This window comes from Arachis stenosperma, chromosome 10 (genome assembly GCF_014773155.1).
Source record: "Arachis stenosperma cultivar V10309 chromosome 10, arast.V10309.gnm1.PFL2, whole genome shotgun sequence".
Taxonomy (NCBI): Eukaryota; Viridiplantae; Streptophyta; class Magnoliopsida; order Fabales; family Fabaceae; genus Arachis; species Arachis stenosperma.
This window is the reverse complement of record NC_080386.1, coordinates 123,501,835-123,573,923: the sequence shown is the minus strand read 5'-3', so window position 1 is coordinate 123,573,923 and position 72,089 is coordinate 123,501,835. Positions and strand designations below refer to the sequence as shown.

General features: G+C 34.6%; 1 long non-coding RNA gene and 1 pseudogene across 1 annotated transcript; one reads left to right on the top strand and one right to left on the bottom strand.

Moving 5' to 3' along the window:
- Positions 1-2,346: 2,346 nt before the first annotated feature.
- LOC130956266 (UDP-galactose/UDP-glucose transporter 3-like) lies at positions 2,347-4,952 on the bottom strand (annotated as a pseudogene).
- A 32,801-nt stretch (positions 4,953-37,753) lies between these two features.
- On the top strand, positions 37,754-42,302 carry LOC130957920 (uncharacterized). The gene is made up of 4 exons (XR_009077301.1): positions 37,754-38,608; positions 38,681-38,763; positions 38,874-38,988; positions 41,409-42,302. It is a non-coding gene; the product is annotated as an uncharacterized LOC130957920 (long non-coding RNA).
- The last annotated feature ends 29,787 nt before the right edge of the window (positions 42,303-72,089 follow it).

Genomic DNA, 72,089 nt, shown 5'->3' with positions numbered 1-72,089 from the left:
AAATGAAGGCTAAACATGATAAATATTAGGGTAACTTGAAGAATATGAACATAATAATTTTTGTTGTTGTGGTACTTGATCCTGATACAATATTAAGTTTGTTGAGTGGAGTTTTCAAAGGTTGTTTGAGAAGGAGGATGCTGATTTTTTATGTGGTAAGGTGAAAAAAGTATTCAATGACTTATTTAACAGCTATAAAGTTGCTCTCAATAATGATCAAGCACACCAATCTGCACAACACAGCTAAGATGTGAAAATGGATGATGGTGCCTTTGATGATGTTCGCTTTGCAGCAACATTTGAAAATGATGTACAAGCAAGTGAGAGTGTCAACACAAATGAAATAGATTTGTACCTCATGGAGTCTTTGGAGAAACCAGTTAATCCAAGTAGTTTTGACATTTTAATTTAGTGAAACGTAAGCTCTAATAATTACAAATATTCTCTTCTTAGTCAAATTACGAGGGATATTCTAACTATGCCTGTATCTATTGTTGTTTCTGAATTTGCCTTTAGCACTTGAGGTAAAGTGCTTAATCAATATAGGAGTTCTCTTATCCTAAAAATTGTTGAAGTTTTGATTTGTGCACAAAATTAGTTTTGAACCAATTCATTGCCAATTGATCTTGAAGAATCTTTTAAAGAATTTGTAAAACTTGAAAAAAGTAATGTTCTTTATTATTATGTTTTATTTTATCTGCAAATATTGATTAACTTTACTACTTGATAATATGTTTAAGTTACTAATATTTATTTTATTATATTTTATTATAGAACTTGAGCCAATTTTTTAACTAGTAGATGAAGAAGACTCTGGTGATGAATCTAATTAATGATCAATGCTTCACCTCTCAGCTTGGAGTTTTTTATGTTATGTTTTTATTAAGACTTGTTATGTTATTTAATTTTGTGTCATTGAGACTTGTTTTTATACTAAAAAATTATAATTTTATCAAGACTTGTTGAATTTGTTGAATTGGTTGACATGTTACTTTATAATGTTTATGAGATTTATGTTTTATTATTATGTTGGGTTGTTGGAGAGATTACTTTATAATATTTATGGGATTATTAATACTTTAGTAGTGTGCATTTATACTATGTCAGGCAGCATTAGCTTTGTAAACTAAGTTATTTTTTATTTAAAAAATCGCAAATCCGAATCGATTCAAACCGCTTGTAATTGGATCGGATTAGTTTGGATCGAATTTTCAAAAAAGTTCATCCAAATCAAACCATACCATACATAAAATAAGTATTCGGATCGAATGACTTTTCTTTTAAAACCGAACTAAACCGCACCGTGAACACCCCTAATCCTACCACCACCACCAGTCCACCAACATCATTTACCACCATTCACAACAGTGACTCTTAATCTAATTGTATGAGTATAAGCCATCAACTCTTTTCAGTTCCAATAATATCCAGACATATCAAATGGACTCTTGTTTTTGTTTTTCTAAAAACCATGTTGATTTGAAGGAGCAACATCTCAATCATTGCATTTAAAGACTCAATTGAGAGTTGGAATAAGACAATGGCTAAAAGTCAACAAGAAAAAAAAATGATATACAAGTTGCAACATACCAAGATCCCTGGCGCTTTCCATCTCAAAGTTAGATTCACCAAATCCTTAATTGAGTTAATTCGGTATCATACATATCAGTGGAGTAATTGACATCATTTATATATAAAGAAAGAGAAAACTAACATGAAATTACTCTAGGCAAGCCAATAGTCTCGGGGTAGAAATAAAATTAAACTAGATAGGGTCATTAGGGTGCTTTATGTGTAGAATATCGGTGCTCTCCTCATTGGCTGATACTTTAATGTGGTGACATGTTTCTTCTACAAATCTTCGCTTCTCTACGCTCTGCAGAAAGAGGCAAAAATATGAAGCTTAATTTAGCTAAAGAGAACAGCATTTCATCATACATCAATTCAAATAACAAGAAAATTGTTTTCCAACATGATTATACACAGATGCAACATCAGAATCTGCTGTTTCTATCAAGAAAATGAGGTAAAGTACACGTTATGAATCCCATGCACAAATTCTACAAAGAATGATGCTAAAAGATTCTCCTACTGTAATGCAGCAGGGCTCATATCACTGATGATGGAGGGAAGATCAAGTTTGGAGATAAATCACATTTACAAGATGGAACTTGGATAAATTTTAATCATAAAGATAGTTTGCTATACTCACCTTATAGAAAGTAGGCAAGGAATTGTACATAAAATGAAGTTTTGGCATGTAAAAATAAATATATGAACCAAGAAGAAATGAAATATTCAACCTTAACTTCTATTTCTAAAAATAGCATCTACTCAATTAGAGTTATCACTTATCAATATCAAATTACAACGGGTGTAATGTTAATTGAATATAGCCATTATTCCATTCCGACATACCACTTATTCACAACGGAATGAGATATGAACTACATTTACATTGAGATCAAATGATGGATGGATGGTATATTGCCCGGAGTACAATTACAACTATATTAAAGAAACATTTCTATGAAATTCTTATAAATCTAAATTGGGTTCATCAAAACTTTTAAGGTTATCAAGATATAACAATGGTTGATGGGCAAATGAGCCAACACCAACGTGTGAATTCAAATTTGCTGAAGGTTGCTCCTCAAGTGGCTTTTCTCTTCTGCAGTCGTTGTAGCTTCTGCCACTTGAGGTAGATCTGGTATGACAATCCAGTGAATACCATACAAACACAACCCCATTGTTTTGTTGAAAGCGGATTTCCACTCAACAGAGAAGATACCACAATGCTAACGAATTTGCGAGTGGTTGTAATGGTGGTGTTAGCCAAAGAGCCAAATCGGCTTATTGTCAAAAAGATGAAGTTTTGGCCCACAGCACCACAACAGCAGAAGAGAATAATATCCCATGCTGCCTCTGGATGCTGTTTGCAGAAGCGAACAGCTTCAAATCCACTTCCACTGGGCCAGCCAAACATGTAAATCATATTGTATATGGTTCCCCATAAATTCATTCCCAACATAATATTCCAAGCACTTGTTTTAGGGTACCTGAGTAACAAAAACCAGTAATTGCATTAAATTAATAACACTTGCTATAGTCTTAAATATTAATCATCTCCCATTCTAAAATCTAAACATTTCTGAAAAGTCAACATTCAAACACCCGAAAAATAGAACTAAAAATTTTTTACATTTAGTGTCATTATCCTCATCATAATTTTACTTATACACATCATTATCTTGGAATAATGGGGAAAAGTCAGAGTCAGTGAATCAAGAAGGAGGGGGAGGGGGGGGGGGGTTATGTCAAGGAAGGACAAGAATCCAAAAGTTTTGCAGTTTACAAGCAATCAGACAGATCGAGGAACAAGGTTTGCTTATTTTACCTTGCTTTTAAGGAATCCTGAGTTGCATTTGTAAATCCATCAAATGTAAGGTTCAGGAAACATAGTCCATATCCAAGGGGAGCATTTGGATGTGCTAACTTGCTCATAGTCTTTGAGCTAGTCTGCCAATAAGCATAAGCAAAGATAGAAATTTGAAAGCTAAGCTTCATTTTCAATCCACATGAATTTTTTATAGGCAACATGGGAAAGTGTATCCCTATAGTATATATTTTCTGTATTATTCTGATAAGTTCCTAACCTTTAAAAGTGCAAATGTTGATACCCCTCCAGCAACAAGGAATGTACAGACGTATTCTGGAAGAGTGTATCTTATACCATAGACTATAGTACCCATCAACATAACTGTATCATGGTAAAATGAGTACTTGTTATGAAATATAAAATAACTACTAAAAAAATGAGTACTTGTTATGGTAAAATGAGTACTTGGCAGAACGCTTTTATATAAAAAATGACCATAGGCTTCAGGCTTCTCCATTTTTACATACTTAGAGGTGGTAAGCCGTAAGGAAACAATGTTTTTTTTTTCAAACTTCACCAAATAGATATCTTTAATCTCCTATAAGTATATGAAAGGATGTGAAACACAAATAGAAATGATTAAACACAATTGCATTACTACTCATAAATGCAAGGTTACTACGCCATTGGTAATAACATGTGTTCCACCTAATGTGATTCTATTTGAACCCAAATAGACATAAAAATGCTATACCACTTTGAATTGATTCGAATTATCCTAAATAAATTCAGTTTTTCTGGAGCATGAAATAGTGACAGTGATATACGTATACTGACCTGGAATCATTTTTGAGGATTTTGCCAGTACCTGCAAGCAGACAACAAAGCAAATACACCACCATTAAAAACCAGTATACTGAAGACACAGAAATATATCACATCCATGCAATGGAGGTAGGTCCAAAATCTCTAAAAAGGCCTCTTTCCAAAAAAAACAGTTTGAAGAGCTCATACAATGAAGAAAAATAACATGCCTGAGCCGGGTAACTAATATACTTGAGTGCTTCAATTCCCATCGCTGGACCAATAGTGTTGGTAATTCCACAACTCCAGTAAGACCACCAAGGTGCACCACCACTACTCCCACTTGACCATATCTTAATCACTGCATTATTATTATTATTTTGCAATATCAAATTAACGTAAGCTACCACACTAATTTCTTTAGTTCTACACTGTAACTTGCAGAAATGAAAGAACCAAACAAAGAAGTAAAACAGGGGCTCACTTATGTAAGACCATATCAAACAAATCACATTCTGCGCCAAGTTCAGAAATGCAAGGTGCTCAAACCTCTCGCCATTTGAACCGAACGGCTTTGTGGATCTGACTCATTTTAAAAAAGAAAAATGAGTTCAGAAACGAAATTTAAAAATTCGTAAAAGAAATGATTGAATCAGCGTGTCTTACAGAGTTTCCTGAAGAATGCCTTGGTAGATGTAGGCAGACCAAATGCCGGCGACACAGAATAGCAGAACCAGGACGGGTGGAGACCGGATCCGTGAGCCTCCATGAATGAAATGACGGCGTTTTGAGGTTTATGTACTTTAATTAATAATTATGATGATGAATGAATGCCACGATATGTGTGTGCTTCGGGAGAAAGACGGGAATATAGGAGAGTGGGATCGGTGCGCGCCAACTTACGTCGAAATTCCACGTGGACGTTTTTTATTGGTTTCATATAAACAGTGACTCTTCTTATTCGCTGATGCTACAACGTGGTGACATGTTTCTTCTACAAATCTTCACTTTCGTACCTTTACTAGAGCAGAACCCGTGCTACGCGCTGACATGAACAAAATAACTACACACACCCTCTATTTAAAAGTCAATTAAATGAATATAATTATATAAATGATTTATTTTTTAACAAAAAAAATTGCATTCCATTGCGTAATAATTACATGTTGTTTCAAATTAAAATTCTAAGTCTTTTTTAGATTTGACTTTGGACAGAGCAAATGTAACAATAAATAATATTCACATTATTTGCGAAACCAACAATGATTCATTAAGGAGATGATATACCATAACTATAAATATATGCAACTATAAAACACATAATGTAAGTTATGTTCATAGTTATTAATTACTATAATATAAAGAAAATTATAAAAAAAATAAAAACAAATTTTTTTATCACAAAATAGACAACTTATCTTTTCTAATGTTTAACATTCCATTATGATAAATTATTCAAATTTCTGGGTAAAGAGTTGAAAACCATCCATATACACAGTTTTATCACATTTATTATTACATTTTTAATACGTCTTTTTCTTGTTGAAAAATTATTAAAATATTTTTTCAACTTCTTTTACGCAAATCCTATAATTATTCTTTTGAATTTTAAAATTCAATTCTCTTCTCTCCGATACTAATTAACTTATTATTTTCTTGTTAATAATAAAATATAAATTTCGATAATTAATCACATGTCCCAAAAATAAAATAATAATGAGACATTGGTACAGAACCTTTCTTTAACTCTTCTCATTTAAAAATAGAATAAATATGGTAAAAATTCCATCAAGAAGATGACTAAATAAAAAAAATTAATTAGCAAAGTTAGATCGCCCAAAAAATTTTTTCAATAGTAGAAATTTAGTACTCCTAAGTAAAACAATTAAACCTTGTTCTTCCAAAAAATTATAAAACTTGTTTGACAAAGCTATAAACTAATAAAATCTCTTTCAAGGTTAATCATTCAATTTTCTTTAGAATTATTCTTCTAATTTTCAAATTTTGGTAAGAAAAATAAATTAAATTTAGAAAAACTAATACTCAAATAAAATTATGCTAAATAAATAAAATTGAGGAGGAATAAAAATTAATATAATAGAAAATTCTAAACTTTTAAATGAAGAAAATTATTAAAAAATTTGTTCAAACATAAATAGTGTCTTAACGTAATATTTTTCACAGTATAACATAATACTTTCAAACACAAAATGATAGATAACTTAAATAAATGTAAAATTTTACAAATTTATTTTTTTATCATCTACACAGGTAAAGTACTCCCTTGAACTAAAAATAAATAAAAATAATGAATACAATTTTTTGCCGAGAAACATAACAATAAGAAAATTATATTATGGCATCTAAATTATATTCCTTTGATTAATGTTTTCTTGGGGTTCACTTAAAACGACTAGATTCGATCACAGCAGTTTGTGGAGTTATCATTGATGTTGCAACAAGTTCATGGTGAGGTTGCAATCATCGGAGACTTCAATGCCATCACAAACCAGCATGAAAAAAGAGGGCGAAAATGAGAAATTCCCTGCTTTCATGGGAGAAAATGAGAAATTCCCTGCTTTCATGGGATTATTCACAGTTGTTTTAGGTTACTCGTTACTATTCTGGCCTCTGCCTCGACCACGTCCGCGTTCACGAGTCATCATTTGGTTCCTGTTCACACCAAACAAGTGATATCAAAGGGGTCAGTCTCAATATTTTAGTCTAATACTTCAAAGTCTCAAATGCATGCTCATAAACAAATATGTCACATATATCAATTAGATATTCTAATTATCATATACACATAAGCAGAGTATGCCCAGAAGCATAGCCAGTCCGTACCTCAGGCTTTACAGGAATGAACCACTCTGATATCATAATGTAACACCCTACCACATAAAGCCTTATGCTTAAGTCGTAAAGTAAGGGTGGCAAGGTATTACTACCTCTAAAAGAAAAGACTTATATGTATATAATTAGAAGAAATTGTAACCAAGAGCCCTGAAGAAGAAGCTACGCAAGAACAAAACCGAAAATTCGCATCACACTCGGACAGATACACGTAAAGCGGATAGGTAAGATCAAGAGGAAGGCTAAAAATATTATATATGCAGATTAGGATTCCAAAATATAGATAACAAGTTCCGAACTCGACCTACGAAGTTAAGGTCGGCCAGAGTATACAGACATATATATACATAACCCAAAGTTTTTTCCAAAACATAAATAAAACATCTGTTTCTCCAAAATCAATCTCTGAGGGGGCAGAAATAAAAAACATACATTGAAGAGTCTATATACATTTATGTACATAGCCTAAAACAAAATATGACAGCCCAAAAGATAGCTCTTCACTTGTAAGGAGGGTCTCCAGACGCTCAACGATGTGCCTCTTAACCTACATCTGAAAAACAATATCATATGTATGGAATGAGAATCGGGGGTCCTCAACATGGTAAAGGTGCCCACATAATTAATATATAAGGTCTCGGGAGAGCCATAGGCATTCCTAGAACTTCGATACTCAGATTTAAACTTAAAGAAGAATACTAAACCAAAAATTGGAAAATCTATTTATGGATTCTAATTCTAATCTAACATTAACATAACATTTCACTTTCTGTCTCCTCTAACCTTCCGAATCACCCGTGGAACATCCCCCCCCCCTTTACACCCTCCTCCAATATGGGTCTCTCAGAAAACATGCACTTACAATTCAAGTAAGGAAAACACATATAGAATACAAATACGGTTAATAGGCAATTAGTAGATAAGCATAGTTAATTAAATAATTAGGCAAAGCAAGATAATGCACACTCAAGCAAATTATACAAATGAACATGATGTATACCTGTCCTATGACTTATGAGTCGTATATGTCAGTTATATAGCCAACCCGACATGTCATGGTATCTAACCATGGACAGACCCCTTGTGCGCGTTTTCCCAAGCTCAAAATTATCCATGGAGAGAACTCCAAGCTCAAATCAATATATATATATATATATATATATGCCCATGGGGGAACCCGGGGAGTTAAAGTGTCCGGTCACATATTGTGACAGAGAGTTAACATAGTATTGAGTCTCAACCTGAAGCAGGTACCCAGAGAAACTCGTGTCTCAAATAATTTAATCACAATTCATCATTGTCAATGTCATTCTCAATAATGTCTCATTCAATCTCAAATTTGTCATTATTGTTTTCATAATTACCAATTACTTCTCTTTCAATATTATCAACACCCTATTACGTAGTTAATCATTTCACAGCTCTCCTTCAATGTCTACTTAACCTATTCAATATGCTCACCCTAATTATGATCTAAAGTTTAAAAACACACCATGAGACCCCTAATCAGGTGTTAAAAAGGTTTGAAAAGCTAGAGAATAGGTTTTAAACTCAAAAGTTCAACTTTTATCCAAAACCACCAAAGCATAAGTTTTTCCAAAATTTTCAATTCAAAGTCCATCATATCACAACCCAAAATATCCCCTCATGTCTCAAGCCATATTCACATACTTTCCAAATCACTTCACAACATACCAACACTCAAAACCACACAATCTATTCAATAAATTCATTCATACAATCTCACCAAATCAAACACTAACCATTAACACTTCATATCAAATGCATATATCAAATACCTATATCATATCTACTTCCCATATCCAGCCACAATGCACATTAGACTTCCACAATCATTTCTATATCTATAGAACATGAACAATTCACATAATTCAGCTTATCCTATGGTCAATTAACCTAAGTTTTCACGTGACATTAAATATTAATTACAAAAAACCAAAACCATACCTTGACCAATTTCTCTCAAACTTAAAACACCACAAAACCCCTCTTTGCAAGCTTTCTAACCTCCAAATTAAATTCAATGAGTTTCGGCCACCAAAGCTTGATTCCAGGCGTTCTAATTACCAATTCAACTTAAATTCAATCTAATCTATAAAAATCACCACAATTAACACTAGGGTTCACAAAATTCGACAAACCACAAGATTTTAGAGTTTTCTTACCTTACTCATTGATGATTGGGGTAAAACTCAACAATTATCCACCACTAAATCGAACCTAAATCATCAAAAACATCAAAACCTTCAATACCCATAACCAAGAATCACGAATTCAGTATAAGGGATAACTGGGCATGAATAACAAAGTTTCTTACCACTCTTTTCAAATCAAATTGAAGAGGATTCTGAGGCGAACACGTGGTCGCTGATGGCTTGTCAATCGGAGCTCCGTATTGAAAGTTATAAGGATTTGAAATTAGAAGAGGGGTGTTAGGGTTTTTTCGCATTAATCTCTCTTCTTCAGCGTATCTCCAGGAGTGAAGGGGGAAGAAAGCTTGTTTTGGTGTTTTATAGGTTGGGCTTGGGCCTGATTTGGGCCCGATTCAATCGGTTCGATTTGTTGGCCCGATTTTGAGCAAAAAATCTTTAAAATTAGTGTTAAAATTTGTATTTTAAATATTTACTTCTCTAAACGATAAAATTTGAATTTTATAATTTCTTTGAGTAATAATTAATTTATTGGCTAATCATTTATTAATTTTGCAGAGTTTACAGTATGCGGTTCTGGAAGTTAGATTATTCAGGATATATGGAAGGACAAAGTGGGGGGCTCACCTATGTATAACTTAGCCCAAAAAGTTAAGAAATGTAGGCACGAGTTTGTAGCATGGCAGAAGAGGAGCAGATCAAATTCTAAAGTGAAAATTGATGAGCATCTTCAATAAATTGAGGAATTGCGAACCATAGGGACACATGGTGGTGAGGAGATGACAAAGTTAGAGCGTATTGAAAGATATCACAATGAGAAAATGTATTGAAAGGAAAAATGTATTGGAAAGATGTCCAGCTTAACTCCCATTTCATACATCAAGCCATTGCTTCTTGTTCTTAAGGTAATGTATGAACTCATGGGCAATAAGGATATTATTTGAAATAAGCCTCCCTTTAATGAATGCACTCTGAAACTGACTGATCAAGTTGTTCATAATAGGTTGGAGTCTGTGAACAATTACCTTTGACATGACTTTATAGATAATCGTGAAAAGACTGATAGGCCGAATTTGAGACATACTACTGGCATCCGAAACCTTCAGAATAAGGCATATTTGAGTGCGATTAGATCCCTTAAGAATCCTCCCACCAGCGAAGAAGCTACACACGACTTGAAAGACATCATCACTAACAATATCCCAGTAACATTGAAATAACTTTGCCATCATGCCATCTTCACCAAGGAAACTTTGAGGGTAGATGCTGAATGTTGCTCTCCGACTTTCTCCCTAGAAACTGGTCTACAGAGCCTTTGATTCATGGCAGCTGTGACCTTAGGCTCAAAATTAGTAAAAAGCGGTTATGGATCTATATGACAAGTGGAGGTGAATATATTCTTGAAATCCTTTTAGCCATTTTCGCAATATCAGCGTTTGTGGACGCAACATCCCCATTCTCACCAAACGGTCTCCATATGCGATTCCGCCGAGTTCTAGTCCTAAACATCTAATGAAAGAATTTCATGTTTTGATTCCCTGCTTGGAGCCATTTAACTCTAGATTTTTTCTTTCAATACATTTTCTCACAAAACAAACTAATTTAAGGAGTTCAGATTAACAGGAGGTGCCTCGAGTCAGCCACCTGTTATTTGCAGATGATTCGATCCTTTTTAACAAAGCTACAAAACCAAACTGTGAGAGAATTCTGGACCTATTGGACCATTATCGAAGTTTCAGTGGACAGCAGGACAATTTGAGCAAGTCAACAATCTTTTTTAGCCTCAATACTCCAATGGAGACTTGGCACCAGCTAGTTAATGCTCTCCATATTAACCACATTGGGGCGCAAGATAAATATCTTGGACTTCCAGTTGTGGCTAATAAATCCAAGTTGTCTACTTTCAACTTGATTAAAGAAAAGGTTCGGAAAAAAGCCCAGAATTGGAAGCGCAACCTATTCTCGGCAGGAGGAAGACTGGTATTAATTAAAGTTATAGGGGAGGCTATACCAATCTATTTTCTATCATGCCTTCGATTGCCGGATTCTCTGATTATGGAGATTCACAATATCCTGGCTCAATTTTGGTGGGATCAAACGGGGAAGAACGCAAGTTGCATTGGCTTAGTTGGGAAACTATGACATGACCTAAGAAAGAGGGAGGTTTGGGACTAAAAGACCTCAAGGCCCAGAATCTTGCTCTCTTAGAAAAACAATGATGGCGCTTAATTACTAATCCTAATTCACTCTTAGCTAGAATCCTCAAAAATAGATACTTTAAATAGTCTGACGTAATGAAAGCAGAGGTTAGAGTATTATTTTCCTAGGGATGCAGAAGTGTCCTCGAAGACAGAAAAGTGGTGGAAAAAGGAATGTAATAGAGAATTGGCACTGGAGAGGACATCTAAATTGTTGGCAAACTATAGCTTTCTCTGCCATACCCCTGTACATTACCTCCATCATTGTTCCTACGAAACACAACACAACCTTTTTTCAGAGTAAAGGATCTAATAAACCAAGAACAGAGAAGCTGAAACCAACAACTCATCCAAGAGATTTTTCCTGTGGACATCAGTAATCTAATATTAACAATCCAATTGGTGGAAGATGAAGACAAGTTACATTGGACTATGAGTAATACACACCAATACTCTGTTGCATCAGGGTACAAAGTTGCATATAATTTCTTCCATAGCCCAATTGAAAGCTGCCCAGACTACTTCAGATAGAGCTCTTTGCGAAATGGAATGTGGAAACTCCTTATTCCTCACAAGGTAAAGATTTTTCTCTGGAAGTCACTGCATGAACGCCTCCCAGTTTTACAAAACATCCACCGTAGATTTTCAAAAACATTAAGGGACTGCCCTATTTGCCACAGGGAAGAGGAATCAACCTCCCATTGTCTAATCTACTGTACCGAGGCTCAGGAGGTATAGAAGCGAACACCTATTAGCCAATTACTACTACCACAGAGAATCACGACTTTCTGGGAGTGGTGGACCCAAATTAAAGAGAAGATACCGTAACCCTCAGAGTCTTCGAGCAAATCAACAATCCAGCTACTGCAGTGGTTGAATCGACAATGAAGTTGTGCAGAGAACTTCAACAACACTCAGGGAGGAGCTTGAGCCCTAATCTTTGAATGATTTTCTTTAATCTTTTGTTACCCATCCAATTATTTCGAAGCTATGTTATTGTTTCTTTTCTCTATTGCTAAGCATTCTATGGGAGATCCCCAATTTCTGATTGTAAGTCGTAATTTGGACAACTTTAATTATTTTAGTAATAATATAATACATGCCACTGTCTTTGGAAAAAAATAACAAAAATATTTAAAGATTAATAAAAATATTTTTATTTACTTTTTAATATATAGTTAATTAATAAAATTTAATATTTACATTAATAACTATATATAATTAAAAAATATTTAATTAAATATTTCTATATATATATATATAAAGGTTTAATTACTCTGCAGGTCCCTATAGTTTCACCGAATTTTCAATTAGGCCCCTATACTTTTTTTCTTTTCAATTGAGTCCCTATACATTAAATTATTTTTCAATTTAGTCCCTACCGTCATAAAACTGTTTGAAATAATAAAATAGTCCATTAAAAAATTGAATATTCTCATAATTTGGTTAAAAGACCTAATTAAAAATACCTCTATTTTTTTAGAATACCATAAATACCCGTTATATTTTGTCCCCCAAAATCAGGGAACTCTAACTACCCCTAAGTTATTCTCTTAAGTTTCCTTTTCTCCTCCGTCACACTTTGCTGCCGTCTTCCATGGCATCATCGTCATCCGTCGCTGGGTGGTCGTTGTCCCTCTACGTCGCCCACGGGTGCTCTGTTATGCTCTGCTCGTCCGTTTTGCCTATTGCATCCCCTTGTCTTGCTTTGCCTCACCGTGCCTTGCGGTGCCTTGCCTCGAATTGCCACTCCTCGACTCTGTTTTGCTGTCTGGACTGGTTCTGCAACAACAGGTGATGATTGAATTTTGTTTTAGTTTTTCAACTGTTGGATTGGAGGAGATGAAGGGACCAGGTGGCATGTGGGAAGGAAATAGTCAGATGGCTTTCATTTGTTTGAATTGCAAAGATCGGGAGTAGAATAAATATGTGGGTTTCTGTCATTGTTGGATAATAATTCTTCTCAATAATGTCTTCCTCCCACTATACTAAAAAGGGAGAAATCTTATGCTTAAAACAACTAGTAGTCAAACGGCATCCTCTCCTGATTCTAATATTTCAGGTACAATGTTGAGAAATCTTGATTGTTAAATACCTCTAATTTTGCTTATGCTTATTTTTTGTTGCCGCTTGTATATAATTTGACTTTATTTGATTAGGTAATCAGCATCCTGAATGACAAGGAGAACCAATTGATCTAGTTGTGAAGCTTAGTTTGCTAAAATTTGTTTTGATTGTGTTAAAAAATTTTGATTATGAGTTCTAATTATGTATTTTATCTGTAATTAATTGATTATGTTAGAAATAAGGAAAGAGGTGAGATTGGAGATAAGGTGTTTGATTAAATGCCTTTGAGAGAGTTAAATTGATTATGATTTCTGATTATGTATTTTATCTATAATTAATTGATTATGAGTTTAATTGATCATTGTCAAGGGAATTGGAGTTCTTAGGTTTGACCGATAGTGAGCAGAATGCCATGAATGAGGTAAGTTTTCTTTTCTCTTTTACATGATTATGAATCAAAGCTTTGTAGTTCTAATTGCATGTAACATAGCTATTTAGAAGGGCTAATAGTTGGATTAATTTCTGCTTTGTAGAGGTCCAAAGTTAATTTGCTTATCACATACTATTGCATGCCAGGGATGACAGGCTATGAGCTACTTAAGAAAATCAAGGTACTTAGTGTTGTTGCTTTGGTACATACTTGGGCCTTTTAATCTCACTATCACGTATGCATTTTTTGAAAATGTGATATGACATCATCATCATTATTACTAGCATCTTGCTGCCATATATAGTAAGAGATGAGGAAGGAGTATAGAACTACTTAGAAGAGAAAGGGAAGAAAAAAATGTCATATATCTCAGTCCACTGCTGTAACAACTTCAGTTTGGCTGGTCCCCAAGCATTCACAGCCACTAGAAGATGCATCACAACCCTTTGCTGCTAAATCTAGAGGAAAAGAAGGAAAATTTTATGTTCTTGTAGAGTTTGTAATATAATTAGATTATAGATGTGGATTGAGAGCTTAGTTGACTTTGAAAATCTAAGGTTACATATTTGGTTTGTTGTGTGTACAAGAAGATGCAGTAGATCGGCCAACAATGTCCACAGTGGTTGTGAGACAATGACACTTCCAATTCCTAATCATCCTGCATTTTCAGTTGGAAGAAAGATCAAAGCAGAGCCAACATCAAATGCTTTTGATAAGGATCCTTTGGTCAGTGAAGTATCAATTTCAAATATTCTACCTAGATCATCAGTATAAGTGTTATGTTTTGAAATTGTTCGAATTGTATAAGTAAATCATGTTTGCCTTTTCGAATCATTGTTGTCTAAATTTTTTATAATGTAGTAGATTCTACTCATCATTCAAATATATAATGATAATTTCTTCTTTTTTAGTTGATTGAGTATGTTATATCTATTTGTTTAACAAAAATTTGAGTTATTCTGGGTGAAAATCGATCCATTAATTAAATGTTGTAGTTATTGAACTGTGTTGAGAATTGAGAAGTGATCCTATAAATTCCTAATATGGCTAATAAGGCCATGCCGCTATGTTCTATATTGAGATCAAGATTTTGGCTGCTACTGTAATATGATATAAAAAGAAGCTGCAAACAGATAAAATGAATTTTTAGTACAATTTGTATATAAATAAGCAAAAAGAATAATATTGGAAAAATAAAAAAGAATTATATGAATATCTTTCATTGATTATTTATAGTTTCACCGAATTTTCAATTAGGTCCCTATACTTTTTTTCTTTTCAATTGAGTCCCTAAGGGTATACAAGTAATTTCACAATTTACTAACATTTTTTTGACGTTTAACGTTAACAGGGACTAAATTGAAACAAAAAATAATGTATAGGGACCCAATTGAAAAGAAAAAAAGTATAAGGACCTAATTGAAAATTCGGTGAAACTATAGGGACCTACAGAGTAATTAAACCTATTATAAAAAGCATATCAAATAATAGATAACAATTTGCATATTGGTTGGGTAATTAAAAAATTTAGTGAGAAACATATATTTTGGTAAAAAAAAAAACTTAATTTACAAAATACTTTATGAAATTACTATTATTAAAAGTTAATACGTCTACTAATTAAAATTAATCTCCAACTAATAAATTTATGACTAATTTTGCAATTAAAGTCGCAATAATAAAATTTGCACCAAAATTTGGAGAAAATTAATTCGCAACTAATTCCCCGACAAAATATTCGCAACTAAAATAACAGCAAAATTTGCAAAAAATAAAATTCAAAACTAACTTTGTAACGTAATATTTGCAACTAAAACCACAACAATGAAATTCACGGCAAAATTTGTGGGAAATAAAATTCGAAACTAATTCTGTAATAAAATTTTTACAATTAAAATTGCAGCAATAAAATTCGTAGTACTGGAAGTTGCAACAAATTCTACAACAAAATTCACAAGAAAGTTGATTTGCTTCTAAATGTGCAACAATTTTCTTGGAGCTAAATCTGCAAGAAATGAATTCGCAACAAAATTCGCATAAAAGTGAAATTCACAAGAAAATTTGCAACAAAAGTTTGCAGCTGAATCTATAAATTTTCACTACAAGAAATACGTCGAGTACCGTTGGATTTAGCGTCTTGAGTTACGTCGGCTTTACCGACAAATTTATGGAGAATTTTGTGATAGGATTCATGATGTCAAATATTTACCGGCAGATTAACTTTTTCGATGGTAAATTTGTGGGTAATACTTAGCGAAAAATGGGAGGGAATAGGCACGAACTTTAGCGTCGAATTTACCGTTGCGTTTTGGTAAACACGCAAGGATTTATCCAACGGTAATCATCCCTAAAATTGAGAGCGCGAACGTCTATCCCTCTTCATTTCAAAAAGCCTCTCTCTCTCTCTCTCTCTCTCTCTCTCTCTCTCTCTCTCTCTCTCTAAACCCCTCTTTTTTGTTTCTCTCTCTACCTATTCCGTTTAGGAGTGGCAAAACAGGTTGAACCCGTTGGGTCGACCTGCTAAAACCGCTAAAAAAGCGAGGTCGGGCTAGAATTTGGAGCCTGCCAAATTGGTGGGATTTGGCGAGGCAGGGTGGGCCGGGCCGAAGATTTTTATTTTTCTTTTTTTTATTAAATAAAAGAGTGATTACTATTATAAAATTAATAATTATAGAATTTTTAAATACTTTTTTTGTTTTTATTCTACTTTTATTTATTAACTTTATTTATTTTATTTTACAATTTCTTATATTTTCTCAAATTATGTGACTTATTTTTTAAAATAAAGATGTTTCTATTGACAAATATTATTTTAAACAATTTTATTGAAGTTAAAAATTAAAAAAAGATAGTGAAAAAATATATTATAATTTGACTATTTTTTATTTGTATTTGATTTTTTAATTATTATTTTTTTGTTAATTTTAATGAATTATATTTTTAAAAAAAAGTCAAGCGGGCTAGCTCGCTGACCCGCCAATCCGCCATAAAAGCAAAGTGGTCTAGCATTTTGAACCCATCTTAGTTGGCGGAACGGGCTGGCCCACCCCGTTTATGAGGCAGGCCTAGGCAGGACGGGTTGGGGCGGGCCAGCCCACTTTGTCACCCCTAATTCCGTTGTCGCCACTCCATCCATGGTCTCTCACTGCTACCTCTCCATCTGATGGAAACCAGCCAGTTCTCCATCATCGCAACCGCCCAGCAACGCACTGCCGCCATCGCCGTCCAACACCGCCACTTGATCTCCCTTCATGACCGTCAGGTTCCAAGCATCTCCCTCTTATATACATTATAATTTAAGATTTATTTATATGTTAATATAGGGATTAGTTATATGTTAATTTTGTGATTTAAAATTTGATTATTATATGCTAATTTAGGGTTTAGGGTTAACTTAATGTTTAATTTGTGTTTTGGTTATTATATGGTAATTTAGATTTCATTTGTATTTATTATTAGTTATTATAAAATATGATTTGTGTTTATTATGTTAGATTTGTGTTGAGTATTCTGGTTATTAAAATTGGTTTGATGATGAAGAAATTAAAATAAATTATATGATTTAGTGTTTGTTTATTTACAAAGTTAGGTTGTTTTGAATATCTATTAAATGTACTATGCACTTGAGTTGATTAGTACAAATGATTGAAATCTTTTAGTGGGTGGATTAGGATTTCAACCTTAATATGTTGGTTTGGATGGATATTTGTTTTGGACAGAACCCTTAAGAGGTGGAGAAATCCAAATTTTATGGGAGACTGTCAAATTTTTTATAAGATTTTGAGTGAAATTGAAAAATCAAAATTATGTTTTCGAAAGTCTTAGAATTATGTTTAGAGTTAATAGATATTTGTGTTAAATGTGACATGAATTAGTTCCTCAAAATTTTTATTTTAAGTGTTTTAAGTTATTTGTTATTTCTTGAGTTTCTTCTTATGTTATTATTTATTGATGTTTGTTATGTTATTAATATGTTTACTATATTGAGTGTATTAATATGTTTAGAGTTGGTGAATTTAATTGTGTTTTGATTAGTGTTAGTATATATTCATTGTACAGACATGACTACAGGTAGCAGAGCTAGGTCGGGTAGGTCACGTGGTCGTGGTAGAGGGTGGGCTTCCACTGAATCCCCAACGACTACCCAGTCATCGTCTTCTACCCCGATTATTCCGTCGACTCCTGTGATGTCACAGGCGGGTCCGGCAGACCAGAAATTCATCATGGTCCCAAACCAAAACTACGTGCCTTCTTTTGCTACGCCTCCCTGCAGATCCAGTAATGACAGAGCCTGTGGTAGGTGAGTCCTCCAGTGTCCCCCAGTAGGATGCCCCTCCACCACCCCCCGTCATCCGTTTAAGGATTTGGCCCGATGGCATGTAGGTAGGGGTGGCAACGGGGCGGGTAGGGGGTTTTTGCTCTACCCGACCCTGCCCCGCCGTACAACAAGTCGCATAGAACCCGCATCAGTTCTACCCGCGGATAGTAAAACGTTGAACCCTAACCCGCTCTTGCGGGTACCTGCCCCGCCCCTACCCGTCCCTATAATTATTAAAATCCAATAAATAAAATTAAATTTCAAAATTTATATAACCATCATCACATATATAACATAAATTAAAATTTTAAATATGATACAATATTATTAATCATTTACTAATTATTTTACATATATTATACATATTATATATTAAAATTATATATATTATATATATAGCGGGGCGGGTAGGAGCGGGTATTACCTAAACCCGACCGCGCCCCGCCCCTCTTAAGAACCCGCCCCGAGCGGGTAGGGACGGGGTGGGTACCTGCGGGTTTAGGTGGTATTGCCATCCCTACATGTAGGCGTGAGTACATACAATTTTTTAATCTTACATTTGTTAATCTTAAGTTTATGCGTTTCTATGTGTTTGTTAATGCTAGGTTTTTTCTCTGCTAGGTTTGCACCAAACCCCAATGCTTGCACACAGGAGATCTTTGATGCCATTAAGTCGATGTAGGACTACCCGTGGCTGACCTACATGCAGATCTCGGCTGAGACCAGAGATTGATGATTTTAGAAGTGGGCGGTAAGAACCCAATAATGTTGAATTAATGAACTATATTTGAACTGTATTTTATTCCGACTAACTAAAGTTGGTGAATCACTTTGTGCAATTGAAATTCATATGGGATCCCGAGCATAATCTCATGTTCAGAAAGATCTACGACCACTGGGCAGATAAACGTTTTCAGCAGATGATGAGCAATATTTGTAAGTGGCACGACTACTTAACGCCGTGGATCTATCCAGCCATCAAGAAGTACCTAGAGACCTATTTTACTCATGACGAAGGGTTCAAGCATCGTTGTCTAATGAGTGGTTAGCGGCCCATTATATAAGTTTAAATTAATTCTAAGTTTCAAATTTATATATTTGATTTAAAGGCAATTATTTAAAAGTTATCCTAATCACGACGTGTGTGACATGGGAGAATTATATGCAGAGGTTAGAGGCCGCGACCTGTAAGACCCAGAATCTTTGAAAAGTCTTATTATGAGCAAGTCTCAAATCCTACAGTTATTTGTAGCCTTAATTTCAGAGATTATTTTATTATAGATAATTAAGGCAAGTTTTGATTTATTGGATTTGAGATAAGTTATGATTATTGTCCAATTTTATAATTATTGGATTATTTTCTATATTTAAAGTATAAAGTTGATAGTTATGAAATAATAAGGATTTTATATGATTTGGATTAGATAAGTAATATTTTTAATATTACTACTGCTATTTTGGAAAATGAAGAAATTAAGTATATTATTTCTAATTTTTGGATTTGGGCATTTTATTGAAAATAATTTGTAAACTTGATGAGCAAATAGTATTTCTCTATATACAATTAGTGTTGGGTTTAATTTGGGTTTTAATTACTACATTATTTCCAATTTCATTTGAAATAACCATTTTGCCCAAAATCATAGTTAACACACATTTTCACCTTATTTCAAATGAAACCCTAATTCCCTTCTAGCCTTAGCCGAAACCCCTTCCCCAAGATAGCAGCCAACACACACGAAAAACCCTAATCCAATTACCCACTTCCCTAACCCAGCAGCAGTGGCACACACCTTTCCCTTTCCTCAGATCAATATGAAGCTTCACCCTCCTCCTTCAACGTACCAGACACCCACCACACCGAGAAGAAACGCGGATATGAAGGGGAAGAAGAAGGAGATCATAATCGGAAGGGAAGGGGGCCGCATTTTACGCCGTGCAGTTCGCGTCGCCTTCACCGCGTCACCGCCGCCAAGCTTGTGCTGCCATCGTCCTGTCGAGCTACTGCCGCCACCATGAAGCCACCGTTCGAATCGCGATCAGGAGAGGGAGAAGGTGCGAGCCATGGCCAAAGGAGAGAAGGCGCCGTGTGGAAGCTGCGCCGCCGTCACCATTGCCGAGTCTTAGTGTCGCCGTTGAGCTGCTCTGCTGCACCGTGGCTGAGCTCCGCCACTCCCTGTTCCTCGGGCCGGTGGTGTTGCTGCTACTGCCATCCAGAGAGATGCACGAGGAGGAGTTCGACGTGCATGAAAAAGGCTGAGATGGTTCCTGTAAGTGCCACCTACCTCCGCCACTGCTAGGGCCTGCCGCCAGCGCGCCGTTGAAAGGAAGGTTATCCAGTCACATCGAGTAGGAGAGACAAAGAGATCTGAAAGTGTGTTGAGAGTCCAACCACCGCGCCCTACCGTCGTTCGCATCGCCGGCACCGCCTCTGTCAGAACTTCCGCTGTCAAAAAAGGGTTCTGGTCGCCGGGAGTGGCTCTGTGACCTCCGGGACCACCGCCGAGCTTCTGGCTGTTTCTGCCATCACCGGAGATCTCTACCGGTAAGGGTTTTATTTGAAGTTTTTGCCTTTTTGGATTTCAAAAAGGTTTTAATGTTACGCGATTTTCTATAGTTGATCCACCGGGGCTTCTGGCCGCCGCCGGAGCTGTTGCCGGGGCCGGTTCGAAATCGTAGCTGCTTCATGTTGTTATTCCGGTAAGAAATTGTGTTTCAAAAAGCCTCGCGTTAGTTTTCGGTTGTGTTTGGTTAATAAATGAGTTTTGGTAACGTGGGGTTGAGTCCTAATTATTATATGTTGCGATTAGTGTTGCTATAGTTATTGCGGAAGTGGCTGGGAGCTGAGGTTTTGGTTGCCGGTAATTTCGAGTTGAGGCGAAAAGGACTTTGTGAGACGTTTGGGTTATGAAATTTGCGTTTTGAGGTAGGGGCGCTTTCCAAAAACTATGTTTTATGTATTGGAATTATTACATATGGATACTGATGTGAGATATTGTGTATTTGGTGATTGTATCTGCCTTATGTATTATTTGATTGACTTAAATGATTATGGATGTTGGTTTGGCTGAGTTGTTGTGTGGCTTTGTGAAATGTAATGTTTTGAGTTGATTCTTTTAAAGCTTTGAAATCGGGTTTAATCCGTTGTGAATTGAATTGAGTTGAGTTGATTTTCTGGACAAGAAAGTCGAATGCACTTTTGAATTCAGCCTGGTTTACTTTAATTGATTTGGTTTTGGACAAATGGATTGTTACTGAACCGTTTCTTTAAAGCTTTGGAAATGAGTTAAAACGGTTAATATTGAGTTGATTTTGAAATGGTATCCTTGAGATACGCCACTGAGGCGATTGTTGATTTAGCTTGCTTTAAATTGATTCTGGTTTTGAGCTGTTGAAAAGGAATGAGAAACGGTTTAGTTGGGACCCGAACCGGGTGGCAAAAGTCCAAGTTTTAGGGGAGGTGCTGCCGAAATTTCTACAAAAATCATAGTCTTGTTTGAAAAATTATTTAAAAAGGGTTGGATTTGAGAAATTGTATTATTTGATTTATTAAGAGAATATTTATGTTTTCAAGCTTAATTTATTTAGTGAACTTATGCCTTGAGTTCGACTTATTTAGAAATGAACTATTTTTACCGTTTGAATCACTGAAGGAAAGAATGATGCTCTAATATTGATTTCAATATAAAAAGGAGCTTTTAGTGATAGGAATCTAGACTTTTGATTGAGTAATCAAGTTTGAGGCATTTTGGAAGAGATAGAAAAAATGGGTTCCAAAAAGAAACCTGAAAGTGGTTTGATTCAAATGAATCGATTCCGTTTCAAATGAGTTGATTTTTGGACCGGGTTGGAACTTGTGATTTTGTATGATCGGTTTCATAATAAATTCAGTTTTATTTACTTGAACCGAGAATTTATGATTTTAAGAGTTTCAATGAATTTTAAGGAATTTATATAAGTTGACCTTCCCTAAAGACTTGGGACTCTGGCAAGAAACTTTTGTTATAAAATCCCATTGTTGGATGAGTGATTTTGAATGTTCCCAAAATAAATCTTTATCTTTCCATGGTTTTGGAAGTTTTGGAAAGAGAATGCTGAGAGTGGCTTTGTTTTAAAAAGGGAACTCACTTTTAGAAAATTTGGCTTATGAGCCTGAGATGATTTGAGAAATGAGATCTTTAAGGCCAAGGCTGAAAAGAGTTGAAATTTGATGTCAAAGTGAAATGGCTTGAGAAAAGTGATTTATGGCTTAAATGCCGGTCTTATGAATTTGATGATGTTGAGTGTGGAAGTGCTGTTTTGTTATGGGCCGGAATGGCTGTGTATGATTATGAATATTGGCTGGTTCTGGATTGAACCGTGAGCTGGAATGGCTGTGTATGATATTGATTTATGGCTGATTGCCGAATGAGCTATGGGCCGTATGGCTGACTATGAATTATGAATTTAAGCCGGATGGTTGAGTGACAAACCCCAATTTGAGGCTTTGTCTTGTATTGAATTTAGAGTATTTTGATAACCTTTTGTCACATTTAGCCTATAAATTAGCATGGTTTTGTTATCTCTCCCGTATTTGTGCCTAAGTGTAAAAACATGCTTTTAAACCTTATTTTGATGAATTCTAAAATTCTCTTTGATTCCATAAGATGCCTTGATGTGTTTGCTAGTAAATCCAGGATTAAAATAGGCTAGACATGGATCAAAGGAAGCAAGGAAGGAAGCATGCAAGTGGAGAGAAGCACTAAAAGCCAAAAGAGCTGATCCAGGCCATGTACGCGTACGCGCACTAGGCGCTCGCGCGCACATTGCGAAACAGGCCAAGGACGCGCACGCGTACCATGCGCGCACGCGCCGATGATGGCACATGACTTCATTTATGTAACACGTGCCTGGCGATTTTGGGAAGGTTTCAGCAACCAACTTTGGCGCCAAAATGCAAATAAGAGCCAAGGAATGAAGAGGGAAAGACATGTTAATTACCATTAGTTTAGTTTTAGTTAGAAGTAGTTTTCTAGAGAGAGAAGCTCTCACTTCTCTCTAGAATTAGGATTAGGTTTAGGTTTAGTTCTGAGATTTAGATTTAGACTCATCTTCCTCTACCTCTATCTTCTCAATTCCCTGTTGTTACATTCATTCTTCTTCCATTCTTTTATTGCAATTTCCTTTATGATGTTCTTATGTTTAAGTGTAGATCTAGTATTGTTTCTTTTTACTTTCTTCCAATTCAATAAAGGTAATTCATAATAAAAGTGTTTCTTTTGATCGTTGTTGTTAATTTCTTTCAATAATTGTTGTTAGATTTCATTCTTGTTGTTGATTTACTACGTTTTTCTTTTATGCCTATCAAGTGTTTGATGAAATGCTTGAGAGGATGTTAGACTAGAATTTTATGTTCTTGGCTTGAGAAGGTAACTTAGGATTTCTTGAGTCACTAGTGTCCAATTGATTGCTAGTTGATAGCCATTAACTCTAGCCTTCATTAATCTAATTAGTGGAAAGCTAGGACTTATGGACTAGGATTGATACAACTCACTTGACTTTCCTTTGTTAATTGATTTAAGGATGACTAAGTGGGATTAATCCTTGCAACTACCATACTTGTGGCTAGCGATAATGATGAAGACCCTTGACAACCAAATCTTGCCAAGACCATTTTGTTAATAAAGTTTTCTTACCATTTACTATTCATGTTTCTCATCTAAAACCCCAAAATAACTCACAACCAATAACAAAACACTTTATTGTAAGTCCTAGGGAGAACGACCCGAGGTTTAAATACTTCGGTTTATAGATTTTAGGGGTTTGTACTTGTGACAAACAAATTTTTGTATGAAATGATTATTGTTGGTTTAGAAACTATACTTTGCAACGAGATTTTATTTGAGAAATTCTAAACCGTCAAAAATCCATTCGTCAAAATGGCGCCGTTGCCGGGGATTTGCAATGGTGTTATGTTATTGGTTATTGTACATATGTGAATAGTGTAAATAGTTTGTCTTTTGCTTGTTTACTAGATTTTGTTAGTTTTATTTTGTTTTTCCATAATGAATTCTCACTTTGGCTATGAGTTTGGCTCTAATTGTGTTGTAGGAAATGTGGACTTGAATGGCAACATGTCCATGGATGGAACCATCAAAGATGGGAGGAGCCTCAAGGAATTGATCACTCCTATTGGCAACAACCTCCGGATACTTATAGGTATAATTTCCATCCTAATGCATGTCAACTTAACGGCTATGATGACTCTCTTTGTGACACTCAACAACCACCATCATATGCCTATGAATCTCATCCTCAACATGAACCCCAACCATTCTCACAAGCCTTTCCATACTAAGCACCTTCCTATGATCCATATCCATCATACAACCAACCATCCATACCATACTCTTATGACCATTATGAGCAAGAACCTTTAGAACCACCACAACCCTATCAAGATTACTACCAAAAGCCACCTCAATGCACACCACCTCCACAATTTCACCAAGAAGAACCACCTTCCTATTATGAACCCTCTCTCCAAAATGATGAACCTTCTTACTCACCCCAAACCTCAATAGACGATCATCTTACTTTGTTACTTCAAGGGCAAGAAGCCATGAAGCGGGATACACTTGAGTTTGTGACCAACTTGACCAAGGTAGTGTCTACCTTAGCCTACCAATGCTTGAACACTCAAGGTACTTCCGTGACCACGTGTGAAAAACCTAAAGAAGAGCAAAGTATGAAGGAGAAATTGGAAAATCCGGTGAAGAAGGAGGAATCAAATTTTGTATTGGAACAATTGGAGAAGCCTATGATCATTGAAGAAAAAGAAGAAGTGGTTGAATATTTAGGAGATGTTGAAAGTCCATGGGAATGTAGCATCATGGGGAACTCTTCCAAGAAGCTTGACATTGATGTTGAAGAGGGTGCGCAACCTCCAAGGCATATCATTAAAGACCTGGAAGAGACTTATCAAGAGACGGATTCAATCATGCATGAGTTCCTCTCTACAATGGAATCCTTTCCCATTGGACATGAAGTTGAAGTTATAGAAGAGTGTGCACAACCTTCCATACCCTTGGGGAGCAATGAGAAAGAGAGCCACCAAGAGGAAAACGTTGGCACGGTGTATGTTGAAATTGAAGAATATGAAGGGGTTGATCAAGAGATGAATTCATTCATCGATGAATTCCTATCCAAAGTTGAATCACATCCCATCAAACAATATGTCAACACCAAGCCATGTATCAAAAGGGAAAAGGTTGAAATTGAAGAAAATTATGAAGAGGTAGAAACAATCAAAGAGAAGCACAAGGAAGTGGACCTTGCATTGTCTAAGTGTGGGGAAGCCTCCCTTCCCAAGTTACCATCCCACACAACATTTAAGTGGGTAAATTCTCTATCCCTAAGCTTTAATTTCTCACTTGAATATGGTTTGGTTGAAAGTGATGGTCAACTTAGAACTCTTTTTGGGATTAAAAGTAAGAATGAGTTGTGTAGTGGTTGGGAAGTAGGTGTTAAGCTCATTAAGGTCAAGACTTCAATGTATAGAGATGATGTTGGGACAAGGATCACTTTGTATGGATCTAGAAGGAAGCATTGGCGGAATAAAGGGAATTCCATGTGTCCGCCACATTTATGCCAACTACCCGTCCGACAAAATCATGGAACTCAACTGACGGATGGATGCGAAAATAAGATATGGGATCCCGGTTCGCTATATGAAGATCAAATATGGGGACTCGTATTTTGGGTAGAACTCTACCCAAACTTAATAAAAACGGTTGGAAATTCGGTCAACCAATTGAGAAGCAAAGATCCTTGGAGATTCAATGATGAGTACAAGCATAAGCCACCATGACAACAAGCCTCTCAAAATGTCAAACTTAAGGACTTAAACTAAAAGTGCTAGGTGGGAGACACCCCACCATGGTAAACTCTTTCCAATCTTTTACATTTACTTAATAAGTGATTTGAGCTACCATTGTAGGCAAATGTTTCATACAAATTTGTTTGTACAATTTAATTGTTAGCTTAGTCATATACATGTTGTGTTTAGTAGTAGATGACTAATATCAAAATTACACTTTTGTGAATTGTATGATAATTGAGTGAATAAGAGTTGTGAACAATAAGGGGAGCATCTAGAAAAAAAAAATAAAAAAATAAAAAAAAGAAAAAAAAAAGAAAAAAAAATATGAAAAGAAAGAGAGAAGGGAGTGGACGCGAGCACACCATTCACGCGCACGCGTCCTTGTGTGGATGCACCACGAGCCAACATTCCCGAGAGTTGGGCCTCCCTTGGGCAAATATTACGCCTTGAGCCCAACACTATCCACGCGGACGCGCACAACGTGCGTGCGCGCCAGTTTTAAGAACATGACCGTTCACGCGGACGCGTACATGCCGCGTCCGCGCCGATTCGCTGCTGCAGATTTTTGAGCCAAACCCCAGAGAGTTGAGCCGGCTCTGGCCTAGCTTTAGGCCCGAGGCCCAACTCGGTCTGCGCGAGCGCGCACATCGCGCCAACGCGCCAATTCACACCTTAGCAATGTACGCGGAAGCGCAGTTGCCGCTCGCGCGTCCATACGTGCTGCCACCACTTTAGGCCACAGACCCGAGAGTTGGGCGTGCCTCAAGCCCATTCTAAGCCTCAGGCCCAATCTACGTACGCGTGCGCGCACTGAACGCGCACGCGCCCATACCTCTTCTACCATCCCACGCTAAAGCGCGTTGCACGCTCACGCGTGGATCTCCAACTCTTCTCACTTCGCGCGGACGCGCGTATGCCGCGTGTGCGCCGATCTGATGGCGCAACTTCCGGGCCATTCTCCAGAGAGTTAGGCCTGCTTTGGGCCAACTCTATGCCTCTAGCCCAACCTCATGCACGCGTAAGCGCAATGTACGCGCACGCGTTTCTTCCTATACTTCTCATCCACGCGTAAGCACAATGTACGCGCACGCGTAGGTCGCAAGTTTCATCAAGGGGCGCGGACGCGCAAGGTGTGCGCTCGCGTCGATTTAAAATTAGGATAACCCTAATACGCGACGCGCACTGCACAGTCGCGCACACCCTCAACCCCTTTCATCTTCTTCTCCCCTCTCCTAACCCCATAACCACCACCTCATTCCACCGCCGCCGTCCACCGTAGCCGGCACTGCTCGCGGTCTCACATTCTCTCTCATTCATTCACCTTTTTCACTCTCATCCACTCGCTCTCTCTCCCTCCGCCCGAACGCCGAACCACCACTACGCCACCATACCCACCACCACGCAGTATCACCGCCGGCGGCCCAGTCTCAACCTCCTTTCCACTCATTCATTTCTCCTTCTCCGCCTTCTTCGTCACCAACTCACCCTTGCTCAGTTTCATGTTTTCTGGCCGAACCACCGCCGCTGCTCATCTTTCCGGCCACCGTCCGCGGCGTCACAGTGCCTAGCCTCATCTCTCTCTCATTTTCCCTTCCATTGCTGATTCCCCTGCTCCCATGTTCCTGTTCCGTTTCTGTATTCTTTTCTGTTTTCTTTTTAGTGTTCATGTATGTTAGTTAGTATGTTGCATAATAGTTAGAATTCAAATTTTGCATGTTAGGTTAGTTAGAAATAACTGCGGTTAGGTAGCTAGGGCTGGATAGAGGATTCTAGGCCTGATAAGTGCTCCGTTCGTGCTTCATTTGCTGTTTGATGTTTGGATGTTGTATGCTAATTTTGGACTATTTTTGTGCATTTCATGCTGCCTGAGTCATATACCAGTGGTGATGTATTCACTTGATGTTGTTTTATATGCTTATTGTGGTGATTTGCTATCCGGGAACATCCAATTTTAAGCCGGAATGCTGCCCGATTTTCGAGAAGATTGGTTTCATTTTTATCTTATTTCAAATAGTGGGCAACATTCCGCTTCTCTTTGACTTTCCGGATTTGCATATTCTTTGTGAACATGAACCACAACTTTTCCGTTCCCTATGCATAAATCTCATCATATTACTAATCCATTTTCCTTAACCTACCAATGTCTCTAACTATCTAACTCCTGCTCACTTTAACCCTCTTTGACAATTCTTTCAAAATTATGATGACATTATTGCATTTTGGATATGAGTTGTTACCTTTCATGACACTTGCTTTCTTGGTTTATTTGTTCACTTTTACGCATTCCTTGCAACATTATGGTTATTTCTTTTTGTCAATTGTATCCTGAACATGCTTTATTTGTTAAATGCTAAATGTCTTATATTTCCTATCATATTTTCAGGATGACTGACAAAGGCAAAACCATAGCCACTACCTCCAAAAAGAGAAAACACTCTACTCCCTCCATTCCTTCAATCTATAAGAATTATGCCAAGAACCCATTAAATGATGTGGACAAGGAAAATCAGCAGTTACCTTCCACCAATCCGGAGAAATTCCCTAATCTCTATTGTGAGCTCCGATTTTCTAAATATCGGACTACAAAGCTCAACATTGAGAAGAAGCTACTTCTCCCGATGGATGTGAGACATTCTATTTCCGGTCGGATCATCGATTTGGGTATTGACTTTGTTGACCGGGATTTAGGGGATATTAATGTGTCTTGGGTGAAGGAATTCTACTGCAACTTCTTCCGTCCGACATTAGATTCGGTTCAGGTGAGGGGTAGGGAGATTATGATCACTGAGACTGCCATTGAGGAGGCACTACAGTGCCGGCATGTTCCGGATGAGTTGTGTGCCCATCAGCAGGCTGAGTTAGCCATCCACAGTATGACCTTTGACTATGAGGCGCTCAGGACTGTTATTGGGTTACCAGAGGCTACTTGGGTTATGGATGCCAACAACACCAAGCCGAAAGGGATGCTGTTTACTCACTTGACTAGGGAGGCCAAGACTTGGCAGATGATATTTGCATGCTATGTCCTTCCCACCACCCATTTCTCTGAGATTCCTATGGAGATGCTTCTCCTTATTGGGTGTGTTATGGAGGGGAAGGAGGTCTCTTTCCCTAGGCTGATCAGACAGTGTATGTGGCGGGCGCATATTCGTGGCCTACTCCCATTCCCTACCTTGGTCACGAGTATGGCGGCCCTGGCAGAGGTTCCGTGGTTGGATGATGATGTGCGACCACCACCCCCTGATGCTGATGACAGGGAGGTTACTATCCCCTGGGGTGGTTGGGTGCACGAGCGGCCAGTTGCTAGACGCCGTTCTCGGGCCAGAGCTTCCGTGGGGACGCCTTCACCTTCTGCCCCTACGGCTGCCCCATCATCCTCTACTGCTGCAGCTCCATTATCGTCTACTGATCCACCAGCTGTCCCTGAGCCTACTTACCTCCTGGTCCAGCGCCTTTTCCGGTTCTTAGAGCGTGAGAGACGCCATGTCAGGCGCCGGTTGGACAGGATGGACCAGGCCTTGATTTCTTTGGGTGCTGAGCTACCTCCGCTTCCCGATTCTCCGGCCTCCGATGAGCAGGATCATCAGGAGGAGGAGGCAGAGGCGCCAGTTCAGCAGGACTCCCCTACCACTACAGAGCCACTAGAGATTCATGAGGAGCCGGTCCCACAGCCCGAGCCAGCACCTATCGTTGTACCTCCCACTGATCCTCCGGTTTAGCATCGAGGACGATGCTTGATTTTAAGTGTGGGGAGGGCACCGGTAGCACTATTTGGGAACCGGTGAACTTTTTCAGCCTAGTTATCCTATTTTGCACATTTTGTATATATTTGGATGCATTTTTAGTTGCTTTGGGATACTTTTATTGCTTATTTTGGACTTTAGTTATTTTTGATGCTTTTGGATATTTTAGATATTTTTGGATGATAGATTGCGTACTTTTAGTTGGATTTTACTTTTCTTTATACATTTTGTTTATCTTTGTTTTTAGTTTGTGGTTGTGATTAGAAATTATAACTTGAATTGTTGAGTTACCCTTTTCGCATGAAAATTTTGGTTTTAAGAGAAGAAAAGAAAAGGGTAAACTAGAAATTTTTTGGATTTTTCAATCACAACAATGTTTAGTTAAACATTGAAAGTCTCCAAGAAGCTTAAATATAGGGCATTAACCCAATTGATTGAAAGAAAATTTTTGGTAAAACTTGCTTGAATTTCATACATTGTGAAGCATGTATTGAATTGAGAACACAAGCTTGTGAGACTTGAGCCTATTGATGTGGTTACATTTTATAACCACTTATTTTCCATTCTTGTGTGAAATTGTTCTCTTTCTATGATTGTAATCCTTGATTTGCTTGATTCTATATGTCCAATTATTTCTTGTATTTATGCATTTATATGATTGAGGCCATTATTTCATTAGCCACTTACCCAAATAGCCAACCTTTTACTCTCCATTGTTAGCCAATTTTGAGCCTATGCTTAACCAACTTATTCTCAATTTAGCACATTACAAGCCCAAGGCGGAAAACCAATAAAAGTCCTTGTTTGGATCTTTGATTAGCCTAGGCTAGTGAGAGTGTTTATTATTCAAAGTTGGTGAGGTTTGGGAACATTGGATGGGATAAAAGGGGTAGTACACTTTCATGTTTAGGAATTGGGTACATACTCATGTATTGATTAAATGAATAGACCTTGTGCATTGATGTTCTTGTATATAGTTTGACAAAAGAAAAAAAAAAGAAATGAAAAAAAAAAGAGAAATAAAAGTGAAAATGAAAAAAAAAACAAAAGAAAAAAAGAAGAAAGACAAAAGAAAGAAAATAATAAAAAGGGGACAAATTGCCCCAAAGTGAAGTCAATAAAAAGGAATCAATGCATAGGTGTTATAAATCAAATAAGGATGCATGAATATGTAAGAAAAAGTGAAGAATGGGTAGTTAGAATAGTTTGAATTTGTATAGGTCATTATATAGGTTAGGTGGAAAAGTCTATGCTAATCAAAGATTCAAATTCTAGTACACTTAACCATAAATGATCCTACCTTGACCCTAACCCCATTACAACCTAAATGAAAGACCTCATGATGAATGTATGCATGCATTGAATAAATGTTGATTATTAGAAGAAAATCAAATTTTGGAAAGCATGATTAGAAGAGAATTGAGTGAATTAACCCTTAAACACTTGAGTGAATAGAGCGGATACACATTCGGTGAGGGTTCAAAAATTCAATCACATGTATTCACCCATATTATCTATATTCTTGCAAGTTGAACTCTTTTTGATGATTCAATACAATTGTGGTTTGGACTTAGTTCCTATATGCCTAGCTCTTGTGCTTACGCATGTCTCTTGGGAATTAATTTGTTTGAACCAAGTATTTCCAATTGTTTTAGATAGTTGCATGTAGATAGGACTCATATAGTTTAGTTGCATTCAATGTCATGACCCTTAGTTCCTTCTTATTTTAGCATGAGGACATGCTAAGGTTTAAGTGTGGGGAGGTTGACAAACCCCAATTTGAGGCTTTGTCTTGTATTGAATTTAGAGTATTTTGATAACCTTTTGTCACATTTAGCCTATAAATTAGCATGGTTTTGTTATCTCTCCCGTATTTGTGCCTAAGTGTAAAAACATGCTTTTAAACCTTATTTTGATGAATTCTAAAATTCTCTTTGATTCCATAAGATGCCTTGATGTGTTTGCTAGTAAATCCAGGATTAAAATAGGCTAGACATGGATCAAAGGAAGCAAGGAAGGAAGCATGCAAGTGGAGAGAAGCACTAAAAGCCAAAAGAGCTGATCCAGGCCATGTACGCGTACGCGCACTAGGCGCTCGCGCGCACATTGCGAAACAGGCCAAGGACGCGCACGCGTACCATGCGCGCACGCGCCGATGATGGCACATGACTTCATTTATGTAACACGTGCCTGGCGATTTTGGGAAGGTTTCAGCAACCAACTTTGGCGCCAAAATGCAAATAAGAGCCAAGGAATGAAGAGGGAAAGACATGTTAATTACCATTAGTTTAGTTTTAGTTAGAAGTAGTTTTCTAGAGAGAGAAGCTCTCACTTCTCTCTAGAATTAGGATTAGGTTTAGGTTTAGTTCTGAGATTTAGATTTAGACTCATCTTCCTCTACCTCTATCTTCTCAATTCCCTGTTGTTACATTCATTCTTCTTCCATTCTTTTATTGCAATTTCCTTTATGATGTTCTTATGTTTAAGTGTAGATCTAGTATTGTTTCTTTTTACTTTCTTCCAATTCAATAAAGGTAATTCATAATAAAAGTGTTTCTTTTGATCGTTGTTGTTAATTTCTTTCAATAATTGTTGTTAGATTTCATTCTTGTTGTTGATTTACTACGTTTTCCTTTTATGCCTATCAAGTGTTTGATGAAATGCTTGAGAGGATGTTAGACTAGAATTTTATGTTCTTGGCTTGAGAAGGTAACTTAGGATTTCTTGAGTCACTAGTGTCCAATTGATTGCTAGTTGATAGCCATTAACTCTAGCCTTCATTAATCCAATTAGTGGAAAGCTAGGACTTATGGACTAGGATTGATACAACTCACTTGACTTTCCTTTGTTAATTGATTTAAGGATGACTAAGTGGGATTAATCCTTGCAACTACCATACTTGTGGCTAGCGATAATGATGAAGACCCTTGACAACCAAATCTTGCCAAGACCATTTTGTTAATAAAGTTTTCTTACCATTTACTATTCATGTTTCTCATCTAAAACCCCAAAATAACTCACAACCAATAACAAAACACTTTATTGTAAGTCCTAGGGAGAACGACCCGAGGTTTAAATACTTCGGTTTATAGATTTTAGGGGTTTGTACTTGTGACAAACAAATTTTTGTATGAAAGGATTATTGTTGGTTTAGAAACTATACTTTGCAACGAGATTTTATTTGAGAAATTCTAAACCGTCAAAAATCCATTCGTCATTGAGATGGATGTTGATCCATGGTTGGAACTGAATGAATATATGCTTGAGATACCTGGGTAGTAGCAAGGGTTGTGGTTTGTCCCACTTGCTCCAGGTCAGAGACTGTGACGCCTGGGTAGTAGCGGTAGTAGTGGTAATTCCACTCGCTCCAGGTTGAGCTTTTAAACACCCACCTGGGTAGTAGCCGCAGTAGTGGTTATTCCACTGGCTCTGGGTTAAGCGGGTAGTAGCAATGGGGTTGTAGCTCAAACCTACTTGCTCCGCGATGGGTGTTTCTGTCCATGGTTAGCTACCAGGACGTGTCGGGTTGGCTATATAACCGACAGATGATATCATCAGCCACTAGGGACAGGCATGCATCATATGCATCTATGTGACATTGTTTGGGTGTGCACATTGTACTTGGTTTGCCTATGTGATTACTTGTGATTACCTGTTACTTGTTCTACTTGCTGTAACTGTTTGTTTATGCTTGAACTTCCTATCTGTGTTTGCAACTGGGACTCTGTTGGTTTGTGGTAATTGGTTGTTGGATTGGATTGTTTTGGGCCTAGGGCCGTGGTTGAATTGAGATGGACCGATGGTTGATTCCAGTTTTATGTTTCTGGTTTGGAAAACTATGAAAGGCTATTTTGGTTCAGTATAGATAAACCTTTGTGAAAGGCTTTTGATGATTTAAGGATTGAACGGTTCCTCTTTTAGAAAAGATTTCTGACTTTACTTTTATTGTAAACTGTTGTTTTTGAAAAGAGGCATAAGACGGTTATTAATCACTGGTACGATTTATCTTCATGTATCCTATTACAGTAATTCCCAAAAACCCTCTACTGAGAACCCTTTCGAGGATGATGTTCTCACCCCCTACATTTTTCCCCTTTCAGGATATGGGCGAAGAAGTTACGAAGAATTTATTTAGTTATTGTTGTGATGCTTTGTATTGCTTTAGATTATTATTTATTGTACCCTCGCCTTTATCTTGATATAATCTGTAAGAGGGATAGGAATTTTATTGGATTATGTTTGTAATATTACTTATATATATATGTATGTATATATATGGATGTACTCTTTATGAGTTTTTGTAAGATGTATGGTATGTATGGATGTACGTTGTATAGCAAAAGTATTTTTTTTGGGAGCGGTATTGCGGTTTAAAGTTTTTAAACAGGCTCATATTTTAGTATTAAATAGTATAAGTGTCGTCGTAATGTCCGAGCTATCAGAGTTGCGCAGCCGGAAGCGTGAGCTTTGGTAGTTAGGGTGTTACATTATGGTATCAGAGCAGTCCTTCCTGTAGAGCCTGAGGAATGGACCGACTATGCTTTAGTTGCATACTCTGAGCGTTTGTCATGTATTAGGTCTCGTCGAATGACGAGAATTAGAGCTTTATGCACATGACGGTCTATTGATTAACGTTGTTAGTCTTGCATTGCATAATTCTTGGTATTAAGTTTGGCCGGCTTAATACTAGTGAATTATGTATATGAAAGCACTAATGGGTTATCATAGATGATATACGAGTTTTGAGTAAAGCGAATTGCGGGTTTTGGGAACGTTAGAAACTATATCTCGAGGCTATTCAGTTGTGTGTCTTGAATTTTGCTCGAGTTGACCGTTCTTTCATGTCCTAACTTGAAGTTCTCATTTGCTACTCCTCTTGAAAAGTAGTTTGAGGTTCCACTCTATTCCTCTATTCATATGCATTTTTGTTTGATCTTAAGTGCATATGCTTGTTTGAGATCCTTGTTGCACCTACCTTCCTTTGTTTGAGTTCTTCTGGATTCATGTAGTCTTTGATATAGCTTTGAACTTGTTCTATTGCGTTGTGCATTTTAACTCCGGATTTTGAGTCCATTCTTAGGAAACTTGTTGATTCAGTTTTTCTCTTATTTGACAGTGATCACAGCCAATTTTGAGATTTTATGAAAATTTGTTGTTGATTGGATATATACTTATCTACATATGTGGAGCTTGAAGATTTCTTATACAGTTTAACAACTATTTATTTCTAATATCTCGCCTGTACTTTTACTGGTTTACGGAACAGCATTTACTTTAAATTATAATTTGACTTTCTAGTAATTTTACTACGGTTCCAATGCACATCTTCATTTGATTAGGTATTTGGATATTTTTCAAAATTTTGGAAAGGAAAGCTTTTTCACTTTTATCCCAGTTGAGTTTCATTTGATAAGCTTTTCTTAACTTATTTTGAATTGAGTTTGATTTAGCATGCTATATAGTTTATGCCATTGTTGTTCTTTTAAAAGTGCTGGACTCATAGCTTTCTTCCTATGAACGGAATAAATTCTCTATTAAACCTTCCATCTCTATGAATGTCATACTTGACTTTATTTTTAACTAATCTTTTTACAATGTGAACATTACCATTGATCTTGGTTTTCCTTCTCTTGTGGATTTCATTCTTATATGAGTCAGTTTGATTCGTTTCAAAATAGTGCATCGTTTATTCTCTCATTATCTCTACAAGAGTTTTTAGTCAAATATTTATCCTTGAGAAATTACTAATGATTGGGTTGTCTTTTCCTACGACTTTTTCTTTGGATCAATTGGAAGTTTATTGGATGTCTCACGACTAGTGAATCTTGTTTAAACTACTTTGATTTAAGATCTTTTTTTGTATGGCTTGACTCCTTTTCAAGTACATTCTAATTTTCTTGAATATCCTTCTGAGATGGTGATTTCAAGAACACTTTGGAGTCTTGTTTTGAACTCTTAGGAAAAAAAAAATTTTTGAATTCTCTTTGAAGAAATTCTAAACGGAATTTATTTTCTGTTGCTTGATTGGGATTGAAACCATTGTTCAATTTTTGACAAAATTGTTGTAAAATTGACATGCGCTATTTTAAATGAGGTTTTGAAAAGTTTCCTTGTTTAATGGAAACCTGTTCTTTTGTAACGCACCGCTTGTTTCCTTACCAGATTGAAAGCAAAATTTTACCTCGGAATTTCTTTTCTAAAGAGAGTTTAACTTCCCCTTTTGTCCTCGCTATAAATGTTATACACGCTTGTTTGAATATGGACTTTGGAAATTTTTGAACAAGCATTTGATTTCTCTTCCGAGTTTTATGATTGCCTTTGATTAAGTTGTGCACCTAATTATCTTTCTAAAATATTTGAGGAGATATTTTAGCCTTTAGCCAAACTTGTGAGCACCTTGTTTTTAAAACTCTACATAATCTACTTCAACATGAGATTGAATTAGAGCAAAGCCACATTTATGCTTTTGTTACTCTCTTGAAGAATGTTTATTACTTGATTTTCTTCTAAACTGCGAAGTGATTTTTCCGCAAGTTTTTTTATTCTTTTATGAACAATGTATTTGGAAGTATTTTTAATCATGCTCTTAAGTTCTGTGAGCTTTGCCTTGGGTTTGAGATATTCTCTTCTGTAAACCTCATACTTCTTCGACTCAACTTGAATTTGTTTCAAACCAATGTGCTGATTTTCTTCCTATGGATCCTATTGAATTTCTTTTATTCAAGGGTTATCTTTGAAGTTGTCAATCGATTTATTTCTAGCAAACTTCATCGGTTGAGTGTCTTTGTTTACCTGGATTGGATACATTCTCCCAAATCTATGAGTATTATTCCTGACATATGTCTCCCCTTTCTAAATCTTGTGTCCTTCTGAGTAGACTCGAGAATTGTTTTGATATCACGTGCAACTTGTAGACGTAGTAATGCGATACGTTAGTTCTTTAAGACGTGATGTGTATATGGAAGTTGAAGCGGTAGGTGTGCAACGTATGAGTTGTGGGCGTTTTGTTCCTTGCGAACGGGTTTGTGGTTGTCAGGCTAATGATCGAAATTGGGGTTTGTAAAGTGCTTGATGGAGTTGGAAAGTTGAAACTTTGAGGTTGATATGAGATTAGTGTGCGGAGGTTAAGCACGTCGTTTTAACTCCATCCTGTTTTATAACCTTTGATGCTTTGCCCTTCTATCACATGATTGACCCATGTTAACTTTTGCATTGAGCCTACCTTGTAACGTTTGCTTTGCAATCACACTCCTACCCTTACATCCTTAAGCTTATGACAATCAAAGTATTTGAAAATCGTATATATGATTATATTTTGAGATATTTTTGCTTCTTCCTTAAATGTCTTCAAGGGTGAACTGTTATGGAATTTCTTTCATTTTGTATCAATTTTCGAGGGCAAAAATTTTTATAAGGTGGGTAGAATGTAAGACCCAGAATCTTTGAAAAGTCTTATTATGAGCAAGTCTCAAATCCTACAGTTATTTGTAGCCTTAATTTCAGAGATTATTTTATTATAGATAATTAAGGCAAGTTTTGATTTATTGGATTTGAGATAAGTTATGATTATTGTCCAATTTTATAATTATTAGATTATTTTCTATATTTAAAGTATAAAGTTGATAGTTATGAAATAATAAGGATTTTATATGATTTGGATTAGATAAGTAATATTTTTAATATTACTACTGCTATTTTGGAAAATGAAGAAATTAAGTATATTATTTCTAATTTTTGGATTTGGGCATTTTATTGAAAATAATTTGTAAACTTGATGAGCAAATAGTATTTCTCTATATACAATTAGTGTTGGGTTTAATTTGGGTTTTAATTACTACATTATTTCCAATTTCATTTGAAATTACCATTTTGCCCAAAATCATAGTTAACACACATTTTCACCTTATTTCAAATGAAACCCTAATTCCCTTCTAGCCTTAGCCGAAACCCCTTCCCCAAGACAGCAGCCAACACACACGAATAACCCTAATCCAATTACCCACTTCCCTAACCCAGCAGCAGTGGCACACACCTTTCCCTTTCCTCAGATCAATATGAAGCTTCACCCTCCTCCTTCAACGTACCAGACACCCACCACACCGAGAAGAAACACGGATATGAAGGGGAAGAAGAAGGAGATCATAATCGGAAGGGAAGGGGGCCGCATTTTACGCAGTGCAGTTCGCGTCGCCTTCACCGCGTCACCGCCGCCAAGCTTGTGCTGCCATCGTCCTGTCGAGCTACTGCCGCCACCATGAAGCCACCGTTCGAATCGCGATCAGGAGAGGGAGAAGGTGCGAGCCATGGCCAGAGGGGAGAAGGTGCCGTGTGGAAGCTGCGCCGCCGTCACCATTGCCGAGTCTTAGTGTCGCCGTTGAGCTGCTCTGCTGCACCGTGGCTGAGCTCCGCCACTCCCTGTTCCTCGGGCCGGTGGTGTTGCTGCTACTGCCATCCAGAGAGATGCACGAGGAGGAGTTCGACGTGCGTGAAAAAGGCTGAGATGGTTCCTGTAAGTGCCACCTACCTCCGCCACTGCTAGGGCCTGCCGCCGGCGCGCCATTGAAAGGAAGGCTGTCCAGTCACATCGAGTAGGAGAGACAGAGAGATCTGAAAGTGTGTTGAGAGTCCAACCACCGCGCCCTACCGTCGTTCGCATCGCCGGCGCCGCCTCTGTCAGAACTGCCGCTGTCAAAAAAGGGTTCTGGTCGCCGGGAGTGGCTCTGTGACCTCCGGGAGCACCACCGAGCTTCTGGCTGTTTCTGCCATCACCGGAGATCTCTACCGGTAAGAGTTTTATTTGAAGTTTCTGCCTTTTTGGATTTCAAAAAGGTTTTAATGTTACGCGATTTTCTATAGTTGATCCACCGGGGCTTCTGGCCGCCGCCGGAGCTGTTGCCGGGGCCGGTTCGAAATCGCAGCTGCTTCATGTTGTTATTCCGGTAAGAAATTGTGTTTCAAAAAGCCTCGCGTTAGTTTTCGGTTGTGTTTGGTTAATAAATGAGTTTTGGTAACGTGGGGTTGAGTCCTGATTATTATATGTTGCGATTAGTGTTGCTATAGTTATTGCGAAAGTGGCTGGGAGCTGAGGTTTTGGTTGCCGGTAATTTCGAGTTAAGGCGGAAAGGACTTTGTGAGACGTTTGGGTTATGGAATTTCGTTTTGAGGTAGGGGCGCTTTCCAAAAACTATGTTTTATGTATTGGAATTATTACATATGGATACTGATGTGAGATATTGTGTATTTGGTGATTGTATCTGCCTTATGTATTATTTGATTGACTTGAATGATTATGGATGTTGGTTTGTCTGAGTTGTTGTGTGGCTTTGTGAAATGTAATGTTTTGAGTTGATTCTTTTAAAGCTTTGAAATCGGGTTTAATCCGTTGTGAATTGAATTGAGTTGAGTTGATTTTTTGGACAAGAAAGTCGAATGCACTTTTGAATTCAGCCTGGTTTACTTTAATTGATTTGGTTTTGGACAAATGGATTGTTACTGAACCGTTTCTTTAAAGCTTTGGAAATGAGTTAAAACGGTTAATATTGAGTTGATTTTGAAATGGTATCCTTAAGATACGCCACTGAGGCGATTGTTGATTTAGCTTGCTTTAAATTGATTCTGGTTTTGAGCTGTTGAAAAGGAATGAGAAACGGTTTAGTTGGGACCCGAACCGGGTGGCAAAAGTCCAAGTTTTAGGGGAGGTGCTGCCGAAATTTCTACAAAAATCATAGTCTTGTTTGAAAAGTTATTTAAAAAGGGTTGGCTTTGAAAAATTGTATTATTTGATTTATTAAGAGAATATTTATGTTTTCAAGCTTAATTTATTTAGTGAACTTATGCCTTGAGTTCGACTTATTTAGAAATGAACTATTTTTACCGTTTGAATCACTGAAGGAAAGAATGATGCTCTAATATTGATTTCAATATAAAAAGGAGCTTTTAGTGATTTTAAAGGAATCTAGACTTTTGATTGAGTAATCAAGTTTGAGGCATTTTGGAAGAGATAGAAAAAATGGGTTCCAAAAAGAAACCTGAAAGTGGTTTGATTCAAATGAATCGATTCCGTTTCAAATGAGTTGATTTTTGGACCGGGTTGGAACTTGTGATTTTGTATGATCGGTTTCATAATAAATTCAGTTTTATTTACTTGAACCGAGAATTTATGATTTTAAGAGTTTCAATGAATTTTAAGGAATTTATATAAGTTGACCTTCCCTAAAGACTTGGGACTCTGGCAAGAAACTTTTGTTATAAAATTCCATTGTTGGATGAGTGATTTTGAATGTTCCCAAAATGAATCTTTATCTTTCCATGGTTTTGGAAGTTTTGGAAAGAGAATGCTGAGAGTGGCTTTGTTTTAAAAAGGGAACTCACTTTTAGAAAATTTGGCTTATGAGCCTGAGATGATTTGAGAAATGAGATCTTTAAGGCCAAGGCTGAAAAGAGTTGAAATTTGATTTCAAAGTGAAATGGCTTGAGAAAAGTGATTTATGGCTTAAATGCCGGTCTTATGAATTTGATGATGTTGAGTGTGGAAGTGCTGTTTTGTTATGGGCCGGAACGGCTGTGTATGATTATGAATATTGGCTGGTTCTGGATTGAACCGTGAGCCGGAATGGCTGTGTATGATATTGATTTATGGCTGATTGCCGAATGAGCTATGGGCCGTATGGCTGACTATGAATTATGAATTTAAGCCGGATGGCTGAGATGGATGTTGATCCATGGTTGGAACTGAATGAATATATGATTGAGATACCTGGGTAGTAGCAAGGGTTGTGGTTTGTCCCACTTGCTCCAGGTCAGAGACTGTGACGCCTGGGTAGTAGCGGTAGTAGTGGTAATTCCACTCGCTCCAGGTTGAGCTTTTAAACACCCACCTAGGTAGTAGCCGCAGTAGTGGTTATTCCACTGGCTCTGGGTTGAGCGGGTAGTAGCAATGAGGTTGTAGCTCAAACCTACTTGCTCCGCGAGGGGTGTTTCTGTCCATGGTTAGCTACCAGGACGTGTCGGGTTGGCTATATAACCGACAGATGATATCATCAGCCACTAGGGATAGGCATGCATCATATGCATCTATGTGACATTGTTTGGGTGTGCACATTGTACTTGGTTTGCCTATGTGATTACTTGTGATTACCTGTTACTTGTTCTACTTGCTGTAACTGTTTGTTTGTGCTTGAACTTTCTATCTGTGTTTGCAACTGGGACTCTGTTGGTTTGTGGTAATTGGTTGTTGGATTGGATTGTTTTGGGCCTAGGGCCGTGGTTGAATTGAGATGGACCGATGGTTGATTCCAGTTTTATGTTTCTGGTTTGGAAAACTATGAAAGGCTATTTTGGTTCAGTATAGATAAACCTTTGTGAAAGGCTTTTGATGATTTAAGGATTGAACGGTTCCTCTTTTAGAAAAGATTTCTGACTTTACTTTTATTGTAAACTGTTGTTTTTGAAAAGAGGCATAAGACGGTTATTAATCACTAGTACGATTTATCTTTATGTATCCTATTACAGTAATTCCCAAAAACCCTCTACTGAGAACCCTTTCGAGGATGATGTTCTCACCCCTACATTTTTCCCCTTTCAGGATATGGGCGCAGAAGTTACGAAGAATTTATTTAGTTATTGTTGTGATGCTTTGTATTGCTTTAGATTATTATTTATTGTACCCTTGCCTTTATCTTGATATAATCTGTAAGAGGGATAGGAATTTTATTGGATTATGTTTGTAATATTACTTATATATATATGTATGTATATATATGGATGTACTCTTTATGAGTTTTTGTAAGATGTATGGTATGTATGGATGTACGTTGTATAGCAAAAGTATTTTTTTTTGGGAGCGGTATTGCGGTTTAAAGTTTTTAAACAGGCTCATATTTTAGTATTAAATAGTATAAGTGTCGTCGTAATGTCCGAGCTATCAGAGTTGCGCAGCCGGAAGCGTGAGCTTTGGTAGTTAGGGTGTTACACGACCCAACAATCTTAGCTACCGAGTTGGAATGACAAAGTTGGCTTGGAGACCGCCTCTGAGCCTCACAAGATCGTTGCTTCGGGTTGGGGTCGTTCTTTGCTAGTGGCCTCCGCTCTTCGGTGTTGGCGGCTTCCTCTGCCTCTGCCACCAGCCCTTCCGATCCCCAGAAAGTTATTGACTTGAGGGAGGAGGTGCAAAAGTTGACATAAGAGCTTCATCAGCAAGCGAAACAGTCTGAAGGTACAACGACCTGCTTACATGCGTGGGAGGAGCCGTTGCCATCAGCTCGGACCTGACGGAGAAGCTAGAGCAGCTAGATTGGTTGCGAGAGCAGATTGAGGTGTACAACCAGCAAATGCGTGCTGGAAGCAGTGGCACTGCTGGTTCTAGTGGCAACGTTGCTGGTGGGGCATCAACGTCAGCACCTACTCCGCCGCCTCAGCAGAGGTACCACGACGAGGATGACGATTATTACTGGGATCTGTAGGAGTTTCATTTTCTTGTTTGTCGACGTCATTGTATTCTACTTTTGTGATATTTTATTATATTCATACAATTTATTTTTAATAAAATAATTTGTTGATTTATGCTCAGTTTAGATTTCTGCTAACAATTTTGTTAACAAGAGTTTTAATTTGACTACTAATTATGGTTTAATTGTGTAAAAAAAAAACAAAACCAAAAAATATTACCGTAGGATTCATCGTGGAATATATCTAATAGTAACTTGGCACCTAAACACGTAAAATGGCGCCAAAGTTACCATGGGATTAATCCGACGGTAATCATGAACTCAATCTCGACAAATCTATTGAAAATACCAACAGAAATACGCTGGTAATTAACGTCAGACGAAAAATTTTTGCCGGTAAGCAGTTTCCAGCAACGTTTATACCGTCAATTCTAGGACGACGGTAACTTTATTATCAACGGATTTATTTGATAAATCCGATGGTACTCAACGTTTTTCTTGTAGTGTTTGTTGCTGCATATTTTGCTGCGAATTTGACATGACTCAAACTTGTTGCCAAAATTAGCTACAGATTTTACTGCGAATATTTACTTGCAAATTTTTCATAGTAACAATTCGCGAGTAATATTTCTCGCCTTCTGGTGCAAAAAATAGTTGCAAAATTTGCAACAAATTTCTGCAAAAAAAATGCAGGTAATATCCGCAGCTATTTTACTATTTTTTAGTAGAGATTGGTATAGTAGTTGTGAGCTTAGTCTTCATACTTGAATTGCTAAGTTTGAGTCCCACATGTTGCAAGCTTGTTGAAATTTCCTTAACCTCGCAGGCTAACGTCAGACATCATCAGCAAATGGATAATTGATCACGCAGGTTGACCGGTTCGATTCAAGTGTCGATTTTGATCGGCCACGTTGGGCTTACCAATTTGTTTCCTTAAACGGTTAGAATATTAATCTGGATCAGTTCAAGGTTTGATTCACTAGTTTTCTAATTGAATTGATCTGTACAGTCCGATTTTTACAATTATGGAAACAAAACAAAACAAAATTAAAATAGAAAAAAAGACGAAGTCTGTTATTGTATCTGATATTGCTATTAATAACTAAAGAAATTAACACTACTCTATTTCTTAAAATTTTTGAACGATTTGTGAATAATTTTGGATACACCTAATTTTTTGCTTTGAAAATTTCTCTCATTTTTTTTCAAACCAAATATTTCAAATGATAAAAAACACTCAATTAATTACTTTTTTCGTTCTTTCTTTCTACTAGATACTCTCATCCAATTCTTAGAGTGTTATTTAATTGTATCTGAAATAAATTTAAATTTACTAAAATATACCACACCAAATAAGTAAACTGATAATTGAAAAATAAATAATAAATATTTTTAGGATTAATCTCTACATACAAGTATTTTTGCATTTACAAGTTTTACAAGTCTGAACGAAACCTACCCATTAAACGCGCTACTTGTTACGTGCTTTGTTAACATAATTTTAAATCAATTCAAATCAATTAACGCACAAATATATAACTTTCATTTTTCAAAAGATTTTGTTTCTTTTTTCGAGTTTCTTGCCAAATTTGTTGGATCTCCTTCATGTGTTCTCTCTTTGCTTCGTTTTTTTCGATTTTCATAGTTTCTGAAATCAAGCTTTGAAATCATTTCGAAGATAACGGAACTTTAAAAATACACCCAAACGATTACATAAATACACCCAAACGATTATAGAAACACACCCAAACGGTTACAGAAATACACCCAAACGGTTATAGAAAAGATTACAGAAATACCCCCAAATGGTTACAGAAATACACCCAAAGAATTACAGAAATACACCCAAAAGATTTAAGAAATACACCCAAAACAGGGTGAGACAGTATATTTCTTCTTGAAATCTTTTAATGTTTTGCTGGTTAAGGATGAGCACATGACAGAGACAATCTAGAAGAAAAACCTAGAAGAACAATAAAACAGTACCTTGAATAATGTTTCTTCTTTTTTTTCTGGTGATTTTTTATGGAGATTTATACCTTTTCTTCTTGATTTCTTCTACTCTTCGCGAGGAGTTAGAACGTTTCTGCAGAATCGTAGTAGTTTGTTTTGAATGTCCCTTGAATCTTGATGATTTGCGTTTTGATTGAGGAAGAAGAGGAAGAGTGAACGTGTTGTGGAATGGGCGCGTGTTTTTTTCTTGATGGTTTACGTTTTGATTAAGGAAGAAGACGAAGAGTGAACTTGTTGTTGAAGGAGCGCGTATTTTTTTCTTGGACTTGGAGCAACTTATATAACTTGTAAACCAAAAAAGCTTGTATGTGTAGCAGGCCTCATATTTTTAACATTTTTCTTACATAAGACACAGACAATATTATTCTATTAAATAACATATAATCTATTCAATCTCTGGTGAGTGTTAATGGTCTAACTAGAACAAACCAAGCAAATAATTGAACTCATTATGACACCAAATCCCTCAGTATAGCTTTCATGAAATTGTAGCTTTCTATTTTGTTTTTTAAAAAGTGTTATGCACAAAAGAAATAATAAAAAATATAATTTATTTTATTAACTTTTTACACAATTCTATTGTCTCTTTCTATTATTAATTTGACTGGTTGTATATATAAAAGACAAAAGATTTTAAGTATTTTTTTTCTCATCATACATAAACTACCATAATTTACTTTTTTATTATTTTTTTTGTCTTCCCACTCTTTTCCACTTTATCATGAATGTTACATCATAACTCTAAATCATTACTGGATTGATTAAACCCAGTTCTTATCTCTCATACTTTCAAATTTTGTGTTGAGTGGTCTTAGTTGCTTAAAAAAGATTGTGTCCCAAAAAGAGGAAATTAATAAAGAAAAAGTAGGATTCTATCAACCATTCTCACTTGCTGTGACTATGATTTATTTGCCTGACTCATGTTCGATAATTAAATTCAATTGGACATCTGTTCAAATTATTATCATATAAACAATTGGGACAATTTTTGTAAATGGTAATATGAGTAATCATAGCATCACCAAGAGAAGTTAACACAGATATTTTGTCTTTTTAGAAGTTGCAATTTGGCATGAAAATAAACATTTAATGTCACAAAAATTTTAAATGCGAATAAATTTACTTAAAAAATAATGAAATTGAAATTATACCAATAAAAAATTAGATTCGTACTATAAAACTATCTAAACTAAAAAAAAAACCAAAAATCAGAAATTATCTTTCTTTTCACCACTACTCTCTCTCTCTCTCTCATATTCTACTATCCCTTTTTCCAGCAATCACCAATCATGACTTTTTGTCGCCGCCATCCACACCGCAGTCTCCCCCATCCCCAACCTTCATATATAGCCTAGTCCTCACCTCAACATTAACTGTGATATAATCAGTATTATTTTTTCGATCCCACTTTCTCCCTTTTCATCTCCAACAGTAATTATACAACTTCACCATCATTAGTAAGTGCCTGTGCAGACTTTAACACCCTCCGCAACTCATCCTCATTTTCTATTCTTTAATCACAGTACACGAAAAAAAATTCAAACCGCCCAAATCCACCCACAACCGAAACAATTTAAGAGAAAAGAACAAGTTTCACCAATAATTTCAAAGCTAAGGTGGATTCGATTTCTCATTACCTTCGCGCCGCACCAAGGTGGGTTCAATTCCTCGCGTCCTACTCGAGGTAGTTCGACTCCTCCCTCCCATTGCGCTGGATAGATAGTTTCTTTCTTCTTTTTCATCAGGCGCTGCTAAAGTTAGGAAACTGAATTGGAATTGGTTGTGGTGGGGTTAATTTGAGAGAGAGAGAGAGAGAGAGAGAGTAATTTTTTAAAGTTTGAATAATTTTGTTGTATAGAGCCAATCTTTTATGGATACAACTTCAATTTTATTATTTTGTGATTACATTTGTCAACGTTTAGAATTTTCATGGGTACAAATAATAATTTATTCTTAATGTATTACTTATTTTTTAATATAAGTCACAAAGCTAAAAACTAGCTCAAGGGACGCAATAGTTAAAAAATGACTATCTAGAATGTGAATATTTGTAACTCGGATAATTTAACAATTTAAATCTATTATGATATTATTCTTGAATTAAGTAGGTTTATTTTAATTTTAAAAGCTAATTTAAAGAATAAAAAATGTCTCACATATATATAAATATTATAGAGATATTATTTTTAAAAAAGGTAAGACTTATAATATAATTTAATTAAATTTTTAAAATAAATAATTTTATGATATAATATCAAATATTTTATAATTAGCAAATTTAAAATTTGATTATTATTCATAAAAAAATTCTAATATAAGACAAATAAAAAACTACACAAAAATTTATGTAAATTAAACAAAAAAAGTAATTCTTAAATGAAAAATATGTAAAATATATATAATTATTTATGTATATCTCTTCCAATCAATTTTAAGGTTTTATAAATTTATTAAAGCATAGTTTGGTTTCAATTTGAGTATGTAACTATGTACTGTTTTGGTCTTAAAACTTAAATCACAAATAAAGGTGTTTTGGTCTTAAAACTTAAATCACAAATAAAGGTAGAAATGGGTTGAGCGGTACTAAATTTTAATTTTGATTTGTCTGGTCTATATTGTAAATAGATGATCCAAACTTAAATTTATTATTTTTTATAGACTTTTTTTTTTTAAGTTCAAGCCTAACTTATTTAAAATTTGACAAGCTCACAAGTCTATTTAAAAAGTCTGTTTCGTGAATTAAAATTTAAAAAACAATAAACTTTTAAAAAAAATTTAATTGATATTAAATAAATTCTAAAATTTATAATTTATAATTTGTAAAAAAATTATTTATATATCAATCCTTAATCACATATTATAACCATACTTATAATCTGCAAATTTTTTTTTCAACAAAAAACTACTATTTTAATTAGTATTGACTATTGATTTTTTTAGTTTTGTTTTATATTTAATATAAGTGAATAGTTGAAAGTCTAAATTAAAAATAACTTATTTTGTCAAAAAAAATATTTTGATGAACGAGCCGGCCCAACAAACTTTGTAGGTTTTTTTATAACTTGGTCTTTAATAACAAATAGGTTTTACAAAAAACTCAAGCATAATCTGTTTAATAAAATGAGCTGAATCGAACCGAATTTAAAACGAACCGAGTCATAAGCTCTTGTCGAATAGTCCGGTCCACTTCTATCCCTAATCACAAGGATTTAGAGTCTGTTAATAAATTAATTTGACTTAATAAGTTGAATTCATATGAAAATAGAACTTGATGTGTACCCACTATATTCGGAAACAAGATTAATACTGAAACCGAGCTTAAACCTTGGAAACAAACAAAACAGAAATTTTTGACTAAGTCATCCTTATCTCCTAACCGTTATCAAACCAAATCACGTCTCTGCACAAGTCAAAGATACTGGTAACAGCACTCACCAGATACATCGGAACAAACTAGGCCCTCACTAACATACTATTCGCCTGTAAAATCAAGACACACAGCCCATGAAAGCCAGGTCACAGAACTCATTGTTACTTATTATTCTCTACTCTCTTATAACTCACATACTTACTTGAGCGTCGGAGTGTCTTGTGCAGGTGCTCCCGCCGCCGTATTTTAGAGAGCCGAGGTCATTCCGCACCATTGAACCAAGACGACGTATAGTTTAGTCAAGAAGTCAAGCGCTCAACTGCAAGCCACATACCTCGACGCACTCAGGACGGAACAGAACTCAATAGTATCAAATATAATATCAACTCAAATTTATCTATACTTTGATAAATTAATTATATATATATATTTATGTGTATCATTTGAAAAATGTGCTATATAATTGATGGCCAGCAGCAATTATTACGATTTTTTTCCTCTTCCATTCATGTAATTGTTTTAACAAAAGAAAATTAAATTATCATTCTAATAAATCAATCTTCCGAATTGTTAAATAAAGGAATAATTTATTTTGCAAATTAAAAACATAAATTTTAATTTATTTAATACATAATTTTTTTGGGCATTACATAAAAAATATTTTAAATATTTAGATATATTATATAATTTATTGTAACAAAATTATCACACATGCATGATGAACAAGTAAAAAATAATACTAATTGAGTTGTCCACATGTCTGGGCTTTGGAATCTCCAAGGACAAAATCATAAGTCACAAGTAGGGATCATAACCCATTAACACAGTGTGTGGGACATGATGAATTTGCAAGCATGCATGCTCCCCCATTCACTTTCTCCCATAACTCTGTATTATTATAAATCCATATATATATATATATATATATATATATATATATATATATATATTTAAAGCTATTTAATACGTATTTTAAATATTTACAATTTTTTATTATATTTATAAAAGTCTTGTTAACAAATATCTTAGTTAAAAATATTATAAATAAAATCTTTGGTTAGAAAATGTAAATTAAATGTTTAACTTATAAATTTTTCTACATATTATTGAATGTTATTGGAAAAATTAAAATTTTTTATTTGATTCTTTAAACAATGCTCTTAGGAGATTTTTTTTATCCAAATTATATTTATAAATACAAAAATAAATATTTTTGGATTAAATATATTGTAAAAGCATGTAAGATGTACCAGGTAATAAGGTACACCGCTTTTGTTGTGTTTGTTTTCAATTTCATAGAACTGTGGATCGGGGTGGTGATGGAATTATTATAGTGTCCCAATATTAGTGCGGTTAGTTTGCGATGTATCTTCTTGCTTTTCTTTCTTTAATTTACTTTTCAAAAGGATCTTCTCTTTCAAATATGAGGGGTTACTATTTGTCTTGTTTCTCAATATATTCTACTATTTTAGTGAGTGAGTGAGTGAGTGGAGCTTCATTTTACATGATATAAAATCAAACTTCCCAATTCTTCCATACTTCCTTTTCTATCGTTGAATATGAATATATCATTACTATTTCATGAGTAATATTATTTTAGGTGAAAACTCAGGTCCAGTCGATTTCATGTGAAATTGATAGTTGAGAGCCGTTAGATAGAAATTTAGTTAAATCAGTCAAATTATCTAACCGCTCTCAATCATCAACTTCACGCGAAGTCGATTGTACCTGAGTTTCCACCATTATTTTATTCATACATGTTTTACCATGTTGTCAATTATTTAATTTTCTTTATTAAAGTCTCTATCTCTCTCTCAATTATTTAACTTTTTGTAAAATTGGTTAACTTATTTAAAATCGTAATCGTAGAATATTTTAAAATTTAAGTAAAAAATTTTAGCTATTATATGTATAAGAGATATAGACAATTTTAATAATATATATGTCAATTATTTTTTTTATAAAAAATATAATTAGCAACTTCTTTTTAGGTAATTAAGTGTTAAATCCTGGATATTCGTTTATTAAAAGTTAACCGTTAATAATCTCTAATCCATCCAAGTTCATATTTTGGTGGGTAATAATTTGGTCATAAAGACACCAAAAAAAAGAATTTGGTCACAAACCTATTACACATTTACATTCCCAAAAAATTGAATATGGGGGACCATAATGCCTAAATAACTCAAACAATTACCATTGTGGTGGATATTGTGGTTGAACAATAACTCCGATTAGTCCTTCATAATGGAAAAGCTTACAATTCTTTTCTAATTTAGTGCCTAGTTGTGTGTCTAAGTATACGTTTGGTTTTAAAAATGGGACAAGACACAATATTACGAATAAGATAGAAGATAAAGATACAAAAAATAATATTTTTATATTTTATTTAATAATAAATTAAAATAATTCATTTTTATAAAAAAAATAAAAAATATAATGATAAAAAATATTATTATAAAAATATGATAAATATAATAAAAAAATAAATTATCTCTTATTAATATTTCTCTAAACATATATAATATTTTTATATATTCATATTTTATCTGTTAATGTTTTTGTATCTCTATTTTATTATCTCGTACACATAAATAAACATATATAGCCTAACATAACTATATTATTGGTACATTCCAATAGAGAATATATACATAAGAAATGCTCGAAAGATATTAGAAAATTAGCTAAAAACAATTTAAATGTATTTTTTATTTTATTTTTAATTATCACTAAAATATATAATTAAGTAATATTTAACGTAATAAATATATAAATATATATATTAAATTGAATAAAACAAACTTAAATTATTGTGTTCATAATATTACTGTATATACACATGTTAAAGCCAAAATAATTAAATTCATGTGAAAGCCAACTTTCACAAACAAATGATCAGCAACATAACTAAAGTGACATTGCATTCATTTATTGTAAGAGTCCAAAACACCTAATAAGCATTCCTCATATTAAAGACATGGTAATCAATTTCATGTCTAGTCTTGTCCCTTTCTTTTAAGAAAATTGATAATCTGCACGTTTAATAGTTTTTCTTTTTCTTGCACACTTATTTTATTTCCGTTAAATTAAATTGATTGTAAGTTTACTTAGTTTTTCATTTATCTACTTTTTCTATCTATTTTAAAATTAAATTTTAAAAAATGTGTAAAGTATACACCAAATAAACTAATAATTATGCAATTATTATTATTGTTACTGTTAATTTAATTTTAATATACTGTCAATATAAAAAAATTTATACATGTATCAAATTACGTAACGATATGTTAATAAAAATAATTATCTTTTTATATTAGTTGTATAAATTGTCATAAAAAAGAATAGATATAATTAAATGATTATATAAAATATTTTACATTATTAATACATTAAAATTAAACTCTTTTATTATTATTATTATTATTATTGTTGTTGTTGTTGTTGTTGTTGTTGTTGTTGTTGTTGTTGTTGTTGTTGTTGTTGTTGTTCTGTTAGTTCTTATAGTTTCACCAAATTTTTATTTATGTCCCTATACTTTTTTTCCTTTCAATTGGGTCCCTACACTGCTTTAATTTTGCAATTATGTCTTTCTTAGTGTAAAAAATATTAGAGTTAAATGAATATTTTTTTCGCAAATTGAAGGTATTTATAATTAAAAATTTAATGAAATTTTTGATCGCATGTATTTTGGTAAAAATATTATGTTAATTTTAACATTTTTAATATGAAAATGACGTAATTACAAAATTAAAAACAGTGTAGGAACCCAATTAAAAAAAAAGTATAAGAATCTAATTAAAAATTTAGTAAAACTAGAAGGACCAATAGAATAATTAAACCTATTATTATTTGTGACTACTTATTAAAAGGGGAGCCCCCTAATTTGTTTTCCCCCATAAGCACTTGAGGAGTTGAAAGGCCATAATAAAGTGTTCTTTTGTGAGTGCATTCACTAACATTGGAGATAAGAAGTAGCAAGTGTCCATTTTTGCGATTTCAAATAGCCCCCCACACACCCACTATATAGATGCTAGTAATAAGCAATGCAACCACTCTGTTATACTCATTCCTCTCTCTTGTTTCCATCATGTACAGTTAGATACTTATTAGTTGCTTCAGCTTTATTGTTTTCCTTCACATTTTTGCTAAGGAAAAGGATAATGGAAACAAATTAAAGATTGATTAAAGGTGGCCAAAATAAAAATAAAAATAAAAAAGTTAAAAGAAGTCGCTGCTTGGTTTCTAAGGTTTGATAATGATATGCATAATGCATATGTGCCAGGAAAAATAAGTCTCTGGTATTTATATTTGGAAAAGATTATTTAGAAGATCCCTATTTGCACATAAGAGGGCCTCATTTAATCGAGCATTTTTATTGAAGTTGTGAAAATTTAATACTCCTGATTTAATAAAAGTTTTATTATTTTGTTAATTTCTATAATTTTATTAAATTTATAATTATATTTTTATATTCTTTTAATTAACTTTTTATATTATTTTTAATTTTATAATTAAGTTCTTTTCGTGTTAAAAATATTAAAATTAATGAAATATTCTTTTTTAAAAATATGTGATTAAAGATTTAATTAGATTCTTAATTGTGGGTATTTTTAATTTGCAAAAAAAATTCAGTTAATTCTAACAATTTTATATTATCAAGAATCTAATTACAAAATTAAAAGTAGTGTAAGGGTCTAATTAAAAAAAAATTATAAGTACCCAATTATAAATTTAGTAAAACTATAAGAACCAATAGAGTAACTAATCGAACTATCATTTTATTTAAGTTGTTTTTATAGTATTGTGGTGATTTAATTATTTTTATTTCTCATATCGTTGTTATAAAAAAAATTAGATAAAATACTATTTTAGTTCTTAACAGTTAGTTTTAATCTTAATTTTGTCAATAATATTTAAAATGTCTTATTTTTATTTCAAACATTTTATTTCGTCTTATTTTAGTTCTTTAGTCAAAATCAAAATGTTTTCTTTTAAAATACTTTTTTTAATGATTTATTTAGGTAGTGACAAAAATTGTAGTTGTGGATATGATTGTGATTATTGTGATTTGTGAGTAAAAGTGAAAACTAAAAAATTTTCATTTTAATCAAAAGACTAAAATAAAATTAAATAAAATATATTTTCTTTTCAAAGACAGGAATATTTTATTGATTTCTGGAAAAAAAAAAGTCATCCAACTTGGAGAATGACAACGAGAAGTGGTAAATACCGAAGGAATACATCAAAGAAAGAAACATTAAAATAAAAAAATGTAAGCAAAGAAGTTCATTATGGGAGAAGAACATTGAAAAGTTCAACAACGAAGCTTCTCATTGCTGCAATGGTTTCTTGTGGCTACATTTCCTTATTCTCAAAAACCAATTGATTACAACTAAGCCAGATTTTCCACAAGGCTGCTACAATTGTGAATTTTTTTTGTAACACCCTTATTATTATAATGTGACGCTTTCGGCTGTACTACTTTAATAGTAAGAAGTATTACGACGACTTCATATACTTAATAATAAAATAGGAGCTTTTGACTCGAAATCGTATTACTGTTCTTTTTGAAAAGCGGAAAAAGAATACTTTTTAAATAAAACAAAACAAATATATACATGTGTACAAAACTTCTTACTCAAGTAACTTATACATATTATATACATACAAATCATACAACTACTATCCCTCTTACATAATATAATATTGATGGCGAGGGATAAGTAAAAAAAAAACTAAACAGCGTTATCAACTAAGCAAAATGCAATACAACCCTTCGTAAGTTTTTTTGTCCATCTCATGAAAAGATAAAGCTATAGGGGAGTGATAACCTAACCACACGATCTCACCACAGAGTTTTAGAATTGTCATAATAAGATATTTAAAGATAAATCTATTTTTAAGTTCAGTAATTATTGTTCGTCCTTTGGATCTTTTAAAAATCAACAACTAGTCATCCAAAAACCCTTTTCAAAAATCAATATTTAAATATCCAAAAATCCAAAACCTTTCTTTTCTTATAAGAAAATCTTAATTAGAAACCAACCACGCAATCAATCAACACTATCATCAATTCAGCACCAAAGCTCATTCTTAAAAGTAGCACACCAGGACAAACACCGGCAAAACAGACAAGGAAACCACAGGTTTAGGTAGCAGTTACAGCAAATAGTTCAGGTAGCAGTTAATAACAGTTTAACAATTAGGCAAACCAAAACAAATTTAAACCCAAGCAAAGCATACAAATGCATATGATGCATGCCTGTCCTATGACTAATGAGCTCATCTGTCGGTTATACAACCAACCCGACAAGTTCGGTTTGCTAAACCCTTGAACTATCCCTCGACGCGCATCCCCATGAGTCTATGCATAGCTTTTTCTCATATATATATATATATATATATATATATATATATATATATCAAATCGCTCAATGGGGGTACCATTCCCGGGAATTTATAAGTGCCCGGTCACCCTTACGTCGTAGGGTCAACAGAGTATTAAATCTCAACCTGGAGCAAGTGGTGGCAAGCCACTGCGTCTACACAGAAAAACTCGTGTCTCAGATAATTCACATTCATAAGACATATGAATAATTTGTTCAACATTCATCAATATCTAAGTCATTCTCAATATCATCATCATTCGTCAATCCATATCTGATTTCCAAATTCATTCAAAAATTATATTTCAAAGTCAATCCTCGTCATCCTTCTTTCCATTCAGTTCATCAACAATCCCAATTCAAAACATAATTAATTCTTTGCTAAATAAATCAATCTTAAAACATATAATGTTTAAAACCAAATCTTTTTAAATGAGTACTTCAAACAAAACTTCCAATTTTATAAAATTTCGCAGCATCTCCCCTAAAACTCGAACTCTGCCACCCTTTTCGGGTCCCATCTAAACATTTCTCAAATCCTTTCTCAACCATTTCCAAATCTCAATCATTTTTCAAAATTCAACCAGTTCTAATACCAAATTATTTTCAAATCCAACCATTTTCAATAATAAATCTTTTTCAAAATTAAACCAACTCAAATATTAAATCATTTATAAAATCAAACTAATTCAAAATTAAACCGCTTCCAAAATTAATTCATTTTCATATATCAACTCATTTCCAAAGCTGATTCATATACATTATCAAAATAACTTCAAAACCAAGAAAAATCACTTTTCATAATAATCAACTAAATAATTTTTCAAACTAATTTCTTTTCAACAATCACACACCACTCAAGCAATCAAGCAATCAGTCATTCAGTCCAGCAAACAACCGCATTTATAAGACAATTATAATCACAGACATATGTTTCTCTCATTAATATCTATTTATAACAACTCTATAAGATAAAATAAATTTTAAGAAAACCCTACCTCAACTCGTCGAAACTCACAAAACCAAACGTGTTAAAAACCCTTTTTTCCTCGCTGCCCGCAGCAACCACAGCTTCAATCACGAGTCACAATAATCAGAACTCAATCCTGTGTTACCAAAACCTTAGAAACATATACAAAAAAGTGACTAAAAGAGTTTTCAAAGCAAAAGCAACTTACTGCACAAGAAGAACCAAAAGCGGAGGAGCCACAGCTTCGGTGACGACTTTCGGAGAGTATAACAATGACTGAGCTCCGATAGGGGTGCTTTCACCGAAGGTAGAGGCAACCACCACGGCGGTAGCGGTGGTACAGCAGCTCAGAATAGTAAGCAGCGGCGGCGGAGGAAGCTCTGACAGTGACAGCAATGTGGCTGGTGGTGGTTCTCTCCCTTTCCCCACGCGTCTCCTCTCTCTTCGCACTTCTCTCTCCTGGTAAGCCTCCATTGACAATGACGATGCTGGTGGCCCCAAGCGACGGTGGCAAGGCTATGAGATCGACGGCGATGCACGAGGACGGCGCTGCGACGACCGCGACGGGCTGGACGCGGGCTAGGTAGCAGCGGATCTTCGAGCCCTCCTTCTCGGCGCTGCTCTCTCTCTCTCTCTCTCTCTCTCTCTCTCTCTCCCTCTCTCTTTCTATCTCTTTCTCTCTCTCTATCTCTCTCTCTCAATGCCAAATTCGGTCTCTCTCCTCCTCAGCTCGGTTCGGTGGCTCGGTGGCGGCAGCTGCGGCAGGACACGTTGGCGGCGGTCCTCGCCCTCCCTTCCTTCTTTTCCATTCAGCCCTCTCTTCTCTCTTCCCTTTCTTTTCTCTCCGTCTTATTGTATAGGGATTTGTGTGTGTTACAGGTGTGAGGCAGTTAGGGGGGTGAGGGGTAATGGCGGCTAGTTTAGGGAGATTAGGGTTAGGGTTTCAATTTGGAATTTTAGGGTAGTTTAGCAATTTTAATAAAATTAAAGGTAATAGAATAATTGAAAACCTATTTTAATTCAACACTAACATTTATTAAAAATACTATTTAATTATCAAAACTTGATTTAGTTAGTTTTAATAAAATAATTTTTGAAATTAAAATCTTTAATGAATAAATAAATTGAAATTGACTCATAATAAGATTTTCCAAAAGTTTTGGGTCTTACATTTTTTTCAGCAGGGCATAACACTGTGCTCTTCCACTACCACTAGAGTTCCGATCTTGCAATAATTAAGTTCATTACTCTCAGTTCTTACCAAACTTTTACTACTGGTGGGCAATTAATTAAGCGGTGCATGGCTAATTTTGAGACATTCTTGCATTTAGGACAGATAGATGAGAGATTGGAAAATTCAGTTTGGAGACGTTGATTCACCAGAAGGCCTTCATGATAGCTCTACAAATGAAGAGCTTAACTTTTGTTGAGACTGTGATGAACCAAATTGACTTTCAAATTATTTTCTAGATAAAAATATTTGGGAGAAATTTCATTGGGACATAAAAAAATCTGAATGCAATTGCATAAATAGAATTTACAGAGTAACAACTACTCTTTTTTTCACTTCATATTAATTTGTCTAGGTATGAATTTCTTCTAATGATGAGTATATTTTGAACCATAGGAGGGAGAGTAGGCATTCATAAGTGATTAATTCTAGTGACCATTAGTCTAAAATAATTGTGAAATCCATTGAAAATTCTGGTTAAGAGATAGGGATTGAGGTTTTTAAATTATGCCTGTATTATCACCCCATATTTCTTCAAAAATAGGAATTAGATTATCCTTGCATATTTGCCATTTCAAACCTTTTGTAGAACTTTGTGACCATTCAATATACTTTTCCAGTTTTAGAATAGATTGGTTTCTGACTGAGCTTTCATAAATGATGAGGACGGAAAGTATTTGCTTTTGAGTACTTTATAAACAGAGTTGGTCCTAGAAATGAGCCTTTAATCTTTTTTTTTTTCAGCATAGCTAAGTTGAATATTTTCAGCTATTTAAAGCTCAATCCTCCCTGATGTTTATTGCAACATAGTGTCTCACGCAATCCCACTACAAGAAAAACGTTAAATACCGTCAAATTTATCGTCGAATTTACTGTCTGACATTACCATTGAATTTAGCATCAGATTTTTCGACAGTTAGGGCTGAAAATATGTCCGACAATACTGTCGAATTAGTAATTTCGTTACTAAATACGATGGTAATCGGTGGCGCAAAAATTTCTATCATTAGCGCCACATTTAGCGTTGAATTTTATAAGGAAATTTTCTGACAGTAATAGGGTTTAGTGAAACATTGGATATAGGCGACGGCGAACGATTTACCGTCGAATTTTTTTGTCGGTAAATCTGACATTAAAATTGGGATAAAATTCAAAAGCGAAACTCTTCCCCCTCAATTCTACGAATTCTCTCACTCTCTTCTCTTCTCTTTTCCTCTCTCTCGTCTCTCTGAATCTACCATCAGCGCCAAGTCGTTGCCACCACCTGGAAACTGCCGTCGTCACCACCGCTGCACGTCGTCCTCACTATTGGTGGAGTTATTGCTGCCACCGCTGTTGGTGTCTGTTCCTATCGAAGGAAGTCACCTTGTCACTATTACTGCCGCCTCCTGACACCATCACGCTTCCACCATCAGAGATAATTTTTCTATAATTTTTTTATTTTTTCATATTTTTTTTGGAGTTTAGAATTTTGTTAAGTATTTTATTAAATTTGTTTAATGAAGTGTGCAATTAGGATTTGTTATGATAATTTAATGTAATTATAAATTAAATAATATTATGATAGGTTAGGTAGGGTAACATTAAGAGTGCTTGAACTGTTATAAGATAAGTTTGTTCTTATATTGTTTACTTTTGGTATGGAAGTTATTAATTTGGTGAAATTAGAAATAGGTTTTTATTCATTGCAGTGTTAAGTTATATTTATTCCTTTCAAATTAGTTTTTGTATTAGTTTTACCTTGTGCATTTAATAAGTTGACTTTTTTTTAATTAGGACGGTACTATTTTCACTGGGATCAATGGAAGTTCGCATCTTTCGTAGTCTGTGTAGTCATATTTCAGGTTGGATTTCTTTCTCCAAGTATAATGAATTGTTTAAGTTTTATGCCGGACTTACTTTTCCTAGGATAGAGTGTTAGGATGGAAGTGGGAGAAGGTTGCGTAGTGGTGCCTTCTTAAAACCCTTGTTTGCTGAAAACTTGCAGAGTAATAAGGAGTTGCGCACTAAAATGACTAGGATTTATTGTTTTATTAAATCCGTGTTTGTTCTTATTTGTGCGAAAGTGATAAATTTATTTGGTGGATGTCTCTGAATTAAGTAGAAGTTCTGTCGAATTTTTTTTAAATTATTTGAAACATGTTTGGTTTTTGAAAAAATGATAATTGGACTGGATGGGGATTCTAATTATAGAAGAAACTCTATCAAGTTTTATAAAAATTTTAATAAGTTGAATTGTTGGTTGAATTCTAGGGTGTATGTGGCAAAATAATCCCCAATCATCGTCTGTGGATGTGTGATAGGGATAACGGTGGATGGGGTGGGTTAAAACCTGAGTCCTTTGAGGGAGTTGACAAGTTTGTTACGTATGTCTTCAACATGAAACCGTTTAGGAGCCAAGGAATTTCTAGATGTCCGTGCTATATGTGTCGACTGACTAAGTGGTTAAGACCTTCGGAGTTAACACTTCACCTCTACCGTAATGGACTCAAGGATGGGTATTGGATGTGGACAGAATATAGAGAAGTGGATGAAAAGAAAAGGGATAAGTATTGTTTTGGTCCCTAACATTGAGGGTCAGAATCGAAATCGTCCCCAACATAATTTTTTATTTAGAATCATCCTAAATATTTTTTCGTATTAAAATCGTCCTTTTAACTTTTTCTGGACAAAAATGCCCTCCACTACTATCAGCACCTTTACTTCCACCACCACCATCAGCACCTTTACTTCCACCACCACCAGCACCTTAACCTCCACCACCAAGAAAAACAACATCAATGAAATCAACACAAATTCAACAAATCAAGAAATCGTAAACTCAACAAATCAACACAAATTCAACAAATCAGAAGCAGAGGCAGCCACAGAAGCATAAGCAGAGGCAGTTACAGAAGTAGAAGCAGAAGCTCAAGTAGAAGTAGAAGCTCGAGCAGAACCAGATTCGGAAGAAGAAGAAGAATCAGTCACCGAAGAAGAATAAAAAGTAGAAGAAGAAGCAGATTCGAAAGAAGAAACAGATGCAGAAGCCGAAGCAGAACCACCGGTGCTTCCCTGACGGCAGCTCGTGGGCGAATCGACGGCGACAGCTCAGCGGCGTGGTCTCCCGATGATGATGCGACGGCGGTGATGAGCCCTAGCAGCGTCGGCGCATCTCCTTTCCCTCTTCTCTTCTCCCCCGTCACAACCCCTCTCTGCTTTCTTCATTCTTTTGGTGACGGCGACGGCAGCTCCAAGCTTCGCCGGCGCCGTCCCCCCTTCCCCTTCCCATTCCCCCTCTTTCTTTCCCCTTCCCCCTTTCCCTCCCCTCCCTCCTTCACGTTTCCTTCCCCCCCCCCCCCCCCCAAATGCGTTTCCTTTCCCCTCCCCCAAAATGCGTTCTTTTCTTTTATTTTTTTTAAATTTTATAATTTTTTTATTAAAATAGTGGTAGTTTAGGAATAAAATTAAAAATTTTATTAAAAAGGATGATTTTAATACAAAAAAAACGTTAAGGATGATTCAAAATAAAAAATTAAGTTGGAGACGTTTTCGATTCTGACCCTCAACGTTAGGGACCAAAACAATACTTATCCCAAAAGAAAATCAACCGGTCTACCTCAAATTCTAATAGGCCTATGGGTCGATCAATGTGATTTTGGGTGGTTGGAGATCTAAATATGGAAGAAATGAATTGGGAGGGTAACTGAGAGAGAAACAATGAAATGGTGTTTGATGCAATTGGTGTTACCAATATGGAAGATACTGAGCAAGAGCCTAACCCAGAGGCAAAAAGATTTTATCATCTGTTAGAATCTACTGCAAAACCATTGTTTGATGGGTGCATTCATTCGAAACTGTCTGCTTGTGTCAGAATGATGAATATTAAGTCTGAGTCAAATCATACCCAAGAGTCTTTTGATCAGTAGGCCACCTTTTGCAATGAATTAGTACCTATTGGGACTATTGGTTCCCCGGAGTTACTATGAAGCAAAGAAGTTAGTTTTAAAATTAAGGTTAAATTCAGTGAAAATTGATTGTTGTTTGAATGGTTGTATGTTGTATTACAAGGCGGACGAGGACCTAACTGCTTGTAGATTTTGTGATGCACCGAGGTTTCAGGTCAAGAGAGAGCGGATTGGTAAATGGTAGGGAAAGAGAATTCAAAACGAACATATGCACTACTTGTCCCTAATCCCTAGGTTAAAACGATTATGTGCAACAATGAGTTCTTCGTCTCGCATGACAGGCATAGTAACAAGAAGAAAGATGGTGATTTTATGACCTATCAGTCGCATAGAGATACTTCGAAGCACTTTGATTGGGTCTACTCTACATTTATGAGCGAGCCTAGAAACGTTAGATTAGCTTTGTGGTTGGACTGGATTGCATCGAACTCTAACTTCGATAATGCATACTCTTATTGGTCTGTTGTGGTGACTCCTTCAAACCTACCTCCCAAAATGTGTATGAAAGACCCATACATATTCTTAACTTGTGTTATACTTGTTCCAAGCAACCCGAAGTCCAAAATATATGTTTTCTTGCAATCCTTGGTGGTTGAGTTGATCAAGTTATGGATTCATGGTAGAGAAACATATGATATTTCAATGAAGACAAACTTACAACTATATGTTGCCTTGATGTGGACTATTAACGACTTTCCTACATATGGGATGTTATCAGGATAGTCTACTCAGGGCAGAATGTCGTGTCTCTATTTATATAGAGGATACGAAGACATTTTGGTTGACGAATGAGAGTAAGAATGTGTGGTTTGATTGTCATTGAAGGTTCCTTGATATTGATCATCGATTTCGGTACAACAAAGACTCATTTAGAAAGAATAAAACTGAACAAGATGAGGCACCGGTGAGATTGAGTGGTTTGCAAGTTTGACATTGTGTTAGTTGAATCCCAATTATTGTTGATAATGGGGCAGGGTTAAGACCTCCGGGATATGGTAGGGAGCATAATTGGACAAAATATAGTACATTTTGGAAGTTGCCTTATTAAAAAGACAACTTGGTTTGTCATTATCTTGACTCGATGCACATTGAAAAAAATGTGTTTGATAATATCATGCATACGGTAATGGACGATGAGCGCACACGTACATAGGATAACGATAATGTAAGGTTAGACTTAGTAGACATTTGCAGGTGGCCAAATCTGAGTTTAAAGAGACTTGAGAACCGCCTGTGGGATAAACCAAAGGCCGTGTTCGCTCTAATGAAGGTCCAGAGAAAAAATATTTGTAGGTGGATTAAGGGATTGAGCTAGGATCAACTAGATATGTTTGGAGGTATTTTGGCTGAAGAGCATCACAACTTATTCAGATTAACAATCTGACCACTAATCCGACTATACTTTTGTAATACTGCAATAGATTTTAGGATATCTAATCAGTAGCTTTACTAAATAATATAGAGTCGTCAGCAAATGATAGATGGCTAATAGTACAACACCTTTGGTTAAGTCTAAGCCCAGTGAAAATTTTCTTTTATTCTCTTCTGTGGAGTACATAGAAAAGACCCTCTTTACAAGGTAGGTAAATAGAGAAAAAAAGAGAGTCTCCTTGACAGAGCCCTCTTGTTGGCTTAAAGTAGTCCTGAAAAAACTCCTCCACAATAACAGAATAGAAAATCATAGTGACACACTCTTTCATCCAATCTCTCCATTCATAGAATTCAAACTTCTTCATAATTGCTCACATAAATTTGTATTCTATTCTATCATAAACTTTACTTATATTAAGCTTGCACATTCAAAATTACCACTTCTCTTATTTTTCCCGTAGTACATGTACTCTTGAACTATAATCACATTATTACTTATTATTCGGCCCTTAACAAAAATACTTTGATTCTTATTAATAACCCTGTCCATAACCATTTGTATTCTATGTACCAGGATTTTAAGATTTTAGAGATCATTTTGTAAGATACTATTCTCAAGTTAATAGGTCTAATTTGACTTATGGTCTTAGTATTCGAAAATTTAAAAATCAAACATATTTAAATATAATTAATTAAATAAAATATTTTAAAATCAAAATATAATATTTTTAACGTTAGGATAAAATTAAAATTTAGTTCAAATATTAAAAACTAAAACATTACATTACTCTACTTAAAAAATTCGACAATTATCTTTTTTTTATTATTTAAACTCTTCATCTATCCGTTAAATCCGTTACTTTATTATAGTCAATTCTTTTATCATGTAGAATTTTTTAGCTTATACAGCTCTTTCTAATTACTGAAATTAGTCGACTTTTAAATGTGACGAATATAAAATCACAGAAAATCTTATTTTATTGATAATTACATATATAATTTATCATAAAAATATGATTTAATTAATGAAAATAGTAAAAATATAACTTAAAATTAATCTTTAAATTGATATTTATATTCTCATTTATCTTGATAATTCAGGTGAAATTTTTTTGGGATAATTCGTTACAATTTGATCCACATCGACATGAGAATCAAAATAATATTCCATAATAAGTTAACTATTTTCTTTTGACATTGTTATGGAAGAACAAAAAAACTATCATAAAATATTTTTCAGCATATCTAACTACTGAAAAAAAATATATGCAAATATAATCACACCTATTACATTGTACCACCATTCATTCATATGTTATGGTTAAACAATTTCAATATTGTTGGTGTGTCATTTACTCCGTATCTATTATTCCTGTTGTTATTGCGAATCACATTGCTTCTAATGACTATCATTCTCTATGTCTGTGTTACTTTCATTTTGTATACTTTAAAGATCCAAAAATTTATTAGAACATAAAATTATGGATGATGATCATATAAAAATAATTTATTAGAATATGAAATTAATTGCTAAAAATTTTTTTGCAACTTAAGTTCATAGCAACAAACTATAAGAATAATATAATTGATTTTTAACAAAATATCTGGATCAATTATTTTATTTGAATTTGAAGATAAAGACAATGTTTAAGGAGATTTGTGAAAATTTAAAATCTTTGAAAAAAATTAAAAAATTAAAAGAATATTTGATACCAAAGAAAATATAAATATAAGTTTTCTCATTTCTCTATGTTTTGTTAAGTTTTATTTTAAGTTGTTAGAATAAATAGATTATTTTAAATTATTCTGTTAAACTTTATATTTTGTTCTTATTCTACTTGTTAAATGGTGTATTATTTAGATTAAATGTATATTAGTTAATGAGGTTTATCTTCAGCGACACTTAAATTTTCCCTCTTTTCTTAGAGGTCATGAGATGGAACTATTGGAATAAATTATTTTATTAACCCAGATCATCCATATTGAATCACCAAAAAATATATTATAATGCAAAAGCATATCTTTACTCATAGAAATCAGAAATTGATGAAAGGATTTGGATCTTGTAGTTCTTTCGATCTTTCTCAACCAAAGTCTTATGTATTTCTAGGCGGCTAAATTGCAACTTTTCTGATGGGAAAAGAGCACACAAAGGCAGTTTTGGTATATTGGGGACCGAAACCTTGAAGGCACTATTTATATTTGAGCATGGCACCATTAAACCCTAAAGACCAAACAATAATAGTACCTAAAGTCCAAAAGATAATATATCTAAAATCCGAAAAATAATTATCTAAAGAACAAAAGATAATACCCAGTTTTATTCTCATTTAATTCCAAATCAAAAGTAATAATGACTTATTCAATTTAACATTTATAACAATAAATGAAATCACCATTATATAATTCATTTAATTTGAAATAGCATAATTTGTGATTGTAATTAATATATGTATTTCCCACAAACAAATTAGAAAATTAAAATAATTTCCTAATAATCTCCCACTTTAATATAATCACATCTTATAAACTTTATGTGCGCATCTGAATGCTATTTCTCTCATTACTTTAATAATCTGGTCCGTCTCATATATTAGATATGGAATCACCGCAGCTTTTATCACATTAATGTCGTGACTAAACCACGACAATCACCATCCTAACATACTTAACGACATAGATCAAATTTGGATGAGTAATATGGAAATTACATGCCAAGTGATCTCATGCATGTCTATTTCCATCTGGTCCAACTTTAAAATTTTATTGAGATCAAACACAAAATAAATATTGCAAAATGAACATTTTACATAACATGAAATAAACCATCAACTTAATTCTGCAGAAAAATAATTCAATATCTGTCATAGGACATATAGTATAAAATAAACTCCCACTAAACCAAGGCATCACAAATATTGACACCCATCTGAGCAGTGTGCTCATGAAAGACTTTAGGGATCAATTCCTTGGTTAATGAGTCTGCTAGTATATACTCTGTTCCTATATGTCCTATGCAAATATGTTTTTCTTAAACTTTCTCCTTGACAACTAAGAACTTGATGTCTGTATGCTTCGATTTTGTCAAGATCTTATTGTTATTGGAGTATAGTACTGCTGATTTATTGTCACAAAATATCTTTAATGACATTTCAATGTCATCTACTATACAAAGCTCAGTGACAAAATTTCACAATCATATGCCATGAAATCAGAATCAGGGTACCCAATGATCTCCAAATTTTCTGATCTCCAATAAGTAAGCATGTAATACTTTGTTCTCTTTAGATAACGCATTACGCGTTTAACAGCTATCTAATGATCTATGCTCGGATTGCTCAAGTATCTACCAAACACTCCCACTATAAATGATATATCAGAATGTGTGCAGACTTGAACATACATTAAATTTCCTAGTGCTGATGCATAAGGTTTATCATGCATTATTGTCTTTTCAAGATCATTTTGGGGCATTGCTTGAGACTAAACTTGTCTCCTTTAGCTACGGGTGTGTCTATTGGTCTACAACTTTTCATGACATATCTACTTAAAACCTTTTTGATATAGTTATTTTGTGATAATTCAAGAATACCTTGAGAGCGATCTCTTAGTATCTCGATTCTTAATACAAAAGAAGCATCACCAAGATCTTTCATTTCAAATTTGTTTGATAGAAATTTCTTAGTTTCATGCAACAAACCTATATCGTTACTGGCAAGTAGAACGTCATTAACATATAAGACCAAAAGAGTATTTACTTCCACTGAACTTGCGGTATACACATTCATCTATAATATTTACCTCAAAACTATATGAAGTAATAACTTGATTAAACTTGTGATACCATTGACATGAAGCTTGTTTGAGATCATAGATGGATTTTCTCCTTTCTTTGTTGGATCTCCTTAATGACACTTCTTGAGGTTGTTGAGCTTACTGTATGGGTTGGAATTGAGGAGGATTCTCATCATTTTTCTGTACTATAGCAGTATCTTGAGCAACAACAATATTCTCATTATCCTCTTGTACTGTAACTGGATCTACAGTAGAATTCTCATTGTGCTCTTTTACTATAACTGTATCTTGAACAATAATAGGCAGAAGGACCTGATCATTGTTAGTTACAGAATCCTCATCAAAAGCAACACTCTTAATATTTCCTCCCCCCTCCAAACTCAACATCCTCAAGGAATCTCGCATTTTCCGTTTCAAAAATAGACCTTGATGCAGGATTGTAAAACTTGTACCCTCGTAAATGCTCAGCGTAACCAACAAAGTAGCAACTAATTGTTCTTGAGTCCAATTTTCTTTCATGCGACCTATAAGGTCGTGCCTCAGCTGGACATCCACAAATATGCAAATGCTTTTTATACTGGGCCTTTTTCTAGTCCAAATTTCATAAAAAATTTTGTTAATTGTTTTGCTTGGCACCCTATTAAGGATGTATACTGCGGTCTTTAAGGCTTCTCCCTAGAGTGATTTAGGCAAGGAAGAATGACTAATCATACTTCTCACCATGTCCTTAAGAGTTCGGTTCCTTCACTATGCAACACCATTCATGCTAGCTTTGCATGGCATGGTGTATTGCGGAACAATACTCCACTCCTCTAGGAAAAGAGCAAAAGGCCCAGGACGTTGCTCACCTGAACTGGTATATCTTCCATAGTATTCACCACCACGATCAGATTTGACAGCTTTAATTTTCTTCCCAAGTTGAAGTTCAACTTCAGCTTTGAAAAACTTGAAAACATCCAAGGCCTGGGACTTTTCATGGATTAAATATAGATACCTGTAATGAGAGTAATCATCTATGAACGTAATAAAGTACCATTGTCCATTCCAAGAGACAGTAGAGAATGGGCCACATATATCGGCATGTATCAGTTCTAAGACATCTTTAGCTCTCTCGGCACCTAATTTCCTTTCATTTCTCTTTTTCCCCTTTATGCACTCAGTGCAGACTTCAAAGTCTGCCAAATTTAAGGGTCCAAGAATTCCATCTGACACGAGCCTCTGAATTCTCTGTTTAGAGATGTGACTTAGGCATTTGTGCCATAATGATGCTGAATCCTTATTTAGTTTTAATTTTGTACTTGTTTACAGTATTTCATTATTATAGGAATTCAAATCAAGCTTATATAGATTATCCACCAAACTACCAGAGCAAATATTATTCGAATTATAAAAAAGACTGACTTTATTATTTCCGAACAAACAAAAATAATCTTATTTGTCCAAATTCCATCTAAATTATGGTACATAAAATGTCTCTAATAAATCCAAATAAAATCCACTCGTAGAATATAATCTAGAGGTTCCTATAGCTTTGACTGCAATTATATTGCCATCTGCCACATAGATGTATCTTTCAGCATCACTTGGCGGTGGGCTCCACAGGAAATCCTGCATAGTAACATTTACATGAGTAGTAGCAGCAGAATCTACCCACCAAGTATCAATAGGTGCATAACTTAAACTAGCCTCATAACAAACAAAAGTAAGAATTATACCTTTCTTTACACGCCAGGTGGCATATTTGGTACAGTCCTTCTTCATGTATCCACCTTCTTACAAAAGAAACAGGTTAAAACTTGATCCTGTTTCTTAGTCTTTTTTTGCTGAGAAGGCACATCCGCAGTAGTATCACGCTTTCTTTTATACTGAGAAGATGAAGCCATGTGAGCACTTTCGGTCTTATCTTACTATAGCCTCTCTTCTTCTTGCACACAGTGAGATATAAGCTCATTTAAGGACCAAGTGCTCTTTAGAGTGTTATAACTCACTTTGAATTGTCCAAAGTGTGCAGGAAAGGAGATCAAAATAAAATGCACGAGTAAGTCTTCAGACAACTCTAACTTTAGTGCTTTCAATTTTGAAACAAGATGAGACATTTTCATAATGTACTCCCTTATGTTCCCTTTATATTTATACCTCATGGAGACAAGTTTGCTCAAAAGGTTACTTGCCTCCGCCTTTTCATTCTTAGCAAAGAATTTTTCAACATCTTTCAGGAACTGTTTGGCATTTTTATCCTCAGTAATTGATCCCCGAAACGCCTCAGGAATTGAGTGTTTCTGATCATAATGCTCATTCGATTGGATCTCTCCCACTTCTCTATTTTAATTTCATTGAGATTTTCCAGAGTAGAAGTGGGTTTCTCCTCTCGAAGAGCTATATCCAAATCCATACAACCGAGGACAATCTCCACGGTATCCTTCCAAACTTTAAAGTTTGAACCATTCAGAATAGGAATACTACTAATTTGTGCAAAAACTTTGGTAGCTGAAGCCATTGTTTTTGGATTAGAACAAAAGAATATGCAGTAAACATTAGTTAAATAATAGAAAAAAAATTCATATTGAGATATCTAGAACAACATTAATTTTCAATCCTTAGATAGAAAAATTAACTGTAAGTGATACTCTCATTGTAGTAATTAAATATTGTCAAAGTTTCTGTCACACATTAAACCTTTCTTTGGACCGACTAAATGCACACATAGAAACTTAAACTTCGCAACCTATTTACTACCGTATATATTTTCTATTAATTGGCCAAACAATAACCTTCTTTTGCGCCGATTATTGATCGCATAACTAATAGAAAATAAATAAAAGTGTGGAATGCTTATTATTTGGCCAAACAATAAACTTACTTTGGGCCGGTTATTGTCCGCATAAATAAAAGCATTACTTTATTCTTAATTAGTTACCCAAACATGTATTTACCATCAATATGTGTATATAATTCGGCCAAATATAGATCTTCATTTGGGCTGACCAATATTCGCATGAATTATATATCACCATATTCCTTATGTTTTAAATAAATCAATTTTCACAAAAGAGGCTACGTTGGCAGCACAATGTTCAATCAATTTATTCCAAAAATAAATCTTTATAAAATAGGTGGGTATAATAATCCAAATTGTTACTAGTTTCCTTATGTAACAATTAAATAATAACATTATTTTCTATTACTCAAATATTATTAATGTGTACACATAACTTGGCCAAATATAAATCTCCCTTTAGGTAGATTAATATTCGCATAAGTGACATACATAATAATCCTCATATCCCAAAAAAATAATTAATTAACTTTATACTAAATTAATAGCACACATAATTAAATCCGAAACAATCATAATAATACTCCATATTAATGTTTCAGAATAAATCAATTATTAATATATCAAATTAAAATTTGGATACGGTAATGTATATATATTTTACAATCTTGCTACGTTACTAACAACATTTCTATTAACTTTTGCCAACACTGATTTATAACTGTGTTTAATGGAAGTATCTTTGTGAATGTGTCTAATAAAAATATATTTTTTATGACTTGTTTAATAGAAATATCTTTATAAATATATTTTTTGAATGTGTCTCTTTATATATGTATTTAAAATATAATAATTAATTATTATTGATAATAAATTAGCAGATAATATGTTGGTACCCAATACTTTTCCTATATTTTAAAACCAAATGCGTTATAAGCAACAACTTATATGAATGGCGATGAGCGACAATACACATATATATTGCTTGATCATGTGTCAAGAATGTAATACATTCACATGTACGAAATATATTACTGGATGATCAAATAAATTAATATATAAAGTCTGTATGCTCATTAAAACAAATAATAAATTTATCGGATCCATAAAATTAAATTCGATCCAAAGTCCAAACAGAGAGCAACAACGCAAACATATTTCATCTAATGAAATAAAAAAAAAAAACTTAATATTCTCAATGACTCAATTATAAATAGTTCTGATACCACTTAATGGAATAAATTATTTTAATCTAAATTATTCATATTAAATCACTAAAAAATATATTATAATGTGAAAACGTACCTTTATTCATAGAAATCAGAAATTGATGGAATAATTTGAATTTTGTGGTTCTTTCGATCTTTTTCAACCAAAATTTTTTGTATTTTTAGGCGGCTGAATGGCACTTCTTTTGATGGAAAAAGAGCACAAAGACAGCTTTAGTATATTGGAGACCAAAACCCTGAAGGCCCTATTTATATTTTAGCATGACACATGTTGAGTTAAGAAATTAACTAAATTAATTAGTGATGACAAACATTATTTCTGGGCAAAATAAATTATTAGTGTTGAGTATTAATAATTATATGTTGCTAAACATTGCAGGCCAAAATTTTGTCCAGCAGCCCAAAATGAAATAAAAATAAAACATCAAGGCTAATAGGCTGGTTAGTCAAGTGAAGCCCAAAGGAAACAAAGCCAAAAAAACCAACGGGCTGAACTTAAGAAGAAACCGATCCAAACTCGAGTTGATTTCAAATCCCTCCATCTTGCTTCCAAAGCAACGTTCTTATCTGCTCTGTCTCAGTCAAATCACAGAACTCAGAAAAAGTAAGAAAGAGAGCTTAGTCCCTAAGCTGGTCATGAAAGTAGAAGGAAAGAGAAGGTTAAGCAAAGAAGGGTAAGGTCTAATCAACCATTCCAAATCACATCAAGAAAAGATCAGAAGGTTAAAAGGTAACCCATTTCCTTATGCATGCAACACACTTTCTTCTCTTCATCTTCAACTCTCTGTCACTCCGTTTTGAGCTATATGAAAAAGAGAATTTCTGTTCTTTACTGCTGTGTATCGACGGTCACAAGTGATTCTTGGGGACCAAGTAGCTTCTCAATGGCTCAAATTCGATTGACCATTAGAAGACTCTTGTGGTTGCTGTTTTATGGCTTTCGATCAAGATAGAGAAGTAAGAAGCAAAGTTTCTACTCTGAAGATTAATGAGAAAAAGTGAGCTTGTGGGTTGGTGAAGCTCAAGGCTCAAGAAGTTGACTAAGGAAGAAGAACCCAGGAACATGCAAGGAGATAAAAGAAGATTTTCTGTTCATTCAAAGGTAAGGAGAGAAAACCAGAGTTTGGTGATGTGTTTTGTAAAGAAGTTCCTCTACTTGGATAATGCTTTCTATCAAATAAGCATCCGGCCAATACTGAAGAACTGAATTTGAGGTTTGCAAATCTGATTTATCACATAGCAAAGAGACTGTTGATGAAGTCAATCTCCTTCATGTTTTACAGATTGTAATGTACTTTTCTATGTTTATCTTTCTGTAATTTCTTGAGTGAAAAGGCATATGGAGAGAGCTCAAGTAAAAGTCATGAGTGAAAAAAGACTGAGCGATACACTTGAGAGAAGAGCCTAGAGTTATTTTCAAATTTTTTTAGGTATGTTTGTGTCTTGTATCTTGTACTAGTGAGGTATCCCTTTCTTAGTTGGGTCAGCACTAAGAGTGAAGAGTTAGGTATTAGCATAGCCAATGTCAAGTTAGGTTAGAACTTGAGTGTAAAAGGACTGGGTCAATCCTGTGGAATTGGTATATGTAATACTTTTAACTATAGTAGAAATTCCTCCATTGTTGTGGAGGAGACTGGATGTAAGTTGCATAGCACAAGGCAACCGAACCAGGATATATGCTGGTGTTAGCTTCTCTCTTCTCTGCTGTGTTCTGTTTTGTGATATTCATGAGACAAAAATAAATTGTCTCATAAATTTTTCGCTGCCGTACTCAAACAGAATCAGAATTGGAAGTTTGTTTTAAAGGGTCATTTAAGTAACTTAAAAGGAAAGGCATAGATTCAACCCCCTTCTCTAAGCCTACCATAACCTTCAGCACCATTAAATCCTAAAGCCCAAATAATAAACGTATCTAAAGTCCAAAAGATAATATATCTAAAATCCAAAAAATAAATATCTAAAGAACAAAAGATAATATCCAGTTTTATTCTCATTTAATTTCAAATCAAAAGTAATAATAACTTATTTAATTTAACATTTATAACAATTAATGAGATCACTATTATATAAATTATTTAATTTGAAATAGCATAATTTGTGATTATAATTAATATATGTATTGTATTTTGTTCTTATCCTACTTATTAAGTGGTGTTTTATTTAGATTAAATGTATATTAGTTAATGAGGTTTATCTCCAGCCTAAATTTTCTCCCCTGTTTTTTTAGAGGTCATGAGATAGAACATCTCCTGTATAAACAAAAAAACGTTATATGTATATTAATTAACAAAAATTTATTATAACTAAATTAAATATTTAAATTAATAAATTATTAATAAATTTTAGTTTTGTTGTATTATTTTTTATTTTAAGATATTTTTTTTAAAATTACAGGATGTCATTTTTGCTCATCTCCTCTACCTATTTATATGAGTTTATTTATTTCTCTGTATGTGATATATTGTACAATTCATTCATATTCTATTCATATAGAAATTATTTTTCTTTTATGATTGCCCGTTACTATGAGTTTTTATTTAAATATTTTTAATATTATCCAAATATCCCATCCCTTCTAATAGAGTACGCACTTGTAATCAAGTTGTGAGGATGAAAACTGTCAAATAAGTTAACTTTTTCACGATAGTACTTTAAAATGATTGAAAGAGAATACATTAGGGATATAATATATAATGATAAAAGTTAATTTTTTACTTTTCTAATTGAC